The 71,410-nt window shown below is 41.0% G+C and overlaps 4 protein-coding genes and 1 long non-coding RNA gene across 5 annotated transcripts; 3 read left to right on the top strand and 2 right to left on the bottom strand.

Annotated features, from left to right (window-relative positions):
* Nucleotides 1–27,041: 27,041 nt before the first annotated feature.
* Nucleotides 27,042–29,776, top strand: LOC137131083 (uncharacterized). Its single transcript, XR_010914940.1, has 3 exons — nucleotides 27,042–27,223; nucleotides 28,385–28,523; nucleotides 29,653–29,776. It is a non-coding gene; the product is annotated as an uncharacterized lncRNA (long non-coding RNA).
* Nucleotides 29,777–37,639: 7,863 nt separating this feature from the next.
* tnfaip8l2b (tumor necrosis factor, alpha-induced protein 8-like 2b) lies at nucleotides 37,640–46,184 on the top strand. The gene is made up of 3 exons (XM_067509268.1): nucleotides 37,640–37,993; nucleotides 43,036–43,359; nucleotides 43,519–46,184. Exons 2-3 carry the CDS (start codon nucleotides 43,042–43,044, stop codon nucleotides 43,759–43,761), a joined length of 561 nt encoding a protein of 186 aa, XP_067365369.1. The 5' UTR covers nucleotides 37,640–37,993; nucleotides 43,036–43,041; the 3' UTR covers nucleotides 43,762–46,184.
* On the bottom strand, nucleotides 44,430–49,029 carry lysmd1 (LysM, putative peptidoglycan-binding, domain containing 1). The gene is made up of 3 exons (XM_067509267.1): nucleotides 48,462–49,029; nucleotides 47,535–47,839; nucleotides 44,430–45,430 (listed from the first exon to the last, which is right to left on the bottom strand). The coding sequence occupies exons 1-3, from the start codon at nucleotides 48,639–48,641 to the stop codon at nucleotides 45,250–45,252; spliced, it is 666 nt and encodes a 221-aa protein (XP_067365368.1). The 5' UTR covers nucleotides 48,642–49,029; the 3' UTR covers nucleotides 44,430–45,249.
* A 368-nt stretch (nucleotides 49,030–49,397) lies between these two features.
* scnm1 (sodium channel modifier 1) lies at nucleotides 49,398–53,705 on the top strand. Its single transcript, XM_067509266.1, has 8 exons — nucleotides 49,398–49,602; nucleotides 49,771–49,841; nucleotides 49,946–50,034; nucleotides 50,805–50,899; nucleotides 51,146–51,246; nucleotides 51,348–51,481; nucleotides 51,576–51,696; nucleotides 51,816–53,705. Exons 1-8 carry the CDS (start codon nucleotides 49,552–49,554, stop codon nucleotides 51,910–51,912), a joined length of 759 nt encoding a protein of 252 aa, XP_067365367.1. The 5' UTR covers nucleotides 49,398–49,551; the 3' UTR covers nucleotides 51,913–53,705.
* A 211-nt stretch (nucleotides 53,706–53,916) lies between these two features.
* On the bottom strand, nucleotides 53,917–68,037 carry tmod4 (tropomodulin 4 (muscle)). Its single transcript, XM_067509265.1, has 10 exons — nucleotides 67,937–68,037; nucleotides 61,292–61,459; nucleotides 60,841–60,997; nucleotides 59,754–59,873; nucleotides 57,538–57,630; nucleotides 57,168–57,298; nucleotides 56,907–57,014; nucleotides 56,307–56,450; nucleotides 56,030–56,174; nucleotides 53,917–54,354 (listed from the first exon to the last, which is right to left on the bottom strand). Exons 2-10 carry the CDS (start codon nucleotides 61,391–61,393, stop codon nucleotides 54,332–54,334), a joined length of 1,023 nt encoding a protein of 340 aa, XP_067365366.1. The 5' UTR covers nucleotides 61,394–61,459; nucleotides 67,937–68,037; the 3' UTR covers nucleotides 53,917–54,331.
* Between the last annotated feature and the right edge of the window lie 3,373 nt (nucleotides 68,038–71,410).

Below are 71,410 nucleotides of genomic sequence, written 5' to 3'. Positions count from 1 at the left end.
CCGTCTCATCAGCTAGAAACCTCCAGCTTTTTTCCAGCAGTCGTTCATCTTGAGGTGTTTGACCTTTGTTCAAACTGAATTTGTCTCCTTGTAATATTCTACACAGTTCCGTTATGTGTTTCACTGCAGATGACGTGGCGGTTTCACACAGCATCGTGGGTGGGTGTGGATCATTAAGGTAAAGCACTCGTCTACAAACTGCAGGGTCTGTGATTCAATCCCCAGACACACGTCAAAGTGTCCGTGTTGCCCTTGATGTGTTCTCATTACTTATTTGTCACTGTTCCTTAATGAAAATTGTTTAATTGTATCGCTATGGTGACCAGCTACAGTACACTGAGGGGGTGTCATATCTGTAGTTGAAAAAGGTACCTGGTACCAAAAGCGAGTAGAGTTGAGTTCAGCACTGTTGTGCTGGTACCATGCAGGTTTGTCTCAAATTACTATTCAGTGACCCCTTGTGACATTTACACTGAGTATCTGTAAAGTCTCGCTAGTCTTTAAGTTCACAGCCATTTGTACATTCAGTCTTGAAATCATTTTAGTTCTGCATTTTTGGCATCACAGAGTGATGACATATAACTTTTTTATTTTGCAGGTCTGACACAGTGCACTCAACATCTCCTGTCGTTAACTGCACAAGTGCAGTTGTGACAGATTAGTGCCACCCATCCTGAGCCACGTAAGATACAGCCCACTGTGGCCGACAGCTACAGAAACCACAGCCACAAGCTCCAACATTTTGAGAGCAACTGTGGTTTAAAATCCAATTAACCTGTGTCCATTTGCCGATCTCTCTTGGGAGTTCTTAGCTACTGGTCTCTGAGCACAGGCTAGTTGCCATGCATGGATAGTGAGTAACACAGCACGAAAATGTTAACTATCCTATTATTGTTTCACTCAAGCTGTGCGGTGGTGGACAGTGCCAGCAGTACAGGGCAGCTCTCAAGCGTGAATGACTGGGTTTAACAGTGTGTGCAAAGTAAAGAACTGCTAACAAAGTGTAACGAGATTATTTCAGCTCCTCCCACTGCACATGTCACCCATAACATTTTTCTGGTAAACACCGCTGGGCCAGCTACAGGTGCTCCCCTGTCACTTCCAATTAGATGCCAGCTATCTGAACGTAGAGCTCCACTAAGCAAGTGTCAGGACATCATTAGCAATGGGTCAAACTGCATTATGCTCAGACGACGCGATCATTATGGCTAAGCAGGCTGGCTTGTCCACAGCAGATAAAAACGGTGTCAGTGGATCGTAAATGAGACGTCACTCAAACCTGCATACTGTTCCAGAAACATTCCCCAGTCAAAGGAATTTACAGTACGCTTTAGTTTCCCCTCAGACAACGGCTTGAAAATTCCATCTCCAAGTACGGCAGTGAATGTTTGAGCAAACACGGAGTCTGGTTAAAATGAAGAACATGTTTGTTGTCCTGCCAGGCCTCAAGGACATAAGCAGTGCCTCACCAGCCGCTCTGCTCACAAGCCTCCAAATGATAAAACAGGTGAACCTGTTTACTGAGGCTGGGTCACTGAAACCCAGAGAAGCCAGTTGAACAGACAGGACAAGGCAGGGTGTACATGTGTAGCGTAAGATAATTACAGCACGGCTGTCAGAACTGCAACAAGCAAACAACAAAGGAAAAGAGCCACAAACCGCTTTTATACAATCTGCATTGCTCTCACAGAAGCCAGATCTGAAGCCCTCGTTAGACCTCACCGCTTTCCCAAATTCCTTTATGCTACTTTGTTTAAATAGACTAAACATTCAAGACATCATCAATAAATTCACACGTGTGTTTATGCATGGAGACTTCAGAGCTGTTTTATGCTTTAAGTTGGCTGCACTATATCTTCTTAGTATCGGTTCCCTTTTGGATGGATTCATGGACACTGCAGTAACAGGGCGTTTTGGTGATCAGGTATCATCAGTGGTAAATAGAAACCAAATAAAGAATCCATGCTGTGAGTCTCATACTTGTATACTGACCCTCTGCCAACCAGTCGGTTTGCAGTTTGCTTGCATTTCTGTCCAGACTCATATTATAATCAGTTAATTGAGTCCAAGATGACATTTGCCCTAAATGTGAAGAAATTACTGAGACATTAAATAGACATTGTAACCACATTTACAAACCCAAAATTGGGAAGATGTTTAAAAGGTAAATAAAAACCAAATGCAATGATTTGCAAATCTCATCAACCCATATTTCATTCACAACACAACATAAACAAAATATCAGATGTTAAAACTGAGACGTTTTAACATCTTTTAACAAAATATTAGCTCATTTTGAACTTGATGGTTGCAACACATCTCAGAAAAGTTGGAAGGCTGGAAAAGTAATTGCCACAAAGTCAGTGTACAGTCAACAGTCATTGAGATTTTATATATATATATATATATATATATATATATATGTATATATAATTTAGATCAGTTAGTAGCAGTTAAATCAGATTCTATGTATTTGGAATGTGCCAGACCCAAAATGACATAAAATAATCTCAAAGCAGCTATCAGCCACAGCATTTGTTAGTAACCATCCCTGGATATTAAGCAAACCGGTGTTATGCCTTCAGGCACTTTCCATTAACCTTCAGCTCTTTTTAAAAACACACCCATTAATGATAAAATTCCCTCAATGCAACTTCTTTTAACAAATCTATTAGACCCCATTCCTGTATATTTCTTCAGGCACGCCCCAAGCTAAATGGTTTTTGGAGCTACTGTGTCTTATTACAGCAGTAAACATTTAAAACAGGATGACCCTTTAACTCAAAAGCCTGCAAACTGCTGTAGGGCTGAATAATATTCTCTGTTAAAGCTGTAGTGAGATGGGCCTCTAACAAATCAACTTTGGTAAAAACTCCTGTCTAAGAGTTTTGATTGTGTTTAATAAAACCACTAAAACCATCACATTCAGGGAAAAATACAAAGGAGGTATGAGGCAGACCGAAGTAGCTAGTGTCCCATCTGGATGTCTGCCCATGAGAAATCAAGCAGAGCAGAGCGAAAAGCAGCAGGATGTTTTGAAATGGATTAATGCTCCCACTGTTTGAGGTTAACAGCCTGTCGCTGAGCTTCCTTATCAGACAGCCAAGATCAATGGCACAAACACATCCGCTCACCGAACGATCTGCCAGAGTATTGGAGGACAGTGCACAGAGAATGAAATAAAATCATTATCCAGCAGCTCCTGGAGCGATTTGATACCCATTCGTCTTCTGAATCTCACACAGTGTAAAGAGAAGCATCCATTGACCTGTTTAGGACGACTGATATTTGTGTTGGAAGATAGTTTGAAACATTGCTTTGATACCTTAATAGAACTGTGCTTGGTGATTGTAACACTGCATATATGATGTCTAAGTTTCCCAAACACAGCTACATTATCAGTTTTTATCTCTGCCAGAGCTGTTCCAGTAGTCACCAGTGTGGATCGCTGCTGGGATCGAATTCTGTTAAACTAAGCCTTTTTACTATAATTCAATTCTACAACTTTCTGCACAATGTATAATTTATTATCAAGCCCATACTTATGGTGCAGTAGGCCACCTATTGCATACAAGCTGCCAGGTATACCTGTGGTAATGTGGCGACACCTAGTGGCTGTGCAAAATATGACAGAAGCAAAAGTGGCAGCTGGAAACACGTTTTAAAAGCACCAAACACAGGGAGAAGGTCATGGTAGATGGGGGAGTGACAAACACAACCACTTTGTTGTTTGCAGGATGGCACATGACCATGACCTACTGTGCCAATAGACAGGCAGAGGAGGGACCTAAATTATGAATGGGCTGATAATGGACTGATAAAATTCAAGCCTGGTGGCTTAACAGGCTTGAAAGCCCTAACTGTCTGTCTCTGTACCTAAACTCATCTGGTGAGCACCTCTCCTCAGTGATTTCAGTGGACTTTACAGCAAGTGTCAAGCTGGTAGCAGCCAAGTCGAATTTGTACAGATTTGTAGAACTGAACAATCTCGGCATAGAGCACATAAAGCTACGCTGTCCTAAGGGAAAACTTGATTCGTTTAGTGATGCTGCCTGTAACACTATGCTTTTAATTATTTCATTCATGTGTAAGCCATATCAATGAAAGCACTGAAATTAGTTTGGTAACATCAAACCATAGTAGGCAGAAGGAAGTGAAAAGCTTTTGTTAGTGACAGATTATGGAGTGCAGCATACTTCCATTTCTAAGAAGTAGTAGTGCCAGTGTGAAACTCATTGTTGCTTTTGCATTTTGCTAGCACCATTCTTCAGCATGCTGGCTGCAATCGGTCATGTATGAAAGTGCAGGGCAGCAGGGATCATACATTTATACATGTATGTACAATATGTATATGTGCTCAATGATAATAAATGTTGCTCTTAAAAAAAAAAAAAAAAAAAAAAAGCACTGTACAATCTCTCATCTGCAACTGCAAATCCAGCAAGATATGGCCGTCCACCTAAACTGAGAGGCCAGGCAAGGACAGCATTGTTATTTAGAGAAGCGGCCAAGAGGCCCATGGTAACTCTGGAGGAACTGCAGAGATCCACGGCTCATGTGGGAGAATCTGTCCACAAAAAAAACTATAAGTCATACACTATACAAATATGGCCTTTATGGAAGATTGGCAAGAAGAAAGACATTGTCAAAAGAGACATAATAAGTTCTATTTTCAGGATTTTTATTATTATTTGTGACAAGCTATGTGGGGGACACAGCCAACATGTGAACATCTGGTCACATGAGATCAAATGAGACCAAAATTGAACTTTTTCGCTCAAATGCAAAATGCTATATGTGGTGGAAACCTGACACTACACATCACCCTGAACACACCATCCCCACCGTGAACCATGGTGGTGGCAGCATCATTTTGCTGGGATCCTTTTCCTCAGCAAGGACAGGGAAGCAGGTCAGAGTTGATGAGAAGATGGATGGAGCCAAATACAGGGCAAATAGAGGAAAACCTGTTAGAGTCTGTAAAAGACGAGACTGGGGAGGAGGTTCACCTTCCAGCAGGACAACAACCCTAGACATGGAAACATACGCCAAAAGACTTGCAGCTGTAATTGCAGCAAAAGGTGGTTTTACAGAGTATTGACTCAGGGGGGCTGAATAAAAATGCACACCACACCTTTTAGATATTTATAAATAATTTTGAAACGCTGAAATGAAAAACTTAATATGGGCCAATCTTAACACCATTTGATTAAACTCTAAAAACACAGACTGATGCATCTTTAAATAAAAAATACTTTTGACTGGTGCATTGAGTTAAATTTGGTTGCTGCACATTAGTTAAAGTCAGACCCTTGTCTTACTCAAGATGAACATTTTAATGGGGGAACTATTTGAGCAGTGCAGGTACAACTCTGGTTACATCTCAGCTGAGTGCTGTGATCACGTCTTTGTTTTCTTGACATTAATCTTGAAGTAATTGTGTTCACAAGTTGGTAAGGCGCTGAGCGTCCCTCGGGAAATCAAACAGGGACTCTGCTGAAGCAGAGAGTGCTGTGTTGTTGAAGTGGGACTTGCAGATGAAAAAAGAAAACTTTGGGGAACATTGGTAACTCAGCACTACCCCAAAAAACATCAGAAATATTAGTAGTATTTCAAAGCACACCAGTCATAGTCTGAAAATATTTGCATAAAAACACCTTTAGCTGTCAACGGAGTAAAAAAGTACCAGTCTAATAAATATCGAGCTGAACACAAAACTGCAGCTGCCAAAGTGAGGAGCCCAGACTTTTACATGTTATGTATCATCACTTTTCTTATGTTGTGGCATAAAGTTCATTTTTAAAAACAGCCACTGGAATGAGCGACAGGGAAAAACAGAAAAGTTCAGTTCAGAGTCAAACGGTTTAGCCAACACCTAAATTATTGCTCATCTTTTCCTAAAGCTTCCCTCCTGGTTTTTAGATAGATTATTCTTATTTTGGATTTTTATTCATTCAATTACGCTTTAATTGCAGAAACATCCAACGTGAGATGTGTAACTGAGTCCAGTGAAACATTTCTAGCCTTTGATGATGCATTCAAGAATATTCCTGCATGGAAAAACAAACTGACGTTCATTTTCATATCTCCTGAAGCTGGAATACTCATCCACTGTAACCTTGGAGCAGTTCAACTTCTTTAAACCTAAAGTTCATTTGCTCCACTGATATGGACCAGTCCATAAATTTAGTCTGTTTTTCTTTCAATGAGGGAATTCTTTCATTCCCTCGTTGGTTAAGTAGATCTGAGGCATCTTCAAAGTAAACCACATCCTATTATGTACACGTCAGTAAATATTCCTGTGAATTTTTTCTTGCAGGATGGAAAAACTGGGCAGTTGGCTTTTTCTCATAACCATGGTGATAATCTGGTCAAACTTTCAATGAATATATTGAAAAGACAACAATCCCTCACATTTTATGTGGAAAGAGGTTTGATCAATTAGATTGAGTTTTCTCAACATACCAATGGCTCCAGAATTTGTTCCAGGCCTGACTGCTACAGTTCATTGTACTCTAGTTTTAATCACGTGTTCTGTCTCCCGTCTTCAGCTGATTAAAAATGCTGCCGCTCGTCTTGCAAATACTAGAAAATATGACTATATAACCTCTTAACTGGCTTTTAGTTTGCTTTAGAATTGATTTTAAGGGCTTTAAACAGACTGGCACCATCAATGAATTACTGCATTGCCACAAACCAGCAAGATCCTTTGATGCATAATTCGGGAATGTTACATTGCCCTGAAGAGGGAGACCAGGGGACCCTTCTGGAGCCAGACCTTGGAGACCTCATTAGTGAGCCTCTGATGGCCGGACCTTCATCTATTGGGCCTGGTCAGACACAGCCCAAAGAAATAACCTGGAGCCACCACCCTGTACGTCTATCATGTCGGGAACTATCTGGTATGCAAAAGTCATGGTCAACCCAGGGGTGTCCTAAAGATGCATGGACAGGCCGAGCTGCAGCCTGTTGCAGTTGTTCTCCTTTTCTTTTCTTTTCATTTATTCTTCCCTTTCATATTTTTAGTGTAGTATTTTAGCATAATATCCAGAAGTATCCAGGTTGCCATGTTAAGCTTACCCTCTCTGGTCATGGTTGGAGGGATTTTTTTCTGCTTCGAGCTGTGACCAGCACTCAACAGTTGTATGTAGCTGGAGCCGCTCAGTTGTTTACAGTCGGGAACAGCTGATCGGGCTGCAGCAGACCGTCACCGTGGATTTAAGGTTCGTTGGGACTTTAAACAGCCCGGACGGAATGAGGAAGGAAACGGCGAGAGGTCAAATGTGAAAAGATGGTCTGAGTGGCCACAAGTGCCCTTCAGGGATGTTCTGAGGCCACAGACTGGAAAACTCGCTGTGAAACACACACTGATGGACTGACAGGCTGCATTACAGATTACATCAACTTCTGTGTTGACATCTGTATAACAACAAAAAGCAGTGGACAGTTTTTGGCCATGGCCTGCTGTTTGTCTTGTCTTTTACCACAGGTGACCACGTCTCGCCCCTGCATGACTCAAACACCATTCCGGTCACTGCAGCAATGACCATCTCAGCACAGCAGGGGAGGAGAGAGCTATGCAGGCTTTGTCCCACAAATGTTCTTTGACTTCTCCAGTGGTTTTAACACAATCCAGTCTGTCCTGCTGGGGGACAAATTAAAGAACATACTCACTGACACCCCCCTGGCTGCTGCAGAACCGTTTGACACTGTGACCTGCAGCACAGGTGCTCCCCAGGGGACAGTTCTATCTCCCTTTTTCTTCACTGTATACCTCTGACTCATCCCCCTTCTGTAAAAAGGTCAAAATGGACAAATAGTATTGTTTTTATTTCATTTGTTATTTTTATTTCATTTATGTTTTCTGCTCTTGCTGGGTTTTTCCTTAGTTATTGATCGGTAGTTTGTACTTGTACTTGTTTATTGTCTCGGTTTGGTGGATTTTTTTCATTTGGAGAGCAGCTGTAACAAAGCAACAATATTTCTCTATGGGATCAATAAAGTTGTTTCAATATTGAATCTTGAAGCAGCAGATGAGCACCGGCAAACCAGAACGGCACTGGCTCCGGTGATTGTAAATGCAAAAAATCAGGTTTGGCAGGAGTACGGAGCGGTTATGGAGAAGGATTTTCAGTTGGCCTCAGGGAAGTTGTGGTAAACCATCCCACCACTTGGAAATGGAAAGCAGGTTCTTAGCCCAGGCTGTAGGGGGAGAAGAACTGCTGACCTGGACAGAGGATATCATCGGAAGGTAAACGGGACAGTTTGAGGAACTCCTGAACCAGAGAAGGCAGAGCCTAAAGACTCATTAGAAGCTTCATCCATATCACTGTTGGAGGTCTCTGAGGTAGTTAAAGAGCGGCCCTGGACATTGTCGGGCTGTCTTGACTGACCGGCCTGTTCAGTGTCACATGGAGAATGGTTCCAATGCTTGTGGACAGACAAACTGGGGTGATGTTTCACATACATACACATACAAAAGAGCAGCGTAACGTGTGGTATCACATTGCCCATCTTCGCTGGAAAAGCTTATAGCAGGGAAATGGAAAGGACACTTTGACGTATTGTCAAACCCTAGATCCAGGAGGAACATTGCAGATTCCGCCTTGGCCGTAGAACAGTGGACCGACTCTTTACGCTCTCGTAAGACTCCAAGTGAAGGGATTTAAGTATCTTTACCAGTTAGTCTTTTTTCCAAGACTCACCTATGGTCATGAGCTCTGGGTAAAGACAGAAATAATAAGATTGTAAATATAAGTGGCCGAAATGAGTTTCCTCGTGTGGACGGGATCAGCCTTAGAAGAATGGCTGCTTGGAAGGTTATAAATAACCCTATGGTGCAGTATTATATAGAAAAGAGATGGCAGTAATGTAAAATATGGTACAGAAAACCACCATCTGTATGGTCATTGTAAGATTACAAACATTAAATGTAAGCAACAGATGTTGCTTTTTCTGGAGCATAATTATATTGCTGCGAATAACAGAAATGTTGGATATATTTATGCATAAAGTGCCTATGTATTTGCCAGCGCTGTAATAGAAGACAAAGCAAATAAAAAAGGTTCCCTTTTGTTCTGCTTGTTCTAGCAAGTAAACTAAATGAACTGAGACTAGTGGGAACACTTGACAATCTGTGCAAATACGGAGTGGAAACACAGAAAATCTGTTTCTTCATGTGACTCTTACTGCACTCACCTTGTCCAGCCGGAATCAAGACAAGTTAGTTAGTAAAGGAAGAAGTCCAGCAAAATAGAAAAGGTCACCTGGGCGTGTACAGCGGTGGGATGCCTTAAAGGTTACCTCCATCGAGCGCCATCAAATATTAATTACATCAGAGCCCCTGACAGGACCCCCACGCAGAGACACGAGTCCATTTTGCAAAGGGAGTCTTTTGAACCATGAACACTGTGACGCAACACTTGGTTCAGCCTGAGCCTGAGCTGAGTCTGTGACACTGTAGTATTGTGAGGCAGCACATTGCCAGATGCAGCATTCTTGGATTTCTTTCGGAAAAGGTCACAGTCACGTGGACGTCTTGCCTTTATATTACCGATATTTCATAATAACATATCGATCCAGTTACGCCAGGTCCAGTAAAGGTCACAGCCAGGCCACTCTCTGCGCGTCTGCCTTAATAACTATGTAACTAGTCTCATGACATTACGCACGGAAATTAAAGGAGTCAAAACAAAAATTATTAACTACGGCAGTAAACCCACGGATGCTCTACATTGTCCTTTTCAATGATGGAATATTGCCAGCACTCTTAACAAAAATGTTTTAAATCTGCTCAACTTTTTTTTCCTTGCAAAGATTGATATTTTAGGTCTGACGGGATGAATGTTAAACACCACAGTAAAAGATCCAAATGACTCAGGCTGTTCAACTCTTTGCAAAGTTGCTTTTGACTTATTATTGCAGTAACGAGATGCACAGAGGCAGCAACAGGTGTTGGCCAGATGAGCACTGGGAGCTACGTGCACCGTTTCTGCTGTCTGCTTGTCATTGATCCCATTGTTGTTGGCACTCATTTCATTTTCAGCAGATTTAGAGGCACAAAGGCCAAAATAATCAATTACTCAGTTGATCTCCATCCAACTAACTGCGACTGTTGAAAGCCCTTTGAAAGGGGCGAATCTAAATGTAATGACTTATTTTCACTTTTATAGTTTTGATTCATTTCGATTACTTTATAGGAATCTGTTTTCACTTTGACCAATCAAAAAGGAACTAGTCCAAAAAGCTAAATTAAAATCTACCAGTGATTCTGTTCTACACCCACTGTACATATTTCATATTCTACTTTAACACTTAATGTCTAACTCATGGTACGAACTCATATTTGAATAATATCCTTGTAATTTCTTTGCCATAAGTGCACGGAAAAAAATCGGGTCTTCAAACTGAATGCAAATCAGGGGCAGGTCAATTTCTAGCTGAAGGCTGTGAGTGTGTGTGTGTGTGTGTGTGTGTGTGTGTGTTTTTACATCCCCAGCCACAGTTGGAGCGGTGCCACTGAACATCTTGTTTGGTCGTTGAATTTATGGATCCTTTTAATATTGCACAGGTTGTAGAAGTATTGGTTTTAGTTGTGTGGTTTTATATATGCAATAAGCAGAAGCCAAACAATTCGAAATAACACATATATTTGTACAACAAACTACCTGCTACTCTGTAATTTAACAGGGCGTCAACACACACACACACCTTCAGCTGTCATCAGGTTTATGTGTGAAGTAAAATAACAGAAAAACATTCCTTGTTCTGACTCAGTTTCATTTCTCTGCCGTGCTCTTTCGACATAGTCGAAAGGTCAGAAAAGTGTCCTCACCACAAACCCCCACACTCCCCCTTAACCAAACATCACATTTGTTCAGATTGTAAAAAGATGGAATTCCCTGTCGACCCAACGAGTCCTGCAGATGCCCTCCTCAGCTTTGATGTGTTGCTTAATAATAGATTGTGGTCAACTAGTCAAGTCTTCCTCTTGCTTTTGGGGGGGGGGGGGGGGGGGGGGGGGGGGGGGGGGGGCTCAAGGCCTGCAGTTACAAGGCTCCTGCACTTCACTTTTCTTTACACAGAGCATGGACAGGGAAATCCAGCTTCCCTGCCCACGGCTTCTTGCTCTGATTTGCTGTTTATAACAGTTTTCCGCTCAGCAGGCATGTCGGAGGTTCATACAGTCGCTCTGGGAGACTCGGAGAGACTTAAAGAGCAGAAATTCTGCAGTTCAATTCCATGTGAGCAAAATGAACCGAGAAAAATAACCACAAGGATTTTCCTTCATGTAATCTCTTATGTCTTAGTCTGCATCCTCAATTTATGAGGCTGTAAACAGTATTCGCATATTTCATCACTGTGACATGAAAGAGTGTGTGTGTGTGTGTGTGTGTGTGGGGGGGGGGTGGTAGAGAAATGAGGGAGGGTTTGTAATAGCACTGCAATATGAAAATGTGAATAATGCATATAATCTACCTTTTCAGTGCAAAATAAGACTAAGCATCAGAATTGCAGAGTAATCCACCACAGCTCAACAACAGAGAGTGCGAGTGCTTTTCGAGTTGTGACAAGAAGCTGTTCGGTTTCAGTTGAACATGGTTCAATCTTAGCCTAAGTGTCGTATGGAGAAAGACCAAAGCACTGTGGAACTTATGTAATATCTTAAATATAAAAACATGAATCCTGCAAGAAAGGTGAGATGTTTCATCATCTGAGGAGACAAGAAAAAGAAGCAGTTAGACAGTGAAATAATGTGATAAATGTGTTTACATCAGTGTTAGCGTTTAAGAAAGGTTTGGGCAAATTCTGTGTTCTCCAAAGTGCTAAATGACTCAACATTCATAACCAGGCTGATTTTAAGGAAACTATGGGATCTGACTGTTGCACATGGGATGATTGTACACACATTCCAGTTAAATGTGAGCATGTGTGTCACTTTAGGACTGCAACATCTTCTCACCGGAGCCAGATACACATCACTTACAAACATGACTGAACAACCAGCAGAAACAGAATCTGGTTTAAAAAATAAACGTTTATTTAGCAAAAAGAGTGAACGTTGAGCACAGTTACGTACCATTCAGCTCATAAGCAGATACTCCTGAGTTTATATTTTGCTTCATCCGTTTTGGAATCACCTAGAGTCACATTTCTTCGTTTGTAGTGTTGTTGTGGATCCCACTCTGCTCACTCGACACAGAAAGCAAACTGACATCGCTGCGAAAATCCCAATAACACAATGAACAAGCCCACAACCGAATGACTAAGCTAAGCATCACACTCGCTGGTGGATAAATCTGTCTGCTATGCAATTCTGAAAGAAATAAAGTTTCCACTGCTACTACTGCAGTTAATGCTGCGTAGCATCTTTCAAACCAATGTCATGCAATTTTGGTTTGTAGTAAAATAGGGAAATGCAAGTTAAAGTAAAATGAAATAAACCCTTCAGGTAGCACCGGGCTTTTATAGCAACAACAGGTTTATTCGGTCATCTTTGCATTAGACATAACTCCCCAATGCATCGAATTATTTTCCCCAGGTTACACTCGGCAACAACAGCTAATTAATTCATAGGATGTGTCTTCCTCGTTTTAACAGTCAAGGTAGATGGATCAAATATACACCGGAGGAGCAAAAGTGCACATGTGCCACCAGTTCAAGTGAATGTGTTTACATTTGTATTCATTTAGCTCATTCTGGATTTCAATTTGTGCGGGCGTACTGGAGGAGTCGGGGAGGACAGCATTGACGTATTGATACACGAGTTAAGCAGAAACTGCACCATGGGAAAAAGGGAGCCACATCCTGTTTACATGGGAATCAATACCATTATAAGTCTAAATGGTGAGAAACCTCCAGGTCACATTGGGGAGGAGGAATGGTGGATGAGGATAAAATAGGAAAGAGGGGGCGAGAATGTGTGCAAGTACGTGGTGTTATATATTCATAAATGAATAGAACGAGGGAACATCTTGCTCTTTGCCATCCTGAACATGATGCGATGTGATATAAGCTAAGTTTAAAAGAGATAAAACATGGGAATAAGAGGGAAAATTGTGCTCTTTACCATCCTGAACACAACGTGAGAGGATATAAAATAACTTTAAGACAAAACAGTGTTGTGCTGGCTGAACCGGAGGACAGTCCGCAGGAGGTAAATTATTCCAATATTTATAGATGAGTCGAAGCTTTATGTGAATAAAAGCCATCCACTTTAAATAAATGCCAAAAACCTCAACAACAACAACAACCTCTGTGGGCTCTCAGAAAATGCTTTTCAGTGTGCTGTCATCCAGGTGCTCTTTGCCTTTCCCATGCCTGTTTCACATTCACTGTGTCATGCACACATGAGGGAGCCACGACAACTACACATTCCTGCTTTTGGCCAATGTCTCAGTGTTTCAGAGGAGCTGAGTCGTCTGGAGAGCTTCATCGGGACGCTTTGTTTGCATTCAAGCTTTCTGATTCATTAAGACCCGCGTCTCCCAAAGACGCCTTCACTGACACTGAACTCTTTTGGTTCTAGTTTGAGTAGTACATGTAAACGAATGCCAAAAAAAACATCTCTATTATTTCCCTATATACAAATATCTTTACTTCTAGCTCCAGATATCACTTGGAGGAACCTTCAGTTAAATGTGTAGCACTTTTCTTCCTATTGGCACTTAAAGTGCTTTACACTGCTTGTTAGTCGCCCCTTCACACTCACAATCACACACACACGCAGCTGGCCAACACTCATCGCAACTGACAAAGTTGGGGCTCAGTGTTTTGCTCCAGGACACTTTGACATGTGGCCGGAGGAGCCGGGGAACGAACCAATAACTGAGAGATTGGTGGATGACCGCTCTACCTTCTTGCACCGCAGTCGCCCATTCAGATGATGTCATCGTGTTGTTTGTACTATGAAATTTGGAATCATCGTCATCCTGCTTTTTCCGGAAACCCCTAATGAGGAAAAACTCCTCCGGTTGAGGTCATCTGGAAGTTGTTTGGCGGCATTAATGTACATTTACATCCTAAATTCGAGCCATAGAAAGCAAGTGGGAAACCGGTGATGTCGCCCTGTAAGGTGACCTTCACTCACACTAAACAGCCACTGCAGCTCTTCCATGTGTTGCAGATGGAGACAATCAGTCAAAACACACTCAACTCTTTTTTTCCCCCCATAAGAGTAAACGAGTAAAACCTTGATGCTACTTGCTAAAGGCTCAGACAGAAGCTTTTTGTTTAATCGGTTGCTGGGGAGATGTTAATGCAAAGTCTTCAGAGTTACACGGTTTGGATCACTGGCATTTTCCAGCCTTTGGTTGTCAGTAACTTTAACGAAAAAACAAAACAAAAAAAAACTAACCAGCTAACTGATATTTCATTATTCAACCCTCTTATCCAAAGCAACAAGAGAAGAACACACACATGCTGAGACCAAAACACTTTAGGTTTCAGGATCTCGCCCAAAGATACTTCATCGTGTGAAGCTGGGGATTTAACCGCAATCCTGCACAATGATTGGACAACTACTCTAACCTCCTGAGCCACAAACACTACCACCACTTTATAAAGCTCCATCACTTGCAGCTATAGAGGAGGGATTCCCAACTGTTTTTGCACCCTGCATCTACATTTCTAATGTGGTTAAAGTAGTCAAAGTACTACTACAGTATCGGATAAGGGCACTTTGGAACACAAATAATGTACAAATTAAACGAGTTTGTGCTGAGTTACAACTTACTCCAAGCAGCCTTTGCTCCTGAAAATGATGTTTCTATGCAACTAAACTGCAAACGTGCACATTTTCAAAGAAAATATTTTTCAAACGCAACCGAATTACATGTTGTTGTTAACATAATGAGGACATTTGGACAATTACACCCACAAGTCCAACTCTGGTCTCTTCGAGCCCGACCACCTCCTTTTGATATGCTTTCAGTCGATAAATGCAGCACTTATCATCCCAAAAATATATTGCATCAGAACATAATAACATACACTCACTACAAATACATATTGTGTTTGCAGTTTAGGTGGTGTAATTTTTAGGATTCAGGGCGGCTGTGACTGTTTTTTTCATTACCTGACTAAAACTGATTTAAAACAGTGGACTGAAAAGAAAGAAACAAATGTCAATGCAAATGTCAAAAGGGAGCAATGCAGCGTTTCCCTTTGGGTTTTGAGTGACAGTGAACCCTAAAAAGAGCTGCATAAAAGCTCCAAACCTGTAAAATGCTGATATCAACTATGACGTAAGCCTGCACACCCCATCTTCTTTACTGAGATACAGCAACTGAAACAACTGACAACATCTCTCCCCCGAATAATTAATTACTGTACGTACGTATCTCCCCCTTCGGCTAAAGCACCGTTCTAAATTTGTAGGATTGTGATCCCTACATCGGCAAGGATTAGCGCACTCCAGCAGTTGTGTGTTTTCATCAATTAGTCATGTAAATGCCATCATTGTTATTTAGACTGGGTTTTGATACCTCGACTCGGAGCAGCGGGGTTTAACTGAAAGCTTAAAACCCAACGAGAGGAGTGGGGAATCACTGATGATATCCGCACAGCTGCAGATAAAATATTAAACAGACCTCCAGGGCACGACGGCTATCTGATTGGCAATAAACCCACTTAAACAATTTGAAAGAGCGCTAATTGGGATGAGGAAGACAATGAGGCGTGGCAGGAGGGCGAGATAAAATCCAAGGGTTCAGAGCATGTGATCAGGGAGCAGTTTGCATCATCTTTCCTTTATAACCTCAGAAACAATACGGCACGTCTTTCTTTTGTTCCATATGGCTCAGCATCTGTTTTTCTCACTGACTTGCTCTCTTTTTTTTCTGAACTTTGCTCCCACACTGGCCGAGATTGTCTAACTGTAACTGTCTTCTTTCTACAGATCTCAAAAAAAACGAAATGAACAAAATGCCTATTTCTACACACATACATTTTTTTTTTTCTCAGCCCAGAATGGAACGAGTCCATCTCTCGTCCCCCACAGAAAATGTAATCACACTTTAAGAAGAAAGAAAGTGGCAAACTTCGGCTCCAGGAGACGCTGAACTCAGGATGAAAGAAGATAAAGCCGCATACCTTCAAAAATCTGAGGCTTGTCAGTGCACGGCATCAACAAAGAATTCTTTTTCCAGCGCTTCCTTGCGGGCCTTTGATACGCTTTAAAAATGTTAATAGAATACACAGTGCTCAGGGTAGAGTTTAGGAATTACAAATTGCTGGGCTCATTCTTAGGCATCCTCAGGGGACTTCCTGGACACCTTGACACAATCCCCGCTGAGCTGAAATGGGAAGGAAGGAGAATAGTGCAAGCATGTAAATTGGCTGGAGGGGGAAGCTGCCAAGAGGAACCGCAGATGGTTGTGTCAAGCTGGCAAACGACGGCGAGGAGAAGGAGGGTGGCACATGGCTGTCTTTGGCACACTGCAAGCATCTGGCACCGGTGGCACAGGAAGAACCTGACGACAACCCCATCTCCCGCCGTAAATTTGGCTTATCTCACCACCCAGCATCCACAAAGACAATAGGACTGTGCTTCCCCGCACTGCGGGAGCCGCTGTGCTTGTGCTGCGAATGTGGACGGCTCTAGGTTTATGGCAATATCACCCCAGGACTGTGGGTCACAGGCAAGTTAAGTGCAGCAAAGCACTGATGAAGCTGTATCCAGTGGCAGCTTCTTACACATTTTGTGGCTCGTCTGTCTGTTGGAGTCTGTAAGTAAGAGTAAAGGTTGTAATTACAAAACAGTTTGTGCTGTCATCAACTGAAGCCCTTTACAAAGATGGTTTTTCCCTTTTTTTTTTTTCCTTTGTACAAATGAAACTTTTTGGACACGGTTCAGTACAATTTAAAGGTGCACATACTTTTACTCCACAAATATTGAAACAGTCATTAGTTAATTAGCATTTCAGATATTCCTTCACATTTCGTGTCAATTGTAAGCATATTTGTAACATAAATGTTACGAAGTAATACAAATGTACAGATGCAAAATCCAAATGATTAAAAAAAACTAATGTGTAATGTTTTTTAAATATGTCAGTATGTAACTGAGACAAGTTGGATGCTGCTAGTTCCTGACAAGTGCCACAATGATTGACGGGAGGCTAAACACTTTTTGGTATTAATTTAAATAATTTATGAATAAACATTTTATTAGGAAACATTACACAGTGGCACGAACCAGTTGTGGGGGGAAACCTTGCGCCAACAAATCTGCAGGAATCCATGAACACAACTTCTTCAGCAGCACAGTGATAACAAGGGAAATCCCGCACTATGCAAACGCTACAGAGAGCGAGAGAAAAATATGGTTTGTGGTTTGAAACGGCGAACCCAAAGTGAATGCAATAAAGTTAATTCTACAACACAAGTAATCACAAAGGTTGAAGTTGTGTTTGTAATAATTTAAACTGAATATATTTAAATATGCTCACAATAAATTTTGAGATAGTCCCAAGTAGAAGTAGTTACACTCTGCTCCCATATGAGTACGTTCAAATGTAATACTTTATCTGTTAATAGCTACTTTTTCTAAAAATGAAAGCACAACTTCCACTTTTACAAAGATCTGAATAAGACACAAAGCCAGACAGAGACCAGAGATACTAAATAACACTTGAGCTGATAAACAGGTATAAACAGAAAAAACACCAGCTCCATTCTTTTCCCATTGCAACAAATCTCATTTCAAAAATTTGTTGCAATGGGAAAAGAATGGAACTGATGTGTAAGCTCCCTGCAGGAGAGTATCCACCAACAAAATGTGTTGTACCTGCAAACTGCCTAAAACACTATGTTACTGTTGGAGCATTATTAAAGGAAGGCATCAGCATTTTTGGAAACTACTCATCACTGGCTTAGTGGCAGTTGTGTGAGAATATCAATACTAATTCCATCTGTGTGAGCTCAGTTTGGAGTTGTCTGGGGTAGCTCATCATCAGCTGTCATCCAACAACTGCTAGCTATCATTCTCACACCATGTGCGCTTTTTAAGAAGAAAGCAGCAAAGTCAACATTGGAGCTTCACCAGTAGTTGGGCTCAGGAACCATTTACCATCAAACTGTTGAGCTCACTGTGCTACAGTCCTTCCTGCCTTCATGTCGGTTTTCAGGTTGATGTATTGATTAGCATCTCACAAGTCCCATCCATCATCTGAACCACTTATCCTGATTAGGGTCGGGGCGATCTGGAACCCATCCCAGCTGTCATTGGGCGAGAGACATACACTGACAGACAACCATTCACAGTCAGATTCACACTTGGAGGTAATGTAGAGTCACTTAAACATGCATGTCTTTGGACTGAGGGGGGAGAACATGCAAACTCCGAACAGGAAGCCTGCAGCCGGCTGGTGGATTCAAACCGGGAACCTTATAGCTAAGAGGCGGCAGCACTTATGTGCTGCCTCACATTACAATGAGAATTTGAAAATCTGATTAATTCATATTTTGGCACTGTTGTCTGTTTCCTCTTGGCTTCCAGTGTTTGTTCTGAGCTGCTAACGGCTAAATCAAACGACAGAAACAGAATATTCTTCAGACACATGCCCAATTACAGCACATGCACTGTGTGATTTAAATAAAATCACAGGGCTCAGTTCCATGTCCTACTGTAAGCAGGAAAGGAATAAAGGTGAACACAGTTATTTCATGTCACATACAATAGTATCTTCTGTTCTGTACGGGCAAAAAAAAACTCACGATCCTCATGATTAGCAGCCCACAAGGTTAATAGACTCTGTCAAAGAAATTGGCTGTACATTCAAGTACATTTATCATTTATTACATTTTATACGCAGAACCTCTTCACAGACAAGCATATTGGCACTTTGGCTGGTTTCCTATTAATGTGTTTAACGTACTGAATGAGACCGACAATCTGGTATCCATTTACCCCCTATGTGGAGATTCCTGCTAGGAACCAATCACTTGGCAGAGACTGGGCTCCGCAGAATCCAAAAGCAGCTGCACAGCAACACATCGAACACACTGGCAGCAGCGTCTTATCTACACTGGGCCACATTACAAGGGCAAACATGCTGGCTGACATTTGTTCTTTTTCTTTGAGAGAGTATCACATCTTTTTGATTACGTTTAAACAGCGTGAACTCTGTTTTTATATGTCGGCCGACTCAAAGGACCTGTGCACGGATGACATGTAGAAACACACCAGACGTGGTTTCCTTTCTCTTACTCGCTTTAGCTGCTTTCCGCTGGCACATCCAACTCAAGCATTAAGGTTTCTTCATACTTATGGTCCACTATGGTATTCGCGATGTCCATTTAGGCACCTGTCAAGTCCACAAGGGACAGAATGGTATCTGTACAGACGTCCACGGGCAATCAATCAACGTGTGTCTCCATTGACTTTGCACAGAACCAGTGCACCAACACCAGAGGACTAATCCAGATGCTTGTTTCATACATTCAATATGTATAAACAAATGTAAGGTTTAATTCAACATCTGTTATGCTATTACTACTTCAAGTACTACAATACTTTTTTTGCTGCATATAATGCATTTTGTGTGAATCGTCTCCATGTATTAATATTCAATTCTACTATTTAACTTCAGATGAAGTGTGTGTCCATAGTGCAGGTACTGGGCCGTTTGAGAGCAAATATAAAGTACATATTGGCCCTAAATAAGAGTGACATTACTGCAGAGACATGAGGCCAACTGTCAGTTGCCAGCAGATGCTGAGACACACTGTCATGCTTGATAAAAAGAACTCCTACTGCGGAGGGACAGTGCAAGTCAAGTTCAAATTTTTGTATCATCTGCTCTCCAGAAGTGTCTTCTGAGAGGCTGAGGATTATGGATCCAGTCCCAGCTCCCGCTGCTAGGCTTCACAACCAGCCGCTGTGCTGGGGAGGGGATCCGCTGAGGGCTCAGGGAGACTCAGACCATTTCAAGAGCTTTTAAACAGAGGCACTGTGCTGGTTTATCCAGCAGGGGGTGTTTTAGCAGCTCATCAGACCTAAGAGTGCTACTGGGACTCATTGGCTCCTAGATGACCTGTCCTGTGCTGCAGGCTGGCAGGATGAAGAGGACAATTTCCACTTCAGGCTCTCTTAACACTCTCATATTCACTGTATTCTGAACGTTCTGTAGTACAAGTAATGTGATTTACTTCTTTGCAGACTCCGTTCTGTCAACCTCTCCTCCTACATGTGTCTCTTATTGTTCCCAGCATTGTTTTTGACCATCTATAGAGGGGAGCATTGGCTCAACGGGGCAGCAGGGGTGGCTCAGTTGGTAGAGTGGCCACCTACCGACCATGGGGTCAGAGGTTTGCGCCCCACTCTTCCCAATCCCATGTCAAAGTGTCCCTGAGAAAGATACCGAACCCCCAACAGTCCATCCCCATCCCCAGCTGTGCAGTGCTGGCCCCGAGTAATTGGGGAGGGTTGCATCTGGAAGGGCACCCGGCGTAGAAACCGTGCCAAACCAACATGCGGACAAATGATCCTCTGTGGCGACCCTGAACTCAGGGGACAAAAAGAGAGTGAGCGAGAACACAGGGAGAGAAAATGCCTGGACTTTATTGCATCAGTTGTGGGTACAGGAAGATAATGGTACCATTAACTGCAGTAATCGCACACATTCCCAGGAAAAATAGGATTTGCTTGTTGTTTAAAACACACTCATTGGAGTCTGGTCCACTGAGACCTCAATGAGTGTAGAAATAGCTTTTGCCCTCAATATTACATTTCTCTCCACGTTATTGTCGAGCATCAGATCAAAATTGTGAAAGAACGCTGTTGGTCTTTTATTGTGAGGGAATAATATCAAAATCTGATACTTGGTCATGTTATGACCACAGAAATGCCTTTGTACAAGACACAGTGTGGCTATTTTCTTTTGAGCTCAGTGAAACACAAAGGCCTAGTTAAGAAACCGTTGGCACAATAACCCCTAAAATATAGCCATGTACAGTAGGCCAGATGTAGTTCAGATGTATTTGAACTAGAATGTGTCATGGATGCAGTTCTTTCTCAGGTTAAGCTGCTATCAACCAATCGTGTACCCGTCATACATTTACACCTGCTGCAGGGACATAAATACTGTAAATACAAAATGTATGCACAGATAATGGAGGGCGTTACTTTGTGGCCAAGTGCACAACATGTTTTTAATTGCATTTGAAGGTAAAAAAGATTTGATGAAGATCTGCAGCTTGCAGTTTTCTATAGCCAAGACAAACCTTTTGAGCTGTGTATGTGTAAGTGCACTTAATTTAGATGTTCTTATGCTTTGCTGATGGTATCTTTGACATAATAACACAGTGGCTGAGGGCAGAGCAGAGCCCATTATTATCCATGAAGCATGTCATTACCACCATCATCGACGGGCTAGTAAGAATTCTTAGGTTTCAAGCTTTGCTGGATGACAGTTTGTGACGAATGTGGTCGAAAGTGAGAGTGAAGTTCATCCATTATTTCAGTGTAAACAATATTTCAGCCATCATCTCCGAGACTCTGCTGTGTTGCTGTGTGAATGATTTATGGCACATAATGCTGACTGAACTGCCTCACCATTGGAGGCTTGTGTTTTTGAAACAATATACCACACACACACACACACACACACACACGGGCCTACCGCAGCCTGGCCGCGACCCTGTTTTAAATTACCACTTTCTGATGCAATTACCTCCCTCGCTGCGAAGGGTGATGTTGGCTTTTTGTTCACCACCATTTGTTTTCTCTGCGCATTCTCTCCAGAGCATCCTGACAAAGACTCAATGACCTTGTCTCCCATTTAGACATCGCTACCCAACCACACGAAAACCAGGGGTGTTACTCTGAGGGGTAGAGGGGGAAAAAAAAATGTAAATCACACTTGAAGAGCAATTCCCAGCGGAAACCTGGGAAATGGGATGTTCGCTGATGTGCTGAAAAGTGCACGCATGTGGGTTGGGGGTCTGTGTGCATAGGCAAGGTGTGTGCCTCGGTAAGTGTGTGCATGTGTTTGGAAACACTAACAGACAAGATGTTTGTTCTGCATCCTGTGTTGCACAGTTACTGTAAAAAAAAATCACTTGTGGGGAGAAAAAATGCTTCCTTCAGCTCTTGCTCAAGTTACTTAAATAAAATGTAAAACTTTGCTTCACTTCACAGGGAAGCTCTCAGTACTTACTCTTTGCCTGCCGCTTCGGAGTCAGAAATACTTCCATGACTGAAACTAGGTCTGTTCCCATTTTTGGAAACAAACAAGGAAAAAAAAAATAAAAATCAAGGCCCTGAATTGATTTGTCTGACTTCACCTCATGTTGCCAAGTGCCAGATAGTCGTCGTTTATGAAATTGCATGTGGTGTTATATCCTAATGTTAGCGTAAAAATCAAACCTGAATTGTTAGCAGGATCCCAAACAACCGGCACAATTACCTGCTTGCTGGTTTCGTTCAGTCGTGTGTGGGCTGTGGTAAACAGTGTGGCCAGATGGTCGATCAGTAAATTACGTATGAAAAGCCAGTTAATGCCAAAAACCTACAGACCAAAAAACAGATAAAAGGAGCAAATGAATAAAGTGCTGATAACCGTTATCACAATTCATTTATCACTTATATGACTGCGCTCTGTGTCCTCACTTCACCTGCCACAGTAATGCAATGGCTCCTGCCTGCTAATACTGTGATCAAGGTGCGAAGTCAACACAGAGCCGCAGTATCTGTGAGCAGCCTCGAGTCAGTCTGCTAACAAACACACTTAACTAATGGCCAGGCTGCATTTACAAATGTCCTTCATTTGTCCACTCGCAGTCAACACGTTGTCTCATTATTTTAAGGATGTATCATGTGAAGTGTCTCATAAAGTAACTTATATGTTCTAAAACAACAATTATCTGATCTAAGGACAACAGGTCGATATTTTTAAGTTAGTTCAGGTTAGACCCTCATAATAGTGGTGGAAAACTCCCACTGCTGATAGAAACCGGGAAACCAGTCGCACAGGGTTTGGTTTGCTGACACATCTTCCCAACGAGGCTTAGTGGCTGGATGACGTGCTCACTCTTTTGTCACTGGCAGATGAGTCACGATTCACGGGGTCACTGGAGATCACTGGAAACTTGAACTTAAGTTGCTTTAGGCATCTGAACAAAATGTCTCACTGAAAGACAGACACAAAGGCCTGCGAAGAGCATTTTTTGAATACCTTCCATTTCTGGCCAGTTTTATTTAGTGGTGTATTTTTCACATTTTCAGCTGCTAAATTCGACTTTTCTGAAACATCAACGGCAACTGTAATTCCTTGGTGTCTGTCACCCCCTCATTTCTGGTTTCACATATTCAAACAGGAATAAATCAACCATGAGATGGCCCAGACACTAATTTCCCCACCAACCATAGTCCCAAGAGACTAATGCAATACAATCAGATTTTGTGTTGGTAATAAAAGAACAGACTCACACCTCCTCTTGTAAACAATGCTTGCTCCACAATTCTGCACAGTTTAAAACATATGCAGATTTACTCCAGGATTCCAATCTAACTATTGCAGATGGTTACATTTAGCAGTTTTTAGATGCACAAACATTTGTAGCAAGGAGATCAGAGTGGATTATTAACTCAACAAAGCAGAGGACGTCCTCGGTGGAGTCTGGAGCTTGAGATCAGATAGATTTTTCAGCAGCGCAGAGATATTGCCTCCCAAAGGTTTTGGGCGAGGTTCACCCCTCTGATCAGAGAGAATATAACGTTGTGCGTTGTATGCAGATACTATGTATGAAATGTCAGAGGCTTTGACACAGTGTCAGCATTTGATGCCCTGGGTGGATTCATTTCAAGTCCTGATTCCCAAAAAGATGCATATTGCAGCTTTAAGCCCACCCACAACATTTTAACTAAACCTAACATGTTTATGTTGGACCTAAACCTAACCAGACCACTATGTTTGCACAATTGCAATCAAATCCATTTTGGTAAATTGCACCAAAGGGGTGTAATTGCTGAGACACCGTGCTTCTGTGGCTCGGAAAAGGAAGGATCCCCTGCTTGGATTTATTTTACAACATTAAATCATGGTTAATGTACTTTGGCTTTTTGAACAAACAAATTACAAACAAATCCCAACTAAGTAATTTCAAGAAAAACCAAACTACTTAAAATAGGTGATCGCTTTAAGATTCACCTTCTTTAAAACCATTGACCTAAATAATCAATGGTGCAGTCAATTGGTTTCCAGAGTCACACAATTAGTCAAATTGAGACCAGTTTGCAGTGAATCTGTTTAGAGAATTGTAGTTTACAAATACGTCTCTATCCAATCAATTCTGTAAAAAGATTAGCAAAAATCCAAAGTTAGTTGATGGATAGATGAACATTTCGCAGACATTAAATATCACCAGGAGAACAGTAATAACATCATTAAGAAGTGGAAGGAATATGCATAAATCTGCGACTATGCAAGAAGGAGACTAGTGAGGAAGGCGACCAAGACTTCTATGACTCCTCTGAAGGTTACAAGTTTTTCTTTTGTAAATTTTAGTCACAGAATGCCCAAAATCAATGTTGTGAAAATGTAAAGATAAAAACATAAAGGGGCATCTATTCCCACTGGTCATTTGTTTTGGACGACTTGCGGAATTATTTGCCTTTTCAGAAGGTAAAAAGCCTCTGAACACATACTTGGGTGAAACTTCTATATTTAGAGTTTATGTCTTGAGCTTTTAGTTGTAACTGATCCTTGAGTTTAGAGGTATCACTGTGTAGTAATGGGTGAAACCATTCGCCAAACGTAGAAGCACAAGTTTTTAGAGCGAGGACGTCACTGTTTTAACAAAGACAAATAGAGTTTGTAAAATGTTTCTGATGCTGCAGGTGCTGAAACCTGAGGGTCAGAGACCAAAACGCAGCAAACGGGTTTTGTTCCTTGTTTTTACTGCACTGCACTCTGAATTATTCTCTGTAGCCCCCCCTACACGATCCTGAGCGGTCATGTCAAATCTGTCCGACTCCAGATGTAAAATCATGGCTCACAGCCCGCGTATTATTTGCACATCAGTCCATTTATTGTGTGCGGTCAGAAATGGATATCTGATGTTTGGCATGCGTCTGCGTCAGTGTGTTCGTCCAGATACAGATAAGTGAACTGTTGGAGTGTGTGTGTGTGTGTGTGAGAGAGAGTGTGAGTGCACACAGGGGGTGTGGAATCAGTACACAAAACCACGTTAGAGCTGTCACAAGCAGAGCTGAAATTGGATTAGTGTCACCCATGATAAGGCGATGGGGCGAAAGAGGGAAGAGAAGAAAATTGGAAGAAAGGAAACGGCTATTTCACCACCACTACCTCCCTCTCTCCACCACCTCTACCTCCACAATAATTTCATTTCAAATTCCAGGCACTGAATGCATAACCGCACTGCCATGCCGTTATGGAGCTGGCTGAAGTTAATGGAATATTTATATGCCGACTGTGGAACCTTGAATTTCCTTTCTTTTGCGAACAGCTTGCACCACCTTCCACCGTCCTCCTATCTGTCGTTCTAGAAGTGCCTTTGTTAGGATTTGACACTTTTTAACACCTCTAAGAGCACTGTATTTTCATCAGCTGCAGCTGAAAGGGCCTGTAGGCAAATAGTGAATGTGAGCAGCTTTTGGTCAGGTGCTTTTAGCTTCACAGTAATACGCCGCTTGGAAATCAATGCAGAAGTAGTAACAACAGATGCCCCCTCCATACACACTTTGTTAAACAGTGGGGCAAGATTCAATCAAAGGTAATGCGGAGAGAGACAATGGAAGAGGACACGGTTGTCCGGGCATGTGACGAGCCATAACAATAGTTTGGACTTAAATGGCCAAAATGCTGCATTAAATAATGACGGACGGCTGGAGACAGCAGCGTTACTGGTGATTAGGAGCAAGTCTTTGTGGAGAAGCAGGTGGAGTAAAGGAAGAGGAACAGGACCAAAAAGAAAAAGTGGCAGCAGTGAGGGAAGGGGAGCAGGTTTGAACTCACAGGGGGGGACTGTGAAGCAGAGGAGAGGCCATGGTCGCTGCATAAAGCCAAAGAAAGATGCCCCAACATCGTTGGCATTCAACCAGCAAGTGTTATAGCCTGGATCCTGCTGTGTCTACAGTAAAATCAATAAGAGGGAGGTTTCATGGGATTGTGCTGGAAAAATATGGCAAACTCTTTTGCAGTTGGAGGTTGGGTGCGGAGAGAGAGACGGGACATCTTGGATACAGACAGACTCCCATTAAGTATTCAACTGCACAGTCTCAGCGGTCTCAATTCCTCCATAGAGGCAAAGATTTCCATTTTTGCCACATTCCAGGACTCATCCCGGTAGCTTTTGTGTAGTCACAGTCCTGCTTTACTGACGGGGATTTGCAATTTTATCTGGAGGGGCCGCTGGTTGTAAACAATAAAAAGTTCATGGTGTGAGTTTGCCACCCAATAACTTTGCAATGAAACTCAATCACAATGCTCCAATAGTCTGTTTGTGCTTCGTGCCAATGCTTTAATAAATGCCCCAGGTGTGAATGGTGAGCTCAGTTCCTGCTTTGACTATAGAAAAATATTCTATCGCTCACTTTTTGCTGAAGCTCAATAGGCTCAACTATGCATGGTTTCCTCCAGTGACTCTAGATACTCCCCTGAGATTGGATCATCCCTCTGTTAGGCTGGCTGAGTCTGATATCTCCTTTAGCAGATAACAAGCGGGGACAGAAAGGAAATATATATGAGAAAGAGTGAAAGCGATGCCACCTGTACGTGTGTCGGAGGGACAGGAAAACAGGGCTGTGCATTCAATTTGTTTCGACTATATCTGTGTGTGTGTCTGTGTTGTTCACATCAAACAATGGGAGGAAGATGTTCCCTGGCTCCCTGCAGCATTTAAGAAAATGACACGGACACCTTCCCAAACAGCAGCACCCCTCTCTTTGTGGGAAGGCAGGTAATAATGTAATATTGGTGCACTGAAAGAAGATGAGTCATGTCGTGTTTAATGAAAGCGCCTGCAGTATCTCTGTGGAGCTGTGGTTAGCACCATCAGCACATTGTTATCTCCCTCTGTTCCGCAGCCAAGAGGCAGCGACAGACCTCCCAGGTCGCCGTATGGCACAGTTGCACTAGAGGCCATTAAGGACAGACAGCAGCACCTGGCAAATAGGACAGCACTCCATGAGACGGAGGAAATGGAGGGGAAAAAGAAGTAAAAAGCCACACAAGAAATGGAACAGAGGGCGGCGTTTCAGGTTAGCTGTCCGAATACTTTTGGCTCCCTGGTTGAATGTAGGTGTGAAGACTAAAAGTAGGTCTGTGTATAAACTAGTGTTTTCTTAATTAGACCTTTACATGATAGCAGTGAGCTTTACAACCTATTAGGTCAGAATTCTTATATGAAACAGTCACTAAAGTGCAAATCAGGTTTTTATTATTGCGGAAAATTATGTTCTGAGTCAGGTCTGTATATTTTGCAGCAGTACAGATATAAAAGGCCACAAATGCCATCGAATAACATTGAATGCCTGATCTTCTCTGTCTGGCCTTAACAAAAGGCCAGAGTCACGTTTTTGTTTTGTTTTTTTACTTTCAAAGCTCATTTCCCCTCAGTGCAAGCATTGGAAATCAAACACCAAATTAAGGGTGGGGCAGCAGTGCCCCCCAGTGGACATGGGGAGAAAAGTGATGTGGCTTCAATTTCTACATGGTCCATATGTATTTCAGCCCACTTAAAGAGCTGATTTGCTGACCGCTGATGCATACAATTTGTGTAAAGATACTCGTGCGTGATTCTAAAATACTTCAAATTAAAGAAAAAACAAACAAAACATTTCAAATGCATAAAGAATTTTTTGCAGGTCAAATCAGAGATCACAGCAAGACTCACAACACACTTCAATCTTTAGCGATCGGCAGTGGACACGTCCGCCTTCACAGGAGGCCTTAACGTTTTGAAAGAATTTTATTGATTTACTTCAATTCATAAAGCAACAAACAATATAAACCCTTTTCAAATGCCAATCTCGACACAAAGCCCGTCAGTTTAACATGCACCTGACCATAATTATGCAAATTTGGAGTAATTAGGCGAGAAACCTGGTAGCCCTAATGAGTTGTTGCAAAAGAGTACAGGCTAATTTCGGATAATGAGCCTCACATTGTGTGCTCGGTTTTACATAACACAGAAACTAAACGTCTTTTTTTAGGGTTTCCCATACACAGCAGCAGCCGCCCACAGGCTTCATCTCCATACAAATACCTAACAAATTAGACCCAGTATGTCTGCCAGCCCTTGCAGCTGAGAGTATAAAATATATATATATATATAATAAAGATAATAAAAAAAAACATCTTTCTAGCCTTTTCTTTGCTACCTGCCACAAACATACTTTTATTCTGCTATTTTGGCCCAGATCACCTGTTGACCTGACAGCCAAGAGCCAAGGGGTGTGCACATGTCAGCTGCAGGTGAAAGCCCTCAGGAGGAAGTGATGCCGCGGTGCTGGTTGGCACAGTTGGAGGCCAGGACAACACCCCACCGAGCGAGTGCAGGTGAGGACACTTTTCACCATTTCAGTTAACGTATGTGATGGGAGGATTGTGAGACACTTAATTTCTCGGAGGTGTTTGTGTCACAGTGCAGTTATTTGACATTAAGTGTAGAACAAAACAGCAGCAGACATGCACGGTGTTCTACACTGTTTCCAGCAGTTGGCTTCTCATGAAACGCTTTCAGTACCACCGTTAAGAAACTTGCTCTTTTCTCTCAGTTGTTTGACGTTGAGTGTGATACGGTTAAAACAGGTCTTTTTCTGGCTTGCGAGCCTGGTGGTGGGTAGAATAGTCCAGTCTATGTCAGGGAGTCACCAATTTACCTAACATGCAATACTTTGGTCTGTGGGGGACAAACCCGTGCAAACACGGGGGAGACGGTCCACACAGGGAGTCCACACAGCAAGGCCGCAGCCTTCTAGCAGTGAGGCAGACACTCAACCACCGGGCTGCCCTGCACTAAAATTTACTGGACTGTGTTGGTCCATTTTAGTTTTGTCTTTTTAAATATTCCATGATGTTGTCCCCTGTATTTGGACTTGTCATTATTCGTTATTGGCCATGACTCTACTTACATTTAAACGCTACAGTAAATCTAAATCTGAATTAAAAATATTTCTGGGACAAACAGCAACTAAGCAAAGATGAGTTCAAGACAAAGGGAAGGACCCACTTTCCTCAGTTTTTACAGTGATGAATGGATCTTAGCGGGTCAGTTTCTGGTAAAGACCCATGATCAGGGTCTGGATGTTGCTGACAATTATAAATTAAGCAAATGAGCAGATACACTGATCCCCTAAAGTTTTATTTTTTTTAAGAGCAGATTTACCGCTAAACAGAAACGGCAATAAACATCACCTTCAAAATATTTGTGTTTCGTAATATTTTCTGCAAGAAAATATGAGATAACTCAAAGTGAAACCTGAACAGAAAAAAGGCTAAATACTTCCTCGTACAGAAAGTATCAGTTTGGAGTAAAGGGGGGGCAGTGTGGAAGTACTATATACACTAATATAGATGCTTAACGACACAAAAATACATTTTACAACCTCCTGAAAGAGTTGGATGCACTATCAGACATTATGTACTGTACTATAAACACTTCTTGCTCGTTCCTCACCTTTTCCAGATGTTGGGTTGAAGCATGGACGGCTTTATCAATGAGCTGGACATCTTGGATGAGTATTTTCTCTTCTCATACCCTGAGGTGCAGCCACCAAGTTTCTTCAAGGGGAAGCAGCGGTAGATGAGCATCGGGCAGCACTCACAGGAGCCTCGCCCAATTTGTCCGAGGTAACGAGAGGCACAGCGGGGAGGAAACACTGGGCTGTTAAACTATTTACCACAGCAGCAGGAAACTGGGATTGATCCGAAATCCCCCTCACCGGCCTTGTGTTACAGCCCATTGCATGCTGGGATTGGCTAGTGTCTCACATGAAACCAAGTATGAATATGTATATAAGAATAATTCCGTGTGCTATTTTGGTTTCTTCAAACAGCAGACTATTCAATGAACAGTCTGGGTATTATTTGTATTCAGCACAGGGTACAGAAATAGTACAAAAGACAGACTGTTTTTACATGTTTAGGCTCATTTGCTCCAAATTACCCACAGTTATTACTCCTAAAAGTAGAAAGTTTTTTTTATTAATCTTCCAGTCAACTACAGATTGATTACAGTATAGAAATATGAGCGTGAATGGTTTGTCCGTGTGTGTCTCTCTGTGTTGGCCCTGAGACAGACTGGAGACCTGTCCAGGGTGGGTCCCACCTCGGGCCCAATCACAGCCGGGATAGGCTCTGGCCACATCCAGCTACGGCAGATCACTGACTCAAAAGAATAAATTGGCTCTATTCATAGAAGCTCTGCAGTTTGCTCATAAATTCATCCAATATAAGCAAAGTTGACATCTACACACCTAGGACCAGTGGGTGTTATTGACTTTGCCCGGGCGTCTCTCTCAAGCCGTACAGCAATTCTACAAAACATATATGGAAGTGAAAATCCTCCTTAAAGAGGAAACTGAGCAGACAGCATATGTAGTATATACTGTACTCAGGTCAAGTATCAGTCGAGCATGTGGGTGTCTGACCTTGATCCTGTATCACTATGGAAATAAATCCATCACCTTCCAAAAAATAATAAAAGCACCAGGAGGAGTTTGTGTTTACCCTCAGAAGCAAGTGTTTATTGGACAAAGATAAGTGTTTATTGGGATGAGACACTGGGAGCCGAACAAAACTGAAATGTGCAAAGTGGTTCACCTGTTGTCACACTGTCAAATACCAGTGAACATGAACATCAGGCAAATTATATATTAGACTTTGTCCCTCAGGCTGAAAGTTATGGTTTGGATTCCTCAGACAACTGTATCCTTCAATATTTAAATAAAAACCTGAAACCACTATTAACTTTGTTTTGAAAAAGCAAAATCTGAGTTTCACTTACACCGTAACAAAAGTTCAGGATCCTTTCATTTCTTGTTTTTAAATGTCACACATTCTAATAGTAAAGAAGTAACTGTTGCAACCTGATGTTGCTAAGACATTTATATAAGGTTTAAAATCTAATAAGCAAATTCTTCTGACAACGTTTACGCTTATGCCAAGATCCAAGATTAAATCATTTGTTGACATTTGAGTCAACTAATTGCAATGAACTGTTGTGCTTCTGTTAATGACTTACTGACATTTATGAATACAACATATTATGAAACTTTAATGAAACCATTAATTATGAGCCTTTTCTTTACAGCTCGTGTTTGTGGTTCCACACGTAGCTTTAAGTTCCCATTTCCCAAGTTGTTCTGCAGTCGGTTCTATGCTTTCTTTAAATGGAATATCACAAGTTTATGGAGAACGTAAATGACACCAACAGTAAAGTTTAAGACAAATTGGTAAATATTTTCACGGAAGCTTTAAATGACAAACATCCCTACATCAGTGATTTTGGTTTACAGCATAAATGAAAGAAAGAAATGAATAAATAAAACACGGGGTTTTGTTTCTGACAGTCTCCACTTTTTCTCTGTTTATAATTTGAGTTTTGAGAAACACTATATAACCCAGCAAAAGACGAGAAGCTGCCGATAAAGCGAGATACCTTTTTCAAAATGTTCCCCTCAGCATTATCTTTTACTGCGACATAACCATTTACAGTACCAACAGCAGCCTGAAAGAGGACTTTTCCAACTTTCCGGGCAAGAAGATTAAGAAAGAATTTACTCTGGTCGTCCTGGAGTTCAGCTGCTATACAAAGTTGATATCATAAACTGCACACGTATATTGCATACTTGCCTTGCTGACTCACTGAATGACTCCTGCGTCCATTGGTCTTAGTTTTATCATCACCGTCTATCGGCTTACTCTGATCAGATCTGCACCCAGGTGAACAATGTGTCTGAGGTGGTCTCCAAAGCAACACTGCAGGGCCAGCAGATAGTAAACATCCCTAAATTAAGAAAGGAGGAGATGAAAAAGGAGGAGGAAGGAGGAAGATGCATAATGTATTAAAAAGGACCATTTCTAATGAATGGGTTCACAAAATATCCATCAAGTCTCTCCATTTTTGTCCAAGGTTATTGAATCTTGATAGTCTAAAATAAAATATTTAACATCAACATCTACATCAAGGTGAAAAAAAACAACTGAGGCTCAAACTACTATTGTTCACTGAACTATTTAAATAATTACTAATTTTCTACTCACTGGAGATTGTAAAAGTAAAACAAGACCGTGACCGTAAAATGACATCCACTTTATCTTTAGTTGTAAATAATTTGCAGTTTTGCATGCATGATGGCTTGCATGCAGGAGTTGGCTACAAATATGCATCTGAAACTTTTCAAGTTGCAGGTTACATGCATGTCCGTCCACACTCATATTCTCATCAGTTCATGTACGAGATTAAGTGCGACATTTGACTTTGACCTTGAACCACTGTTACTCTGCAGCAGTGTGAAAAAAAGTAAAAAAAGTAAAATAAAAACACAAGTGGAGGAAAATTTTGATTACTCATCTGTTGCATTTCCAGTAAGAAGGTGGTTTAATGCAGTGGCTATTTGAAGGACTTAACTACGAGAGTTGCTGTGATGCTGTAAAAGACGGATCTGAGCTGTGGCTGGAGGCTCCAGTGCACTCCAGCCCATTTTAAACCCTGCCAAAGACCCTTCCAATGGGTAACGTCTTCATGTCATGTGCGGCATGGAGTGCAAACTATCCAGCCAACTAGGATCTTTCAGTACTGGACAGATCTGGCCTTTGCTTTGCAGGAAGGTTTTCACATGTTTTCAGTCCTTTGTCCTCCGAAAACCCAAATGTAAGACTCCAAGTGGATGTTTATGATTGTTCCTAAGAGTCACATTAACTGCATCGGATGGATGTGATGTTAGAGTGCAATGCAATATTTTACATGAAATGCTAAAATATCTCAGTTTCAAAACTGTTCTATTGTGAATAAAATATGGGTTGAAGAGAATTGCAAATCATTATATTCTATTTTTATTTACGTTTTACAAATTGTAGCCAGCGTTTTTGGAATCGGGGTTGTAGATTGATACTTTATTCATCCCAACAGGAAATTCACAATTTTGCCCAGGACACAATAATCAACAAAGAAGTGGTGTGTTAAACACAAGAGACTACACAACATATTCCAGGAGCACAGTCTGAGTTGGTGATATAAGGTTTTACCTCATAAAATGTGCTGTCTTTTTATAATACAATTCAAAGCAAAAGTTGTATAATATGATCACTGGGTGCACACATTGTGAGAATTGCCGGTTCTCTGTGAATTGGCCTGACCAGGTGAGCCTACAGTAGTTGAAAGCGCTGCTCTCCTATTGATTTCACCCATTAAATCCACTCTAGTCAAGCAAGAGAGCTGTGGATTAAGAGGATTAGAGAAGGCAAAGAGGGACTTTAAGCTTTAAGAGAGGTGAGACTGTAACGGTAGACTTTTGTGTCCCATTTCTGATTCTCTAGAAGCAACCAAAATATGCTCATCTGCGGGAAATGATCAAGACGTGGGATGAAAAGAAGAGAAGGTTCAACAAGAAGGTTTTTTTTGCTGTACGCCATGATCGCTAAAGCTGTGACCCGTGCACTGAAGATGATTTTCTTATTTTTAAACAAGGATAGTGATAAACTAAAAATATCGAAATCTCTTCAGAAATGATATGAGTTTATCATTTTCTTTCTTATGTTTGATTTCAGGAAGTAAATATTTACCAGAGCACGAGACTCAGAAAAGTGCTTGAAAATGGCTTTTGTGCTTTGAAGCTCTATTACCAACGGAGGGTCAGGGGTCAGCCATGCATGCAACAGTGCCCTTGGCTTGGCAGCAAACTCCAAATGATATTCACATTCCTCATGCCAAACAAGTTAATGAGCAACAGAAGAGCAGGATAGAAACCTATTAAAAAAGACCACTCACAGGAAACAAAGTGCAACAACGAAACGTCACCTTCTGGTGAAGAATTAATTTAAAAAAAACAAACACACACAGTCAGAGGGAGTCTGCCAATGTCTGCTCAGAATCTAAAATGTAAAGTTAAAATGCAAAGATGTGACAAAACAAATATGAAGTGTGTACACAGAGAAATAAAATACAATAAAAATAAAGAAAGAAGCTATGTACAGAAAGTCACTGTCCATGAGTCGGGGGGGGGGTGAAGGCGATTAGAGCTATTAGTCGGGGAGTACACTAAAGGAAAGTCTGCCCTCGAAACATCTCTTTTCTTCTGCCAACAGTGTGGACATAGGATGCCCCCTGTTGACTCAGCCAGAGCTGTGCTCATTGCATCCTGCAGCAAACAGTGAGGCTGTTTTAGGTGTTTGTGTAGGTTTTAAAACTACCAACAACTAAGTTTTCAATCTGAAGGAACAATGCAGCCCCCACTTAGGTTACAGAGGCACAACAACAAAGCAACACAGCAACAAAGTTATTTTATTTTTTGTTATGTTTTATGTTAAGACCCCAGGTTTTATTTTTCATTTTAAAAAAAAGGGGGTAAAAACTGTTCTGCAAGTTAATTCTACTCTTCAGCAGATTTTCCTTGTTTTAGGACATTTCTGTAAAGAAACTGTTTTGAAGAAAAGATAAGCATCTAGTTTCAAATTCTTTAGACTTTTTGTTTATAACTTTCATTTTGAGCAAAGCATTTGCCAGATGCTAACCAGTGAAGCGATGTGATGTGTTTTCAATCATTTTTGATTAGCAGTGGCACAGGTGAACAAGCTAATACAGGTTGCAGACTGACTGAGTCTAGAAAGAGTTTAATCCTTGTTGGTTTTAGAATCTCTATGGTGATTGTGGACAATGTGATTCATTTAGAATCTGCCCAAAAATGATCCTCTATTTCCTGGCTGCAGACTTTTTATGTTTTCCAGTTTCTTCTCACAGCCCAAAGACTTCCCTGTCAGGTTAATTGGACCGTAGGTGTAAATGTGAGTGGCAATGGTCGTCCTGAATAGAATAAGCAATTAAGATAATAGATAGATGGGATGGATGGATGGATTATACTGTTCCAGGACACAGTATAGTTCCACAAGCACCAATATGAAGCACAAGACCTCCAAGCTGCCCAACTCTAAAATGTTGTGGGTTTGATGTTATAAAGTATTTAATCTGGTGCAAGACATTTGAATGTCTTCCACTACTAGTCCACTTGTACAAAGCTAAGGTTTGTGCAGTTTTGGAATGGTTCCAAGTGGGTGCGTATCTTGAACACTTATACGTAAAACATCTATATTAAAAAGCAATTGCATTTATGTTGAAAAGTGTAATGAAACTGAGAAAGTACTTCAGTTGTATAGAAATCCTGAATACTAAGAATTTACAGGTTTTGCAACTTCTTCCTTACTGTTAGTTGACTGTGAGGAACAAAGAGGAAGTAGAACCTCCTCGACATATGGAAAGAGAAACAAGGAACTTCAATATTGCACTACAGAGATAGCAGCCATACCAAGTTATTTCTGATTTGCTCATTACATTAATACTCAGCTGGGGGTTAAAGTGGTGGAGGTAACGCTTAATTTTATGAAGACTACTTTCCTGATGCTTCCCTGAATGTTTTCTGCAAAGAAATGTGTTGAAATTTGATCTTTTTAAAAAGGAAAATGGAAACTGCCTTATAAAACTAAATATGGATTTGGCTTTTTGTTTGTTTGTTTGTTTCAAGGATTTAACAAATCAATAATCAAAACTGACTTCCTTTGCATGGTCTAATTAACTGAGTAGCCATTTCAGGACTACACCGGGTTAGAAATATGAAGGAAAAGCACCACATAAAAAGCACTGGCGCACACACATCCAAAGAACTGCAGAAAAGATGCAATTTAAACAGCCACTAGGTGGTGATACGATAGCCACAAGTTAAATTAAGTGACTAGTAAAAATATCAGCGACTGAGACCCCTACATGAGCTACTTTATGGATCCCTGAGCTTCTTCACATCTAAAAATAAAAATCTGATGGTTTTATATATGATGTGGAAGGCTTTTTTTTTTTATCTGATCATACCAGGGGGAGAAAGCAAATCCCTGTTAGCTGCAGATGGATCAAATTATACTGTATCTTTGGCTTCTCCTACGCCAGCATCTGCTGTGCTCACCAGCTATCTTATAATGCTGCGAGCGGAAGCACAGCACAAGTGCAGAAAGCACCTAAGCTGACTAAATCCTCCATCCAATTCAGGCTCCAAATCTTCAGGCACAATTCTCTGACCTTAGTGATTATGAGGACAGTTATTTCTGCCTTAGTCATCTGGTGACAACATGCTGCTATTTTGCTGGTGACAGTTCGGAGTGTGTGTGTGAGATTGGAGGTTGAAGGGTGCATGTGATCTTTTAATGAAAGGTAGTTGACATAATTGAAGTTCCGCTTATTATCTCATAACCAAAAGAGACAAGTGCGTAAGCTGTGTACAGTATGAAGGTGAGACAGGCAAGAGCTCAATCCGGGACCGGTGTGCTTTGTCATACACACACACGCAAATGTGCAAAAAAACAAGTGTGCACACTCACATTCAGCGGAGTGTTCCCTGCTGATGTTTCCTTGTGAGATGTCATTACATGATAAAGAGGAAACCATCAGGAAACCGCTTAAGCACTACTTCCTGTCTGTTGCCACGGTGATGGACCTCATTCTGCAGTTGCAAAATTTACATTGACTTTACTTTGGCTAATTTTCACACAGAAGGGCTGAGTGGAAGGCAAAACAAAGAGGCAGGTGTGTTCCAGTCTCCAGTGCACTCTGGTGGGCTTGTATCCGGTCCAGGCACTCCTAGGTCCAGCTGGGTCGCTCCAAGAGTCGCCTTTGACCCGGACACCTGAAAGCAATTACAGTTTGACGCGTCTTTTTGAATGAGCTGAGCCTCAGCCAGGATCCCTTCAGCACAGCTGGTTACCATTCAGATAAACACGTAACTTTAATATCAGGGGACACTTCCTGATTCTAAATGAATCGCTGCACTCATAACTCATGCTGGCAGACATGTTTGCCGTGGCCGACATGACTTATAGCTCTGCTGTTAACAGTGCCAGGCTGATTATTGGTTACTGGGGGTTATGACCCAAATATTATCGTCATCTGCATTTATATTTCACTCACTCAGATAAGACTTTAAAAGGTTTATGGCAACCAGCTCAAACATTGCTTCATTCATGAGCTTGATAATGGCCTTCAGATTTTTATTAGCTTGCGCTGTGAAAATCCAAAAGGGAATTATTGTTTTTTTTTAACTATGATTAATTATTTAGGAAAAACAAAGTGCACTAAATGACATACTGTGACGTAAATGAACCCTCTAAATGTGATTCAGCCATGAATAAGACACAGGCCGCAGTGACAGGAGCCACATTCCAGTGCAGGTGGACACAAAACAGGAGTTAAGCTGCTCCCCTTTCAATTGGCTGCATCGCTGGATTTTTGCTAAATTCTTTTCACTTGTCAGAACAAGCAGATCCACAGCGTCAGCAAAACAGAGACGAGCACGGCTAGAGGCCGACACTTTCAGAGAGTGTCAAAGTGCGATGAGTAGAGAGGGCAGCAGAGAAATATGGTGGTTTTAAAGAGTTTGAATTTGAATTTCAGAGGGAAAGACAAGATAGGCTGGTTAGAGACAGGGGAAGTTAGAGAGAGAGAGAGAGAGACAAACACACACACACACACACACACAGACACACATAGGCTGAGGGGTGTGTCATAGCAATTTAGTTCCTCAAGGAAGTGCAGCGCAACATTATCTTAAGACAGCTTGGCAAGACAGAAGCGCTGCAGGAGGGCTGTTTTCGCGGGGGGGTTTGATACTGCTTATGATGAACATGAAGGGATCTCGTTAAAATCAACCGGCCGGCACTGTCATCCTGAGACACACACACAGAGAGAGAAAGAGAGAGAGAGACAGAGAGAGAGACAGAGAGCGCGAAAGAGATTTCCAACAGACAAGGAGGGAGGGGGACTCACACAGGTAAGACACTTTAGCTTTGTTCATATGCCAGTAAAATAAGAATTCTTACGGGCCTCACTTCTTTGTTTTTGTTAAAAAACTTGATTCTCTTTTCGTATTTCTTGTTGGTGTGGAGGTATGACTGGAAATTGGGTGACTCTCCATTTCCCCATCTTGAGTGTGAGTTGGGAGACATGCATGTACATTAACAGTCATGCTGGAACAAGCACAGGGACATGCACAGATGTAGAGCTTACATTTGTTTGCGCAGGCTGGGGAGTTGCTCAACTCAAATCTCGAGGCACTGGACTTTCCCTTCTTCACTGGCCCACTTTGATTTGAAGCACGCTAGGCCAGAGCCAAAGACCGTGAAAGGTTGCGATGTCACTTGAACCGTGGTGCAGATACAGGGGACAGGAGCTGTGGCCTTCTGCTAGTGACACCCTGCCGTTTAGCCAGCTGTTGCCTGTTTCGCTTCCTTTTTGAGACATTGCAGAAGGTGGCACGCTTGTGCAATTATGATTATGTAGAGTTGTGCAATATTGCAGGACTGCAATGTGTGCTTTTTGGACATTTCAAAATGCTTCCTGGTCTTATTTGTTAAATATAGAACATTTAATCTAATATGGAGCCAAATTAATCTTTACACATAAAAACATCAAAACACAATGTGCCCTAGTAGAGGAAAATAACATTTTAAAAGCCACACAAGAAGTTACAAATGTCAACATCGAGCCTTTTTGTCACCAGTTAAAAACACAACGGAAGCGACATTTCATTCTGGTACACAACCAGTCATATACAGGAAGTTGCTGTGTAAGAACATTTAAATGCTGCAGTTAATGTTTATCATCTTTGGTTAATCACCAGAAAAGAAAAAAAAAAAAAGCCTCTACAGTTCAATAAAACCAAAGCTCAGTGATGATGTTGTTGATTATCACAACCGACCAAGTTTTCAACTGACTGATGTGTATAGTGATTATAAATGCTCCCTCCCCTGTAATTTCTTGTTGTTTAATCTGATCAAAGGTTGAAGTGACCTAACCCTTTCCCCTCACCGACTATGAGTCAACCCAAGCCCACACCTAGCAATGACAGTCAGATACGATGCCTATTTGTCAAGCTCACAGTAACAAGGCCCTAATAACAGTGAAATGCATGTTTGCATTGATTGTGTCAAAAGAAAACTGAGCCATGTGACTTACACACACACACACACAAGCAGAAAATTGAGTACAAATACACACACAAGTAACATTCCATTTTAACCAAATAGCTGAATGCAAAACAAGGAGAAACTAATTTTACAAACATAAATGCACCTCTATCTACACGTGCACAAGTAGATACATGAAAACAGAAACTGGGGCCAAACACTGGAGTCATCTGAGGAATCCTAAATATTTAGCTCCGCCGCCTGCCTGGACGGCTCCACCCATGATCACTCTCTCTTTGACTGTCCATTAACCTAATGTTTAAAGGTTCCTCGCTGCCTGGCTGTTACTGCAACTCTGAGTAAAAACACAGGAAAGAAATAATTCTCCAATACTACCACCTCTGCTCTAGTATTTTTCATTTTGTTCTCCCGAGTGTAGTAGTTGTCGTCACAGAATAGAGGTGCTGGTCAACTCCAGCAGGTATTTGGAAGAGAAAAACAGTTCAACATATAAAGAAGTCACTACCTGGTGGTGTCAACAACAAACCAACTCTTAAAGGCCCCCTTCAACCCACGTGTACCTGGATGTGACCGACTGAGCAACGTGGGCTTTCGTGGCAGATCTGCTGCTGTAATACAGACAGTTGTCAATGCCGTCCAAACAGCCTCAACCCCAAATACATCTGCATAACGTAAACAAAGCAGACGGACAGAAAGCCAAGCAGTGAACAGTTTGCAGCTGCAGGAGATACATGTGGAATTCTAGCTAATGACTATACTGTGCACGTCCCTCAAATCCCTGTAGTCTTTTTAGCTAATAAATGAGATTGAAGCATGAATCTGAAATAGCTATCATGCTGCTCCACTTCCATTATCACCGTTAAGGGAAATTAATCTAATGAATGTTCTTTAATTCCCCACAGGGAACCTGAAGCTTTTGTAACAAAGCGAGCTATTACAAATGTGACACTTGTTCAAAATGAATGGCTGTGCAATTTAAATTGTTCCTATTGAGATACCATGAAGTTTGCTGGTTATGAATGTTGCAGCTGGGACTGTAGTCTACATGCCAGGGATGGGGAGGTGTCACAGCGACTACTGCCTATTGGCCTCATGTTATCATGTCAATGCAACTGGAATATTTTTTTCATTTATGATTGAGGCACGGAGTCTTTTATTTAGTGTAACGAACGCCAGTAAAGCTGGGTGAAAACATCATTTGAGTCACAAAGTCTAATTAGCACAAGCAGGGAAGAAATGCATTAAAGCCTCCTTCAGGCAGTAATTTACAGTAACTGACAGCTTACAGACAATATGCTGTTGCTAACGCACAGAGTGTTTCAATAAATGAGCTGCTGCTGTTTTAACCAAGGGTAGACCCCAGTTAATTAACACAGGGAGCACCGGGGACTCAATAGCTTTCTGCTCTTGCCCCACCACTGATGTAATCTGGCAACAGCAGGCATGGACCTGCCTCAGCTATGCAGCCAACTTGCTCCTTCTAACACTTGCCCACACAGGCCAGAAGTGGGATTCGTGTGGAAACTTTCAGGAACTGTTGAAGTTTAGGCCTGGACTTGTGTGTGAACATATTGTATGGCAAAATGACACAGGACGCAGAAAATGATACACAGCTAATCCATGCTAAAGATACTTTGTCTTGTACATTAGTCATCATAGATACTTTGGATTAAGTTGATGGCAGTTAAGTCTTTCAAAGACCTAAAGTTAACCCTTATGTGTCTGTAGGATTGAAGATCGGGATGGGGCTTATCAACTTTATCAGGTTCTGCAGGGACACTTATGCTCCATCTAATTAAGTTTCCTCAGTCTAATCCTTTCAATCTTTGTTATTCTGATGTACGGATTTAACCTTCCTTTGTTTGTCCAGCTTTTATGCATTTCTCTAAGCAGAATATCAGTGCAATAAATGACAATTTTGTTTTTCTTTGGTTCCAACTCTGCGTTTTTCATAGAGGAACTGTGGGAAACTAAACAGCATTAAAAGTGAATAAATTCAAAGTGTGTCAACAATTAAAGATAAACCATGGACTTCTGTTACAGCGAGCTGTATTCATGCTGATGACCTCCCAGGGGGTCTCTCTCTCTGATGGATGTTATGTGTGGTAAAAATCTCAGTGGAGAAATTAAAAGACTTTGTGGAGTCCCTTCCATGGTGCTTTTCCCTTTTGGTATCATGTGTGCACGTCAGATACAAAAACAAACACGGTGCATAGCACATAAAGTGTTTGTTTGGAACAGTACTGGTAATTTCCTTTAACCACTGTCAACTAATTAGGCTTTTCCTTTAGGAAATGAATGTTAAAATGGACATGACTAATATGTAAGTAGAAGTATCCGAATACTTGGCAATTTGAAGGTTAGAGTCACAATAATTACTGACGGTTTGCCTGTTTAAATCCCCAGAAGATCTGAAGTAGAAATCTGGATATACTCCAAAATAACCTCTAGCTTCACTGGAGCTAGTTATGGTTTGTCAGTAAAAGACAAACTGTGTTGACAGCCAATCGGGTCTGAAAATAATCTTCCTCTTCTTTCAGTCGTGGCTATTAATATCTAAATGTTTTGAGCTAAATGCAATTCTTGCACTTTTTTATTACATAGAAGAGGGAAGCAGTGAATGTATTTCTGATTTCTGCCCTGAGGTTTTAGATTAGCCCTCACCAGGGTGATATTTCGAGAAGAAGGTTTGATAAACCCTGAGCTTAAACCTGACTGGACAAGGCCACCATTTTAATTCAGTGCTGTTAGATTAATGCAGATTTATCTGCAGAGGCAAAGCTTAAAGATTAGTCAATAAATGTAAAAATAAAAGATATAATCAGATTGAGCTAATTTAATCTTTGTGAAATGATGCGTTATCTTGCTGGAAATAGCCATCGGATGATGAATAAACTGTGCATTCAGAGATGCTCTTCTCCATATCTCACGTTTAACAAGTTGCTTACTCACTTAATCCAGTCTGGTCATTCTCCTCAGACATTAATCAGCACTTTTACCCCGAGAACTGCTATTCACTGAATACTTTCTCCTCCTCAGACCGTTCTCTGTAAACCCTAGAGGTGGTCCTGTGTACAAACCCCAGCAGTTTCTAAACTCGCTGACAGACTCGCTGAAAGTCTGAGGTCTGATGCTGGGTTTGAACTTCAGCAGATCATCTTGACTGTGTCTACATGCTTAAAAACACTGAGTTGCTGCCATGTGATTGGCGGATTAGACATTCACACAGAACTACAACAGAATGTTGTACAGTAAATGTTTCAAAGCAGGATAACTGACTGACAAACAGTTGTCTTACCCACAGAGTTGCAGAATTTCAAAGACAGACAGTAAACAGATTTTATTCCAAGAAATCTGATTGCAGTAAAGACAGGTCTCAACTATCTAATAGGGTACTTACAAGGATTTTAATCCTTGTCTCCCAAACTAAACGTCTGAAAATAAATGCAGCTTTAAATGAGGAAATGATACGTGTCAGGCCCCATCTTTGGACTCCAACAAGCCAACGAGCAGGTTGGGTTACTAATGTAACTGACTAAACATTTAAGTCATCCCTGATTCTGAAACTCAATACCCAGTTTCCCTCAACTCAGGGTGAACAAATCTCAGGTGTTCACTAAACCCACTTCGTCAAAAGCCACACAGGTGTTCGAGAGGATTTGAGTGAAATACCGTGATGTATATGTGAGAACTCAATCAAGTCCTAACGTTTTACTTCTCAATACTGCTGCACACTAATTGATGCTTTTAATCATTCAACTGTTCTATAAATGAGAAGCAAAATGTTTATTAGCATAAACTGTTAAATGGCACTAATTTTACTTTGAAGTTCTCCCTTTCAAGTTGTCAATATAGTGCTGAATACTTTTTTTATAATACACTTCAGGCAACCATGGATGCCTTCAGCGCCAAGGAAATGGCCATGAAGGCACAGAAGAAGATTCTCAGCACAATGGCCACCAAAAGCTCTGTGCAAATGTTCATTGACGACACCACCAGCGAGATCCTGGATGAGCTATACCGTGTCTCCAGGGAGTACTCTGGAAATAAAGCAGAAGCTCAGAAAGTCATCAAAAACCTGATAAAGATCGCGGTAAAGATTGGCGTGCTTTTCCGAAACAACCGCTTCAACACAGAAGAGATGGTAGTTGCCCAGGAATTTAAGAAAAAGCTGCATCAGGGGGCCATGACTGCCATCAGCTTCTATGAGGTTAGTTTTCACACATTTACTTTTCAGAATTGGCTTAAAAATACAGGTTTAACAAATACAATTTAGTCTCTGAATAATATTTCTTTCCAGCGTAAAGGAGATATAAACAAAGAGCAATAAGCCAATTTTCTAACTCAAATGCACCCCTGCATGATACAGGTGGACTTCACCTTTGACAAAGCAGTGATGGAAGAACTCCTGACCAGCTGCAGGGATCTGCTGCTGAAGCTGGTCAACACCCACCTCACCCCTAAATCCCATGGACGGATCAACCATGTATTCAACCATTACTCTGACCCAGAGCTCCTGACTAAACTGTATGAACCCGGTGGCCCCTTCCGACCCCACCTCACCAAGATCTGCAAAGGACTCAACAAACTTGTGGAGGATGGGACAATATGACATAAAAAGAAAAATATATTTCAGGGAGAAATTGGGAGATCTACAAGCAGAATTACATAAGACTGATGGACAAAATTCATCTTACTGCTGCAAAGGACTGGCAATGTAAGACAAGCAATTTGACAATACTGCTTCTCCATTGTTCTCAAAGAACACTGAAAATTACAAATAAAGGTGGTCCTTACAATTTTTAAAAATTAGAAGTGATATACTGTGTAACTGTGGTATAAACCCATATTTGCAAACAATGTTCTGGACAAAGTTCTGAAAAAACTCGAGTATGAAATGAATTAGACAATTATACTATATGCACTGTTTAATTATACTATGAAATGTCACCCAGTGTTTAATATTTGAGAACTTGTGGACAGGAAAAGTTCAACAGCCAGACACCTTGCATAGGGAACAGTCATAGGGAAAACCAATGGCACTGCAATACAGCACTGCCATCTGGTGGGTCAACATGAACCTACAGCAGCTCAGTGTATCATATTTACTGAAGCCTCCAGAAGACAATGCTGTGGATAATACAGCAAAGAACTGAAATGAATACAAGTCATACTGTGGATTTACAGTATTAAACTGCATAGCAACAGACAGGGAAACTCGTTGATGGACATGTAATTATTGTAAGTTAGCTTTTAGCTGCAAACGTTTTTTTTTTCCCCTTTTTGACTAAGCAGCAATGTGAAGAAAGTCCCCTAAACTATTTTTAAAGTTAAAGTGTCAATGATGCTCAGTTTTCACAATTACCCCTCTGAGGGCCAAAGAACTAATTCTCTCACAAATAAAGGATTTACACCCGAACCTAGAGATGATACCAAAACATTCTTAGGGTTAAAATGAAGCTATACAAAACTTAAAACCATTTCTACAAGCAACAGAACAAATACTGCTGTCAAAATATTCCAAAAAGCATCGTTTTGGACCCATTTTGGCTACAGACTTAAATTCTTTAGCAGTAAAGCAATTTATATAAAAAAAATGTTACATAACCTTGTTAATCCAATTGTGGCCAGAACATTTGACCAGCTTTGCGATATGGGACTGTCAGGTAGCACTGCACACAAACTACATATTAGTTGGACTAAATGAAGTTCTACAAGTAAAACATCATGTGACTGCAATTCTTATTTTTTAAAATTTTAACCTCTTATTTCTGCACCTGAAACCAAAACACACACATATGGGCCATATAAAAATATTACAATACAAAACCTACACTATGTCTCTATAAATAAATACAAAGGCTACAAAAGTGCAGTATTCATTTCAAAAAAAGCTCTTGGTAAAAGATATTTCAACTTGCCACCGCAAGTTCTACATTAGATGGCATTGATGAAATACTTTTAAAGGTTCAAGTCCACACAACTGCAAAGAGATGAGCAGGATCCTTTATCAGTCCTGCTCCATTATACAAGTCAGACCCTGCAACATGAATTGATGTGAAAGCTGCTTTAATAATCAGAGTGAGACAGCAGAAACGTGTCACAGCTCAAAGATCTCATCTTCTCGGTCTCTCAAGTCATTTGTGAATTTGATGATAGTGAGTGGTACTCCACCACGTGCCTCCTGCTGCTGCTGCAGTTTGGAAGATGAAATGACACTCTGTGACCTTGTAAGAGGCCTTTCTGACATCCTGCTGCAAGCTGCTTCAAGGGCACCGACCCTGTTAAGAAAACAGTAGAGGATTTAAGTCTCACACAACCAGCTACAAACAGGTCATGAAGCATCTTATACTGCCAAGGCCGGCATCAAAATTTTACTACCTCACCGAATGAGCAAACAGTTAATTCTCAGGGGTTTTTTTTTTGTCATTCCAGCTTATGTAGTGAGTGCAGGGTCACCACTGTAGATCATTTGTCCACATGTTGATTTGGCACAGTTTTTACGCAGGATCCCCTTCCTGACGCAACCCTCCTCAATTTCTACTGGGCTTGGGACCGGCACTGCGCGGCTAGGGATTGGGATGGGCTGTTGGGGGTTCATTGTCTTGCTCAGGGACACTTTGGCATGTCAAACCAATTACACTGAAAGTGTCTTTGGTTATGTTGTAAAGCAGATTGTATATGAACAAAATTTAAAGCATATATAAATTGTAAACAAAAGCTGAAAGGCTCGGGGGCTTTATGCTTGCTAAGCATATTTATTTTCAGTATACTATTAGAAACTGGTGAAACAGCCATAACCAGCACCAGCTTGTTGATTATTGGGAGTGAAGCTTAAACGTTCTACATAAAAACACACTTGTACGAGTGTCAAACTGCAAGACAAACATAACAGCATTGAAGAGTCTGTCTCCCCTATAACACAGATTCATTTGATCGATCGTTCATGCTGACCACATATATATATCTATATATAGGTGATATTTTTAGTTTATATATATATATATATATATATATATATATATATATATATATATATATATATATATATATATATATATATATATATATATATATATATATATATTAAAAAAAAGCCATTTTACTCGCCTACGTGACTGAAAATTAGAACATGCTTATGTGTAAAACATATTTAGGGAGCATCAGTTTCAGTCTTCAACCACATGTTTTTTATGGGCACTTGAAAAGAGCCTTGAGGGAGCTTAGCTAACTTGAAAGTATAGTTGTGGTGTTCATGCTGCAGTCCGCCCTCTCAGTCTGCTTCCTGTGAGCGAGGACAAAGCTCAGCTGCACACAGCAAACAGCAGGATAGCCAGAGGGGGCTCAGGTGGGTTGGGACTTCACAAACATTAGTTTAGAACTATATGTCGGAACACTTTACTGTCCTCGCAACAGTGCAAAGAAGCAAGTAAAAAGCCAAGAAAAACAGTTTACCTTCATGTACAAACGTTAGTACAGCCTTATTTTGAAGTGGCAAAAAGAATACCGCTATTTATTTCATCAACATAATATTTGATGGCCAACTAGCTATTAAAAAAGTTTTCTTTATCCAAAACTTAAGTTAAATTTGATTATTTTATTAAGGAGGATGCAAACTTTTGATCGCTTATGCCCTCATGGCATTGCATTAACACACAGCTTAATGCTCTAGACAAGCAAACTGCCAAACCTTCTGCTTTTATAGAGGTCTGCAAGCCTTCTGATGATCAATTAATGAAAGATTTTTGATATGTTTTTACCCAAAACATAGAATAAAAGGTGGTAGTAACTTTTGTAAATGACTGTGTGCCAGTCTAACCTAACACTCCTACATAATGGCTATTTCATGAACGTGATATTTTTAGTTTTTTTTACTGTTTCAGATGAGTTGATTCAACTGTATGATCATTATGGAAGATGCTGCTGTTGAACTGTACAACAAAGAGGTGTTTCTGTACAAGCCAAGCTTCATTAATACAGATGTGGTAAAATAAATAAATCCTGTCACTATATTGTAACACATTTCAACACCAAATACTGCAGCCTCCAAAATGATAATACAACGGAATAAGTACATATGAAAAAGTAAAAAAAAAAACAACTGTATATTGGAACGTTTATGAAGCGCAATATCGGGTGCTTGTCATTTTGCTGCTGGAACACTGGAAAATCACTCTCTCAGCCATTGAAAAACCCATATTAATTGACAACTATTATTCATCTCACTGGAGACCTGAACACTCTTTATGAGTAGGTTGATGTTCACCTTCATGTAGAACATGTTTTGCGATAGCAACAAACATCCTTAACTGATGAGAATCCTTGTTGGAACAACAAATGTAAACAATGGTGCCGTGACGGCCATGTGTGGTCATGTGGTCATACCTCTTCTCTGCTTCCTGGCATCCTTTCATTGCAGCCTGCTTCGACTGACTTATCAACTCATCCAACCTTTTCAAAAAATCCACGGGTGTAAGGTCTGACACCCTTGTTTTGTAATCATCTTGGTTCTCTTGGTTTTCATTTTGAAAAGAAGCACACACTGCATTGTCTTTTCCCCCGTCTTCTTCAGCCAAATCTACCCCGTTACTGCAGTCATCCAAGTCTGACCGTACAGGGATGAACAAGGTGGACTTCAAGAATATGGAGTCATTGGTGTACAGCCGGTTTGCTCTTTTGATTTGCTCCATCTGTAAGACACAATTACCTTGTCAGACTTCTGTGAACCTTTTTTAAAGTGTGTCAGACTTAATTCTAAAAAGTGATGCTTAGTTTTACAACTCCACTACCAAAAAAGTTCTGACAATGTGTAAACTATAAATAAAAACCGAATGCGATGATTAGCAAATCTCATCAACCCCCATTTTATTCACAAGGGAACATAAACATTTTTTACATTTACATTTAGTCATTTAGCAGACACTTTTATCCAAAGCGACTTACAAGTGAGGTACAAGGTACAATAAACAAGATATCAGATGTTGAAACATTTTACCATTTCATGGAAGATATTAGCTCCTTTTGAATTTGATGGCAGCAAAAGGCTGCAATAGTAATTTGATGCAAATAAAAACAAAAACAAATGGAGGAGCATTTGACAACGGGCAGTAAAAAGGAGCATTTCAGAGAGGCAGAGCCTCTAAAATGTATAAACACGCAGAGGTTCACCATTTACATATATATGGAGATAAAAAACGGGATAAAAAAACGGGGATATATAAAAATGGGGACACTAGATGTGACTGTAGGACATAGCAAAACAAAAACAAAAAAGCTAATTACTTGGCGGTAAAGTTTGTTGTTCATACTTACAGACACTCCATATTTCAGGGCCAGGCCTTGTAGGGTCTCTCCTGGCTGGAGCTTGTGTTCAATTCGTCTCTGGTGAACCGGAGACAGCGGAGACCGGACCAAACTGCCGTAAGACCTGTTGCGGCTACAGCGCAGTAGGCCGTTGCCAGCGTCCGGTAACGCTGTTCGCTCACCTGACATAGCCGTGATTCACTTAGATGGTGTTAAATTGGTAACCGACCAACACGGTCAGCCACAAACCTGCGTGTTGTCGATAATTTGGAAACGCATCTTAATCCGCTCACGAATGTGTACAAGTGACAAACTAAGCTAGCAGCTTCGTTAGCCTGTAAGCTAACATTAGCCAAGTTATCAACGTCACTTCAACGCTCGTCGTCTTCTTCAGAGCGTAATAATATGACAGTACGTTGCAGTCAATAAACGTCGAGCTCTGCCACAGGTAAAGACAACAAGTTTCTTACCAATAAGTTTGAACCTACCTCCTGTCTCAAACAAACGCCTGAAAGTTAGTATATTTAATGTTTTGACGTCTCTTTGACGTCTGCCCGCAGCCATATGTTGCCATGGCTGCCGTGTAAATCCCATGATTCGTCTCTGGTGCTGCGTTCGAAACTATGGGAATTACCTAATTCGAAGCCTTAAATCGACTAGACATTGAATTAGCAAATAAAAGAGATTGAAAATCTGTGTTTCATTCTAATTACAGGGTATATAGCGCATTTAGACATTTGTAAAAAAAAAAAATACACTGGAACGAATGTGCTGTACCTCTAATATCCAGAACAAGCAACTGTAAAATAAAATAGCAAGAAGCTCATGACCAGGTCTTGTAAAATTTGGAAATTAAGAAAAAACAGTTGAAAACTCGTGCCGAAATGTGATGTAATAAAACTCTGCCATAAACTAAAGCCTAAAGGCTGAGTTGACGGTCAGCTAAAAAACACAAAGGTCATATTTCCAAGTTCTCCGTTTGACTGTAAACATTGCTAAACATCGCTAGCATGCACAGCTAGCTAGTCGTGGTGAAGAGTGTAGCCAGTTAGCGAGCGTTTTACCCTCATCTCTGTTAAGACTGTCAACGCCGCTGATTATGTCTTTTAAAAGAGAAGGTGACGACAAGAGCCAGCTAAACATCCTGAAGGTAACCGTATGTTTTAGCTTTTTTTGACTGTATGCATTGCTGTCGTTAGCATTATGCTAGCTCACAGCGAGCTACAGTGTTGCCTCTTTGAAGTAGAAACTTCAGCTAAAAAAGAATAATGTGCATCACTGTTCATTTTCATTTACTTCATATCTTCATTTGTTTTAGAAACGGCGTGTGGCAGATCTTTTGTCCAATTTCATCCCAGAAGACGAAGCCGCTCTTATGAAAAATGGAAGGTGAACGCAGCTTGTCTCGTAACTCGGTGCTGTTGGGTTTTGTTGACACATTATAACCGTGGACATTACGTTGAGCTCAATCCCATTTCCCGTTTGGTTTCTAGATACAGCTGCCTTGTCTGCTCCTTTCGTCCTGTGTTTGATACCGTGGATATGCTGACGGTCCACAGAAAGGGGAAAAGGCATCTAGAAGGTGAACCTTGGAATGCAAGGAGCCAGTGGTGTTTGCGATGTTTAATTTAATTTAGGAGTTATTTTGTGAAGGCAGCTATTTGTTTCTTAATATTTTGCCTGAGGGAACCTGGCCTGTATTCTGAAAAGGGAAATGGATAAAGTTTGTAACACAATATACTTGATGAGTTCAACAGCTGCTCCTAGAAAGGTCCGAAAGTCAGAGCCTAAAATAAGATTTTTGATTTGGCCCCGTTATTTTTGCTCTCTAGTGCAAATTAATATTTTTTTTTAAGTAGCTGCTACATGGAGCTGCAAATAGTTATTATTATTATTATTATTATTATTATTATTATTATTATTATTGTGTGTCCTGATTTCCTTGATTAATGAAAGCGATATTTGGTGTTTAAGAAGGAAAATGTCCACCTCAGTTTTACAGAGCCTTTGAATGTTGTTTCTAACCAACAGTCTAAAAACATTGTTTTTGATTTAATAGAAGACCAAGGAAACCACATAATAATCTTTCCTAATACACCGGGATGTAAAAGACTATAGAGACAAACATCAGCTTGAATGTATTCCACTATAAATCTGTTAATTCATATAATTTTCAGCAGTGTTGTTACTCATTGATATTTTCTATCTCTACGAGTGGGCAGTATGGCTAAAATGCTCACAATAGAATGTATGTGTTTTGTTTTTTTTTATCATTACCATTGTATGCATAGCTTTGATTATGATGAATTTAATTATTGTTTGGCAGATAAACATTCTTTTCTTTTTCTTCAGGACTGAAAGCATTCTATGGCAAGAAAGCACGGCTGAAGAATGAGATAACAAAAAGACAACATGAAAACTACGTCCAGGCTGAAGACACAAGACAGGTTGGATACTGAAACGCTTAATGAGTACTGGGTGTGTCTGCTCCCAAGTTGTGGTTTAGTTGAAAAAACCTGAGCTGAACAAATCGAACCTCTTTAAATAATTGAAACACTGATCCCGTACACATTACGCCCTGGTTGTTGTTTTGTGTGGTAAAAGTTGGTAGGGGTCATCTTTGACTCAATTTCCTGTTGCTATAATTTCCAAAATTCCAAGTACACACACGAAATTTGTTGTTGTATTTTTAGGAACCGTCAAGCTCGGCACCTTTGATCACACAAACACGAAAGCTTACGCACCACGCGCTTTTGAAGACGGTACCGTACAACAGTTGCCATAGAAAAACCAGGTAATTGTGTTGGTTATGTAATATTTATGGCTCATATTTTTTTGTCATAAACCTAATAAAGGGAAAACTAAAAGTTGAAATAAATGTGTTCTGTTTTTTAGCACAAAATCGGAGAAAGCATCAGTCGGCATTGGCTCAAATCCAAAGAGCAATGCGGACGAGCAAGAAAAGATCTGTTGGAAAACTGATGTTTCCAATAATGTACTGCCATGCAGTCGGAGCGTTGACACAGCAGGTGAAACCAGCCATAGGAATTATTTTATTTTTGGATCTAGAGTTGAAGAAAACCCAGGCCCGACCATAACTCCTGGCTGTTTTGTCTTCTGTAGCCAATAAAGAGTCCGATTCAGCAACAAACATTCCACGATTACAACCTGCCGTGACGCAGGACGCAGAGCCTATAACACCCCAGAGAAGGAGAGAGCTTGAGCACTACCTCAGACTGAAAAGGCATGGAACTGTAATGTTTAGGACAGCAATGTAACATTATTGAGCAATGTTTTGTTTGATCAAAAGTGAGTTTTCTGTCATTGCTTCCTGTCCTCAGTACTTTTACATCTTGTTTTCAGTAATGGGTGGATACAAGACCGAAGTGGCCAGTGGATTAAAGATGACAATGTGGAGTTTGATTCAGATGAGGAGGAGCCTCCTTTGCTCTCCCCCTAAACTACAAGCCATCGAGAGAACTAAGATTTGTGGAGAAGCACAGATCAACTTGTGCACAGTGTTACATTCAGAAGCCACCATGCTTTTGAAACAGCTGGAGCTGCCTGTGCACTGTTAAACGGATTTATACCATGCACCATATTTCAAGTGAAAGTCACGTCTTTTTTTTTTGTGTGCTGATTCTCCAACATCGGTCTAAATTTTGGAATCACTGACTGCCGTCACATGCACTGTCCTTCTATACTTTTTCTGGTTGGCTTTTTACATGTAAATGGCAAAGACTGAAGACCGGGAAGACAGCAGTGTGGAGTGTTTGATGAAAGAGTTCATACTTAAAACAAATGCGACTTCAAGTGAAATAAACACAGTGGCCTGCAGAGGTCCAAAAAAATCCACTCTCCACCAAGTATTTGTTGCATTATGAAAAGAAGCAATTGGATTTGTGATCCGTTAACTCGGTTACCTTGTTGAGTGCCTCCAGATGATTTTTCTGTCATGATGTGGTGCTATAGAAATTAATGTCTGACTTTTTTTTTTCTCATCAACCTTGTTCTTCGATGCTTCCACAGAGCAGCAGTGAGAGCAAAGCTAACACCATGACTGTTGCCACCTACTGCACAGAAGGAGTGATACTATTTTCATTACTCTTTGTCATCTCTTCAACTCCTCTCTATTGAGTTTAGTCACCTATCTCAGGTAGGACTAATCCTCAGTCATCAGAACTGTAAATCAGCTTGAGGAAGGCAGCATTGGTGCTAATGTGGTTGGTGAAGCCACCAGCTGGTGTTCTTCACAGTGTGTGGTCATTGAGTGCTTCACTCAGCACAGTTGGTATAAATTGGATAACACCACCAGGGTCAGCAGGAGGGGACATAGGGACTTATCATGGGTTAGTTTCTGATGACATTGCTAATATGTGCATGCTCACTTCATTATTTTGAAACTTAGTCCGTCACCACTGCATGGGGAGGCACTTAATATGTTGAAGATCTTTCTCATTCATGTTGGAGACTTGCAGTATAAAACACCTGTTAAATATATTTTATTTCTTTAAATTTATGACCTTCAGTGTTTTACTATGAAACAATGATCAAACTAAGATTGCAACAAGCCACTGTGACTTTACGTCGTTTTAAGATGCCAAATGTCAGCAAATCCAGCATGGCTTTAAAATGTGACCTCTGAGACGACTAAAAATGAGTTTGGATCTTATTATTGTCACGCTTGACATTAAATCAGCACCTTAAGAAATGAAGAAACAGATTAAAGGAATGGATGGTGAGGCAGAACCGCAAGCAATGCTGTCAGAATCCTTAGAGGTTAACAGCTGTTTGTGTTCGTAAATCTCCACGGGTGCACATGGGTGCAGCCCTCTTAAAATTGGTCCTTATATTTGGAACCACGTAACTGAAGCCTGATGGACTAAGTTATGTTTCCAGCCAGGGTTGGTTTGAAAGGGGCTGCAAAAATAACTTGAGTGTTTAGGGGAAGTTAGGAGATCAGTGGAGACTTTAAGAGATTAAACTGCTGTGATTCTTTACAAGACGATTCGTCTTTAAAATGTCAACCTTAAGAGAACACTATCACCGTTTATTATAAAAGGGATGCAGTTTTTAATAATGTTGAGAAGAGTTTTTAATTTTGCTACAAATGTGATGTCATATTGTAAACATTTCATTTTTGGAGGGATGCCCTGCCTATCAAGTAACCATGACATAATTCAGACCAATATTTCTGCAGTGACATTATGATTCTGAAGCATTAGTTTCACAGAATAAAAGTTTATACCTCTCTTGGAGCGTTTTGTAAAATAAATCCTCCAGCTTTTCCTGGAAATTAGTTTAAGCCGTAGCTAATGATATTTAGCAAATTACATGCTGCTTTGACACATTTCCACCAATATTTATTGATCGTATTCATCTGCCCAATAAAAAATATGTATGTTTAAGTACAATATAGAGACCATTTAAAACTGACAAATTGAACTTGCCAAATGTTTACAGAAACATTTGAATATATATTTTTATTTAAATTATTTACAGCTTATTTTCTCTTCACAGGTGGCACCACATTTAAACAGTTGAATGAATGAATGAATGAAAATGAGTTAACCTTTTGTTTGGGATGATATTGGCATGGCACAAGCTAAAGGTGAAAAAAAAAGAGGTCACATTCAGCTTGTGAACTGTACATGCCTTTATGATAAATTGAGCAGTCTACAAAAAGCTGCCTGCGTTAAATGACATGTTAGGACATGTATGTTGCGTTGGATAAATACATGCTGACTCAGCCTGACGTGAGAATATTCACTCAGCTCTGGTGCAACACACGTAAAAAGCTGGCACGAGGTTGTCAGCGCCAATGTTTGCAGGCCGTGCAGCGTTGAAATGGTTGTTCTTCTGTTTGCTTCTTGTTGTTTTCATCTTAATCTCTGCTGGCGAACTGTAATAGGCAGAAACCAAAGGAAACTATATGAGTTGTCAGAGATCACACAAAGTATTGGTATGTACAACCCCAATTCCAAAAAAGTTGGGACGATGTCTAAAACGCAAATAAAACACAATGCAATGATTTGCAAATCTCATCAACCCATATATTATTGACAATAGAACATTAACATGTCAGATGCGTTTACTGACAGACGTCGTCTTGATGGGAGCATACGTTGCTCTATGTACTTCTCAGCATTGATGGAGCCTTTCCAGATGTGTAAGCTGCACACACCATCAGAGGTGTTAGAACTGTCCGCTGATAACAAGCTGGATGGTCCCTCTCCTCTTTAGTCCACAGGACACGATGTCCATAGTTTCCAAAAACAATATCAAATGTTGATTCATCTGAACACAGTTCAGAACAGTTTTCCATTTTACCTCAGACCATTTTAAATGAGCTTTGGTCCAGAGAACATGGTGGTGTTTCTGGATCGTGTTCACATCTGGCTTCTTCTTTGCATGATACAGCTTTAACTTACATTTGTGGATTGAACAGTGGTTTCTGGAAGTTTTCCTGAGCCCATGCATTGATGTCCAGTAGAGAATCAGGCCTGTTTGTAATGCAGTGCTGCCTGATCACATGCATCCAGTTTGGACCTTCAACCTTGTCCCTTGCTCACAGAGATTCCTCCTGATTCTCTTAATGTTTTAATGATATTATATACTGCAGATGGTGGGATCTTCAAAATTTACATTGTGGAACATTTTTGTTTGAAATTGTTCCACAATTAGTGAACCTCTGTCCATCTTCACATTCGAGAGGTTCTGTCTCTCTGAAATGCTCCTTTTATACCCAGTCATGTTACTGACCTGTTGCCAATTAACCTAGTTAGTTGTCAAATGCTCCTACTATTGTTTTTGACTTGTGGCAATTACTTTTCCTCCTGTTACAACTTTTTTGAGATGTGTTGCTGCCATAAAATTCAAAATGAACTTGTATTTTCCATGAAATGTTAAAATTTCTCTGTTTGTACATCCGATATGTTGTTTATGTTCTATTGTGAATAAAATATGGCTTGATGAGATTTGCAAATCATTGCATTCTGTTCTTATTTACATTTTACACATCATCCCAACGTTTTGGGAATTGGGTTGTAGATAATGCTGTACATGTAGACATTTATATGTGAGAATAGATGCATATTGAGTGAAAGGAAGAGGTAACTGGCTTTTTTTGGAGAAGGAGAAGGGAGGGGGTTGATGAATCATCTGATTGTTCAGAGAACTTAAAGCCCTTATTGTGAAGTACAATCCTTTTACAGAGGTAGTTATTCTATTAAAAAAGTTAAAAAAGTTAATTCTGTGTTATTTTATGTTTTATATGTTTCTATACTTTACATGTTTATTTTGTTTTATTCTTGGTTTTAATCTGCTTGTGTAGCACTTTAAGATTTGTTAACAAATGTAAAGTGCTTTATAAATAAAATGAATTATTATTATTATGATGCCAATTATTAGTCAAAAAGATAGTTAGAGTTGGTCAAGATTTCTACAGCCACTCTTCCTTTCACTGTAATCTCGTCTCAATTTTCACTCTAAGCATGTCAGGTCTACTTTTCATATTTACTCCTAGTGTTGCATTAAGTCAAATTCACATCTGAGCATTCAGTCATAACGTTTCTCACTCATGTCGTTGTTTCTTGTAATGGCCATGGCGGCTCTAGCGCGGGGACCCTGCTGGGTGAAGTGGTAGCCGAACCTGAGGATGCTGGAGTTGTTCTCCAACATGGAGGCTATCTCCATCTCAACTGAGTCGCCCAACTTCTGCCTCTGTGCCAGTGAAGAAAGAAGCATTTTATTCACCTTACCAGTTGTTGGTATTACATGCAAGGGTTTCATATATTAAATATACAACACATTATATCTGCAGGTTACTGACACTGTAAATTTTAGGTTTCAGACCTGATTGTCGATCTTGAGCTCAACCAGTGTGGCATTGTTGGCCATGGCTTTGATGATCGCCATCATGCCGTCTGAAGTGATGAAGTTAGACTCAATATTAAGACTCTGCAAGCTGGTGTTCTCCTGAAGCATCTCAGCACATGCCTGAAACACACATTTTTACACAGTAAAGTCATTTTACCTTCAGGGATAAAGCTTTTTCTTAGCTGGTCTTAATCCAGTGAAACAAAAATCTGTTTAGGTGTCCCTCAGGGATCAATCCTAGAGCCATTACACCTCAGTCTATATCTGCTGCCACATGGCAGAATTATCATATCTTCCATACGCTGTTGACACACTGTTATATGTTTCCCTTTCCTCTGAAGATCGAAACCCCACAATCTTGTAAATTGTATTAACAATATGAAGAGTTAGATGCCTACAAACATTGTACAGCTCAATATGAAAAAAATAATACTGTGAGCCGCTCAAGAAACACAGAGTCATTCACAGAAGTGCAGATTATAGCTGTGCTTGCAGGAACAAAATGTACGACATAAATTTAGGAAACAATAATTATACACAGTATTTATTGGCTCCCCAAAGGGGCCATGTACTCACGTAGGCCACTGGGTCATTGCTACGGGTTGCTGCGATGCTCAGAAACTCCACACTGGAGTTTCCCTTCATTGCCTCAAAGATCTCTTTCAGCGTTGGGATGGGAATGTCCTGCAGATAAAGGGAAGTCACGTTTATGAGCTCTGGACCTCAAAAACAAGGGCTGTTACAACTCACAAGGATTTGAGGTAATTATGTCGAAATCTTTTTAAATATAATTTTTCTTAAAAAAAATATTGTCCTGACATGTTGGACTGTGCTGACCATTATGTTGTTGAGGTTGACTTCTGTCAGACTGCTGTCGTTGTTGTGGATTCTTTCCAGAGTTTCCTCCACATTGGTGGGGTTGGGTGGCTCATCAGGAAAGATCTTAAAAGGATCTTCTTTCACCACACCTGAAGTCACAATTAAACATGTTCGGTCACAACATTTATCTAAAGTCGAGGAGTTTTTTCCATTAATGGCCGTCAGAAACTAACAGAAGTGGAATTGAAAAAAGGCAAATATCTGAATAAAAAAAGGAGCAAGCAAAAATGATCATTCAAGCAACACTTTTACTATTTTCCTATTATTATCAATGATAGCTCATACAATTATTATAATTAACCTAGATATGTGTTCGTGTCTCACGTACTGTTGATGCCTTCTGTGTTGGCGATAACTCCCGTGGTTCCCAGAGCATCGTAGTACTGCTTGTTGCTCATCAGCGTGTACATTCCAAGGACAGCTATAAATTCAGGATGACAGTCATTATGACATTGGGGAAGCAATGCAGATATTTCATATTTCACTGATATTTGAACAATATCACATGTCATGGTTTTGGGATCTTGTCAAGTTTGTTTTTACAGTTCCAATAAATATCCCCTAGACCAACTAATGTCCAGTCGTTTGCTGCACTGGCAAACAAGATGAGTCCGATTTGGATCTAGTTCCAAAACAACAAGGGGCCCAGTTAGAGCCCTTCCCTCACATGTGTCTCTGCTTCACAAGATAAGGACATTGCAGAAAACTGTTGTCACTGGTTGCAATCTCACACCTTCCACATTTGACAAGTTTCAGGGTGTCTCTCACTTTCTCAGGGTTATTCTAGTTTATATTGAGTCAGTGTTTAAGGGCCACACACACAATGTCCAAATGCTGTTTAGACTGAAAAGACGTTATGATGCTGTGCAGAGCTGTGAGCTCGTCACTACAAGCAAACATTTTAATATTATACACAGTAACTTTATTCCTTGTCAATGTAAAATATAATTTTACATTGACAAGGAAAAATATTCAATGTAAAAGTTATTCTCAATGAATAACTTTTACAACTTTTTTTCTTATAGCATTATAATTTTTAGGCTGATCATATCTTTTATATGTAGAAACTCCCTATTCTGATGATCTCCTGTCATATAAGAGAACAACAACTCACTTTACACTTTCTACAATGTAGTAAGGAGGAAGTGGAAAAATTGTAAAAAGTACCAAACATTATTATTATTTTACTTTCTGCCAGTAAGAGTCAGAATGTATCCGTAAAACGTACAAGTTATACATTTATGAGTCAACTGTTGCTGAACTCATCTGATGTTGTTACGGTTCGTGACCAGGAGGGGGCAGACCTGCTGGTTGTAACCTGCCAGCAACTGTGTCACAAGCAAACTGCTGTGACAGCAGGCCCCCCTGCACCTCCATCCTTACTCCACCTTTCCACCCACAAGCCTCCGCTCCGGGTGTGGGGAACGAAGGGCCTTGTGGGGAGAGGCCGGCCAGAGAGACAGCTGCCTGCTCAGTGGGGGGGGAGAGAAGGGTGTAACTGGTCATAAACACCCTCACGTCATCTGAATTGAGCCTGAGAATATCCAACGGCAGCTTTACAGCACAAACTAGATGGCAGTTAGCTACAAAGCTCAATATAGCAACAGGTTAATATCACAAATACAATGTGAAAATTAAGTCTCCTCTGTGACTTGTTGGCCCCGTTTCACTCTGAGCTCATGGAGCAGGTCTGGCCGGGCTATTCATCCCATTTTAGTCTGTTTGCCAAAAAAGCTCAAACAAAAGAGCGACAGAGGCTAACTGAGGTTTAATCCTCATCTGGACTCTGTCCAGGGTTAAAACAGCGGTTTCTATCTGACATGGAGTTGGACAAACAGCGTCCCCTGCTCTCCCTTTCCGGATGCCTGTTTGGTCTGTCACAAGAGTGTGGTCAGGTTGTAACACAAACACGAAAAACTGCCTCTGTTAAAACAGTGACTTCCTACTTGTCTGTTTTAAACAGATACCGTATAATGGCCCCCCACCATCATCATGTCCACCCCACCCTTCCTTTGGGGGCTTGGGGGCTGGCTCATATATTTTTGTGTTGCTGACTGTGGGGAATTGGACCTGTGGCATGTTTGTCCCTGTCTGTTAGCCTGGGGCTACTGCTGTGTCTCACAATATGAAGCCAGAGGCAGAAAGGCAAATATGTCTGTATAGCAGAACTATGTGGGTCAGAGCCACTGTGATGAAAACACTGGGGTCACGCGTCGCCGTGAGTGTAACAATGAGTTAATTTGCACCCGCTGCTTGGAAACAGCATGAGGGCGAGTCGAAGTTTTTCCACACTGACAGGAGGGAAATCAGAGGTGTAACTGATAAAATTAGGAACTGTAGTCCATTTAGGTGAGGGAGGAGTGTTCCCTGCTAGAAAAGCGTCTACAGTCCATCAAACCATGGTCTGCACCAGTTTGTGAACCACTGAAGTGTAGAAATGGTGGCATTTGGCTCCAGCCTTTGCAACCCAAACATGATAAGTCATATACAGAGGGTGACACCTCTGCTAGCAGTTACTGGTCATAGTGTTGGTGTTTGTCTGACCTGCAAGGTCGCACATCTCAGCGTCGGTGGCGTTTTTCAGAGCCTCCTCCAGCTCAGGCTCTAGGATCACCTGCTCATGCTTGGGAATCTCTGGTGCTTTCTGGGGCACAAAGGCCTTTCCTGGAGACAGGAACAACGCATGTAAATCTCTCAAATGTTTTTTTCTTTTTTCTATTAAATCTTAAATGGGGTTCTGCACTCTGAATGTGTCAAACAAGTGTTTCCCAAAATACAAGTAAGCCAGGGCTTGTTCACTCAGTTAGTTTATGAGACGCAGTGGACAGAAACCACAGCATTCTCAGTCAGGTGTAAGTCGGGACATGTCCACCTGTGACACAATGATGTGAGTAAGCTGGTGAAACCAGACACAGACCTGAAACTAAGATCCTCAGCTCAGTGCCATATGACTAATTCGTGATACAGTCATTTCGAGGGTGATTTCTGTGACACTTTAATTGTGAGTGTTCTGAGCTTTTTTCCAGCTCTCTTGACATATTATCAGTGTTTTATTTCTAAAATATTGCTGTTAGTGAGGCAGCTTCAACCCATCATTTATGTGTGTATGTATATAGTTAATTAGTCCACAGAAATGGATCGGGAGGAAATAATAACTTTTACTTTTTAATATGTTAAGTTAAATATAAATCATGTATTAACTTACTTTTACTTGAAGGGCAACTCTACTAATTCAAGTAGAAATGTCATTGGTACTTATACCTTTGCTAAAGTACAGTTTTGTTAGTCTATTTGTACCTGTACTTAATTACAGTTGCTGAGTACAGTAATCTGCAAAACACACTTAACTATTCTATCGGATTTGTAATGTTTTTGTCAATGTGGACAGTAATGTCTGTGTTTAAGCAAAATTCTGGATTTTTCTTTAAAGTTTCACTTCATCTTTTTTGGAACTTCTAGTGAATGTGTAGTGTCGGGCATTTTACACGTGGGAAACTGTGGGGCTTTTGTTTGTTATTCATAAAATTCCCACTCAACTCAAAATCTTTTTGGAAAATTCAGTGACTTTTATGAAAGTGTTTTGTGAGAGTGTATCTAGAAAGACTTTCACCCATAACGCCTGCCCTCCCACCTTTTTTCTCCCCAGTGAAGGGCACCAGGTCCTCCCTGTCCTGGTGCTCCATGGCCTGCTTCTCCAGGTGCTGCAGCAGGGCGTCACGGTCAAACGGGCCGGTCGGGCCCTTCTTCGTCTGATCACGCTGCCGGAAGCCAGCAGGCAGCAGGGCATTCTGGGAAAACAGGTCAAATGTCATGTTAAGCTTAAACCAGTGATCATATATATAAATATCCATATTTTTAGTTAACTGGTGCACAAAGTTATGCAATACTTTGGACATGAAACGTACAACTGACTACATTTACTGACAAACTACACCTGCTGTGAGCTACTTAAAGAAAACACTGGCTTGCCACCAGGGGGGACAAAATCCTGCGCATGTCACCGCCAAGTCCTTGTGGCATTGATAAAGTGATGAGTAGAGAACCACCTAGCAGGTTAAGACGAACCAAGCGCTCCTCAGTACCTCAGGGTCCATCTCCTGCAGCTCATAATCCAACATATCCAGCTCCTCTGCACTGAGGCCCCTGAGGATGGCATCCTCGTCGATGTCCCTTGGATCCGACATGGCTCCGGAAGCTCTGGCTCACATGCACACACACTCACTCATGCACACCCCCTGGGTGAGAGGTCCCTGAGGAGGGGGAGGAAGAAAAAGGGGTAAATAACAATGCGTTTTCATCGTGTGTCATCCCCGCCCATTAAGCGCAGTAAGGTTTAACTGAATCGGAGCATCTCTGTGTGTGTCCTTGTAATGTTCATAATTCATGGGCTTTGCTCTGTTTCCCATACTATGTTATATCTCATTGAATTATGCATTAAGTTTCTCAAAGTATCAGCCAGTAGTCAGAGCCTCAGTTGTGTCTGTTCATGTTTCCTGTTTAAATGGGCTCCGTTAAAGGGACAAAATCAATACAAAGAGATGCACAACAACCATAAAATGACTCGAAAAGGCTGAACAAATCCAGAGAGCATCATATCAGAAATATAAAAAGGAAGATAAAAAGCCAAACCCTGCAGACCCACTTTTAAATATTCTTGCTTTTGGAGGAAATGACGTGGATCAGCCACAACATTAACACTCACATTGTGATGGACACTAATCAGTTGTGACACCTGTTGATCGTGGGCAGCATTAACTTTCTCCCCGGTCGGCGTATAAAGCACCCAGTCCTTAAATTCCCTGGGGACCCCTTGGAGCCCTGGCAAAGGGCCACAGGGTATTCTCTGAACCACTGTCCTTCATGAGATTATCGGCTGCCTCATCCAGAGGACTTCAGTCATGTGATGCCGATAATAATAGATGCATTTCCAGTAATACATCTGCAGTACTTAGGACGGTGGAGTCTGTATAAATATGCTGCAGCAGGCATCAGATCACACTGTTACATAAGCTTTATTTTCACCTCAAAACACAGAGTTAAACAACCAGCCACGGATGCCCTGCAGCTTGAGAGGGGGAAGAGTGAGGCAGAGAAGTGAAGAAAGAAAGAGAGAGAGAGGGAGAACGAGGTCTTTGTAACTCTAAACCTTTAGCTCACCCACAGAAACTAAGAATAGCAGAATGGAGAAAGGGTGTAAAGTACAATCCTTCATTTATCATTGTTGGACACTCGTTCAAATAGTAGTGGACCCACCCGAACGTACCCACGCCCACCAGTGATGAAAGGCTGCAGACACGCAAACACACAACAGCCTCCGATACAACAAAAAGCACCAAGCTCACAAACTACACGACCTCAGCGTAGGAAATACCACAGTGATAACAAACTGTATGTGTACTGTACCTCTGGTATGCGTGACTGATTCGGCTATCAGATTTGTGAGGTCCACTGTTTTCATTTTCAGTCCAGATTTCATCCCAACTTGGCCAGAGAATGAAACCCATCACAGTTCAGGTCACACAATGTGGTTTGGTTCAGCCAGTCTGCTTGTATGTCAGCATGCATTAACATCTGTGATCTGTGATGGCAACAAGAGTTCAAGTGTTTCACAGAACACGGCTTTCTGTATCAGCTTTTAATCGTGGCCCTGCTCAAGAATTAAAGGGACATTTAGCATTTTAATTCTTGAGCAGGGCCACGATTAAAAGGGACATTTAGCATTTAGCATTTAGACATTTAGCCCCTAATGCACTTGTACTTGTAGGAACTGCATTGAAATGCAGTAACATTTAGAGAGATGTACTGGCAGAAATTGAATATAATTTTTTTTTTTACTTTGCTGTGATATCGATTGGAAAAACCAACTGTTGCATTTTATTTATCTCAGTGGGCCCCGTTTTGCTGAGGCAGCCATGTTGCACCGCCATGTTTTTTACAGTAGCTCAGAAGGGACAAACCAAACACTGGCTCTGGAGATGGAACTGAGGGAATGTTGAAGTAGAGGAAATTGGTAAAGCACAGATCTGCTACAATTAGATGCAAGATTTACCATGGCCTTATTTTGAAATGTCAAAAATCAATTAATTACTGTAGTAATTAATTTATTAAGAGGTATGAAAAGTTTTGCACCAACACAATTTTTATTATTTTACCACTTTTTCTTTCGACCATTTTGGTTACTTCTGATGATGTACGAGCTGAATGTGCATTTACACCCGTGTCTAGGGGGTCACATGTGCAACTTACAAGAACAAATAAGGCTGTTCACTCCTCGGTCACAAAACCAAAGTCCAGATTCCAAAGTTTGCAATTAAGTGTGTAACTATACCTAAGGGGGGAGGGGCGGGCGGCAGGGCCAAAACAACAAGCAGAAGAATCTATTTCCCGAAAGAAAGTCCTAACTAGCACCTAAGTAACAGACAAACAGAACAGGCTCACTAAGCCTAACTCCCTAATGTGAAAAACAAGAGAACACAGTAGAAAGAAAATGGCGGCCCACCCCTACAGCTTGAACACTAATTAAATAACACTAGTTAATACTACTTACTAAATATACAGTGAATACACACGACTACAGCACAAGGCCCAACAATCCAATAATGCCACGAAAAACAATATGAACATTCACAACAATGTTCAAGAGGGTTTGGAGGCCGAGGCCAGAGAAACCAGTCTAACTGATGGGAACCAGACTTTTCAAACTTCAGGAAGTGTAAGATGGACCAATCAGCTTCCGGCACTGCCCCCCAATTCAGCTAATCAGACAAGGCACCTACATCTCAGACACACAATCCCCACAAACAACGAGCACTCTCTCAAAAACATTCACACAAAACACAATTTAAAAGGAACAGTTTTATTATCATGTTAGGTTTAGGGTTAAGTTTGCATCAAGAGACTCACATAGTATGTCGCTAAACACGAATGGCTATGGGAGACTTTCCCCTCAAATTAAGACCACAACAACATCCAGTTTTTCTCTTGAACACTGTTTTGTTTGATTTTTCTCTTGAGGTTTGTAAAGTTTGTTGGATTTTGGATATTTACGAATGGGGTTTTTATCATTGTTCTTCCATCATCTAATTTGGTGAAATTAAAGGCCCAACTATGGGTGTTTGTGGTTTTACTGGTTAAAGTGCAACATCTTGAACAAATGAAATAGAGAAACCACATCTTAATAAACAGGTTTTCATTGACAACAATTCAGAAGCTCGTTCTTCATAGAAATGAAACTTGATAAACTTCTTGCAGGACTTGATGTGACTTTGCATCAACCACCGAAAAGCAAAACTTATCACGGATGTAAAAACAGCTCCCGGTTGACGCTGAGTGACTCTAATGCGTAAAGCCAGTGACACAAACACTGGATCACAAGGCTGAGTGTCAAGAAAGATGGAGGAGATTTAAAGGATGAGGTGTGAGGAGGCTGCAGCTCACAGGGCGACATGGAAGATAAACTTTTTATCAGGGGATGAAAGGTTCTATCAGCTTTTACCACCAGCAAGCTAAGAAAAACTGTTTGATTTCCCTTTAGTACATGAATCTATCCTGTGTCACATTTATTGGTATGAACATGTTCAAAATGGACATTAGCTTTAAATGTCTTTTTCGATACCGTATTTTATACAGAGCACAGCCTCTGACGTCACAAAGTGAATGTGACCCAGGGCTCAGTTTCAAACAAGGTTCGTGTGATTTGCCTGCAGTGAAGCCTTTAAGCCTCACTTATTATTGAGTTAAGTACACGGCTGTTTGCTGATATCTGAGCTAAGAGTGAGGGCTCAGAAAACTGTGCCAGCAGCCCCAATGGAGAATATGATAATTTTATATTCTGTAAGGCCACCATGTTTCATCCTTTATTGGATATAATACTTTTAATTTGGCCCATTAGATGTTGCAGGAATCTGCTGACCACAGTGGAAACAAGCATCTGTCCCTTGCGGTCCCAGCAGAGGAGGGGGGACGAACCAAAACAAGCTGGGAATGGAGGCGAGTCCAAGCTGTCACCTGCCACCGTCAGCTGGCTTCAGGCATGTCATTTTTTTCCCGGTTTCGACCTCAGCCGTCTCCCGATCGTGCAACTGCTGTCTTAATTAGGAGCCATGACATGAGCGGAGACTCCTCATAAAGACGCGTTTGTGCTTTATTGACAGCTTCCGAACATTGTCTCTGCACTGTTGCACTTTGTCCACGTTCACACTGCTGCTGAGTGGTGTGTTAGCACCACAGTGTTGAAATGACCTACTACTCTTTCAGAATTTCTCATCAATACAACAACAGTGAGGAAATGTTTTTCACATTGTACTGAGACCAATGTCATAATTACAACAAGGCACAAAAAAGGACAGACAACCAAATCAATTATGATTTAATTAGAAGCCAAACAAACTGAAAACACAAGTGGACAACTGAGACACATGTCTTCAACGTATCAAGCGGATCACTTTTGCTCACATTTGGTTACTGCTGCGTCACTTCTGCACAGTAATTGAATCCTTAAAGCAGACAAGCAGCAGATTTCTATCACACAAGCTAATGCAAAACTGTTTTTAAATGTCTTAGCTTTCTCACCCAAATGACAAGTCCTGCATTGATGACCTGTATTCCTGTAACGGGGACACGTCAGAAAGTGTTACTTTGCTAAAGCTATGCTGAACCAGACCATCACAGCAACTGGTTGGTGTGATTGGATCATAATCCATCTCAGTGGTCTATACGTGTATTTAACGCTGTGCTGTGATCACCAATATGCATTTGTAACCCAGGACGGATGGACATGGACAACTTAGCTTGCAAACGGGGCGAGAGTTTAATTCATCGCTTTTGAATTTTGGACCAAATCCACCTGATGCTGCAACGAACGCAACTTAAACAATTTACAACTTGCTCGTCATTTTAACACTTTTCCCAAAAAGTGCTGCCTGTGTCCTCTTCACTACTTTTTGCCAACGATGTCAATAACTGCAAAAATGACTGTCATGAGACCCCACAGCCGGTCAGTGTGTGGGTGACACAAAATGCAGATCTCAGCCTCCTGATGAGTGAAAGCGACCCCCTGAGTGTGTGTTACACCGAGAGGGTCTAATCAAGCAGAAGAACTGAAAGCAGCAGCAGTGGCTGTGCAGGGCCTCTGATGTCCTGCATGGTTTGCCTTCCATTCCCGATGTGAGCGTAGCACAGTGGTGGATAATTAAATATTGATTAGAGCGATTCAAATTCGAAAGAAAATGTCTAAACACGGCTCTTCACTCTTGGCTCGCTGAGTCAAAGTTGAATTTAGATTCTGACCTGCGAACACCGAAGCAGAAAACACATTTGTCCACTGTGCAGGCAACCTGAGAAGTGAACGACAGGTCGGGGGGGTGGGGGGGATATTCAGGGGACAGGAGTCATAACATACCTCAGCTGTGGAGGTAAGAACAGGGCTACATCGAAAAAAACACTGCCTAACTTCACTAATGTCTCATGGCATCCAAAGCTGCTGCTCCAGCTTCCCCAACCACTACTGGCCTTCTGTCTGCAGCCACGACTTGAGCTTCTACAAGCACAGAGACTTCTCAGCTTGTGAGTCAGTAACTCCGATGTCTTGATTGTGTTGCGGAGGTGGGTTTGTGATTGCAGCAAAAAATGGAGATAGCTGAAACTACGATTCACTGCATGGGACTTTGCAGAGTTTCTTATTACTCTTAATGGGAAGCCGCTCCCGAAACTGTATCTGCAAAGTGCTGCACTGAGGCAGACGGCAAAGGAGTTACTGTGAGTTCTGTAAGTCAGATTCCATATGAGGGTGTAGATTACACTGTGGCTAAGGTTATGTACCCATTTGTGCACCAAAACGACTCAAAGAATATTCCTGAAATAACAAAAATTTAAAGTAATTTGATTTGGTTCGGGGATTAGAGAAACCTCTTACAACAATCAGATAAATTAGTCTCCTTTCTGCCACCGACAGCTCAGGAGATTTGTCACCTCCTTCACGTCTTACCGCCCAAGTGTAACATTCCAAATCAGCCCTCAGCTTAATTTTAGCTTCACAAGTCAGCTACCGAGCCACCCCCCCCCCCCCCCCCCCCCCCCCCTCCCACATGGCTTGGGTTGCTTCGTGAGAATGTGTCAAAGCACCATTTCACCATTTTGAGCCCGAGACAAAAATCTGGTTGATCAGGTTTTGCTCCACAATGTAAGTCAGAACCTGTTTCCAAGTGCCGCAGATAATGAGACAATAGTGTAGCACTCACTTTATCTCCTGCCACAATGAGGCCCCTGGACTCGCAAATATAATGTGTCAGATCTAAAAATGTCAGACAGTAATGAATCTTAACTGGAGGAGGGTGCAGGCAGAGGACAAACTGGACCCTCCTTCCCTGAGCTTAGACTCCACAGACCCCTGAGACTGCATAAAGCTGGATTTGAATGAAAGTGTTTCTGCTTTCTGCAGAAGCTGTGAATCTCAGCCTGGAAATGAACCCAAATCAAATCAAATCAAATCAAATCAAATCAATAGAGCATCAAGACATCAAACTTCTGAAGAGAAACAATTTTTCACCCATTTCCACCATTTGTCCTGCAGTTTTGTGCTGTTCCCAGACCCCCGAGTCTCACACTCACACGAGACGCTCACTAACTCAGAAAAACACTCACCCCAACAAGCTGGCATGATGACCACCCCAAACACACACACACACACAGACAATGACAGAGACAGACGGAACCAGACCGACACTTACCTTCACAGAAGCGCAGTGCTGAAGCCCCTCAGTGAAGCAGAGCCTGCAGTTAGAAACCAGAGAAAGTTTCCTTTTTTTTCCCCTTAACCCCCTCCTCTCTCTCTCTCTTACACACCCTCCCCCCCTGCTATGCTGAGACAGGCATATTGATGCTACTTTGAGAAGTCAGCATTTTATTATTTTGGCTGAGCGAGAAAGAGGAGAGAGAGGGAGAGAAGTGGGGCATGAACTCATCAGTGAGTTAATTAAAGGGTGAAGTCCGACAGGAAGAGAAGAGCTGACATCTAGTGGTTTGACCCCAAGTCGTGCACGGAATCGAGACCCTGCTCAAACTTTCTGCTCCGTGTCTTTAATAAAATCCAACTTTATTTTGCATGTATCCTTATATTAAATAACAATAGGTTTCAGCCTCTTTAATATTTCTATAAAGCTATTCTGTAGGAAAACAATTTAGTTTTATCGACGGTTGAAAGCGAATGTTCACTGTTTAAAAGGACACATAACCTTTTTGTTCTCACTGTCTGACATTAAATCAGACTTAACCTTTCCTGTTTTAGGTCAGTTCATTTTTAAAAAAATGATTTCTATTTGCTAAATGCCAGAATAATAGGAGATCATTTTTTAGAGAATGTTTTATCATCAGCCAGGCAGCAATTGGGATAATGACCCTAAGCAAACTGCGAAATGAGTTGCTCAAGGACAACGAAGTCAAGGTTTTGCAGGGGCCGTCACGAAGCCCTGATCTTAATCCTGTAGAAAATTTGTGGGCAGAGTTGAAAAGGTTACAAACTGACTCAGTTACACCAGTTCTGTCGACAGGGAAACATTTCAGCAAACTATGGTGAGAAGCTTGTGGACGGATACACGAAACGATTGTCATACAGTTCAAAGGTGATGCTACCAAATACTGAGGAAGTGGATGGAAAGTTCTGACTTTGTTTTGTGTGTGTTTTGCTGCAGTCAAACAAAGTTCCCCTCATCCCACCCGAACACGTGAGATATCAGTGGAAAGGTCAGGATGTCCTTTATTGAGCACAATGGGATTTAGTACGGTAAGTCAAATGAGTCAGAAGATATAGATCAAAAACCAATGTCCACGACATAAATGAATAGGCTGAGTCTCAGGACGATATAATTCTTATGTTTTTAATTTTAAAATACATGCTTTCATTTAATCATTTTATCGTCTTTAATTGTATAGTTTCATCTTTATTTCCTTTTATATACGTGTTTTTCATCCAATTCTATGTTTCAACACGCTCTTATTTTGATATTTCATGATCACTCGAGCAACATCCTTTAGTCCCAGTGAATGGGACTGAAGCAGGATTAACAGGTGGTTGCATAGTGGACTTGTCTGGTGGCTCCGCCTGGACAAGGTAAGTGCTAAAGTTGCAGTGTGTTCAGCTTGCTGTGGAGCTCTACTGCCCACTACAGGCCGAAGCAATAACGTTTTGCAGGTCTGGAGGCAAGTTTAAAGTTTGGAGTTTCTGGGATTTTCTGTGTCTGTCTCTCTTCTTGAACAGTTCATCCGCACTGAAGATGGCAGGGAACCACAGAACAACCGCAGAATTGTATTTTGGAGCAGTGCAAAGGCTGCAGAGAAGTAGCACCAATGCCATAACCTAACCTAACACCTACTTCCTTTCCTCCTCCCTTCGCATGCTGAATTACCAGTTCCCCTATTGTATTTTACACGGCTAACCTCAAACAGTTTGCCACACACAGACTGGTTATTCTGCAGAAATTAGTTTTATTGAAAACTGTACTTACTTCCTGCGTAACTGAAAACCACTGTTGAAATAGGCCACGGCCTCAAAGCACATGACCTGCAGCTACTCAGCATTAGCACATTTTCCACTGTCCACACTAAAGCCTTAAACATTGACTGCTCGAGTCACGTTATTCAGAGAAAAATACAAGTGACTTAATATTTACATGACACTAAAAGGTCTTTAGTGGCTGATGGTGCAGCCATCATGGATTTATGAATAACTTGGTTTTCTTCATTTCCAACTCAAAGTCTTTCTCTCTGTCTTCACCACTCAGTTCTTCCTTCTATGTAAAGTTCCACCTCTTCCTCATTCAGTTCCAGTAAACTTTCACAATGATTTACTTTTAATTTCCAGTTCTTTGTTCATATGTCTTTCAACACTTCCTCTTTTTTGACAACTTCTTCCTTCAGTCTCTTATGTTTCACTTCATCCCTTTATATTTTTATGACTAAAGCTAATTCTCTGATTACAGCAGAGCCACTATTTACAGTACTTCCCAGGTTCTGTGATTTATTAAGGTGTGATGAAAGATTCCACCAAATGACTGATATTCCCCTGTTTTCCATAATAACCCTTCAGTAGGTGCATCTATTAGCATTTCTCATAGGAATCATCTTCTGTTCACACAGCGCAGCTTCTCTCACCAGATGGCAGCATTCAGACATCCACAATGTGAATCCAGTTGCTTTATAGCTTTTGTGAAGTCACTGGCTGACACAACCCAGTGTGTTCGGGTGCACAATGCCCTCCAGTGTTTAGCACTGTGGCTCTGAATGAGCAAAAGGGCTGCATGAGTAAAACAAGTCATGCAACCAGCAATAGTGAGCTGATTATTGGAGAAATTTATATTTCTCTAATATAATTTATAATTCTTTTTGATTAATTGTTTGGTTGTTTTTTTTTTGGCACAAATGAGTTTCAACTTGCTTTGAGCATGTTAATGACATCTCTAAAGTGCTCTCTCATCCTTTTGTTATAAACCAAATATTCCATTCATTCTGAAAATGTGAACGATCATTGTCAGGAGTCAGTGTTGCCCGACCACATTCTCTCACCACTGTCAGCGAAACAAAAGTGGTTTCAGCATTTTTTCCATTTTTGTTTTCCAATGCATATAATCTAAAGGGAGTGGATTACAGCCTACGTGTTCTGCAAGTCCACTCCTTCCTGTTCGGGCACTGAAGGAGACAAAACTATATAAGACTGTCATGTGGTTTTCTGTTTGAGTTGATTTTTTTGTTTCTATTTTTCTTTGTCTTTTCTCTCTTTACAGCGGTTCTCAGTGCTTGTGGTCCCTTTGTGTCTGTTTTTAATCATTTTTGTCTGTGATTATTTTATGTGTATTTTTGGTCCTTTGTCTCTTTCGGATAATTGTGTCTCTTTTGTGGTAAAACTGACCTTTGCAACTTTCAAACAAGAAATATGAACAGTCACTTTGCGCAGAGGCCTCGTGAAAAGTGGCCCGTGTCCAGTTCAGTTGTGCATCCATGCACCATAGAAACCAATAAAAAGTTTCAGAAAAGACAAACATGTTTTTTTTAAGCCTATTTTGAGTTTGACACACTTCAGACATGTTCATCTCAAACTGTTTCATAAAACCAATCAAATCTGCACCAGTTTATAAGTTTTAAAAAGATTTTTGTGACTGTGCTTTTTTGACTGGACTGGCCTTCAAACCAGTAAATTTAGGCTGAAGTTT

This window comes from Channa argus, chromosome 7 (genome assembly GCF_033026475.1).
Source record: "Channa argus isolate prfri chromosome 7, Channa argus male v1.0, whole genome shotgun sequence".
NCBI classification, from domain to species: Eukaryota; Metazoa; Chordata; class Actinopteri; order Anabantiformes; family Channidae; genus Channa; species Channa argus.
Note: the sequence above shows the minus strand (reverse complement) of the source record. Positions and strands in the feature narration are given on the sequence as shown.

What these genes read in the sequence shown, in the direction of transcription:
- tmod4 (XM_067509265.1), bottom strand. Translation starts at nt 61,393, where the DNA reads ATGTCGGATCCAAGGGACATCGACGAGGATGCCATCCTCAGGGGCCTC. An exon ending in GCAATGACCCAGTGGCCTAC is followed by an intron (nt 56,451 to 56,906) that starts GTGAGTACATGG and finishes TGTGTGTTTCAG; the next exon opens with GCATGTGCTGAGATGCTTCA. An exon ending in AGCTCAAGATCGACAATCAG is followed by an intron (nt 56,175 to 56,306) that starts GTCTGAAACCTA and finishes TCACTGGCACAG; the next exon opens with AGGCAGAAGTTGGGCGACTC.
- tnfaip8l2b (XM_067509268.1), top strand. Translation starts at nt 43,042, where the DNA reads ATGGATGCCTTCAGCGCCAAGGAAATGGCCATGAAGGCACAGAAGAAG. An exon ending in CTGCCATCAGCTTCTATGAG is followed by an intron (nt 43,360 to 43,518) that starts GTTAGTTTTCAC and finishes TGCATGATACAG; the next exon opens with GTGGACTTCACCTTTGACAA.
- scnm1 (XM_067509266.1), top strand. Translation starts at nt 49,552, where the DNA reads ATGTCTTTTAAAAGAGAAGGTGACGACAAGAGCCAGCTAAACATCCTG. An exon ending in GCTCTTATGAAAAATGGAAG is followed by an intron (nt 49,842 to 49,945) that starts GTGAACGCAGCT and finishes TTTGGTTTCTAG; the next exon opens with ATACAGCTGCCTTGTCTGCT. An exon ending in AGTTGCCATAGAAAAACCAG is followed by an intron (nt 51,247 to 51,347) that starts GTAATTGTGTTG and finishes TCTGTTTTTTAG; the next exon opens with CACAAAATCGGAGAAAGCAT.
- lysmd1 (XM_067509267.1), bottom strand. Translation starts at nt 48,641, where the DNA reads ATGTCAGGTGAGCGAACAGCGTTACCGGACGCTGGCAACGGCCTACTG. An exon ending in CCCTGAAATATGGAGTGTCT is followed by an intron (nt 47,840 to 48,461) that starts GTAAGTATGAAC and finishes TGTGTCTTACAG; the next exon opens with ATGGAGCAAATCAAAAGAGC. An exon ending in TGCCAGGAAGCAGAGAAGAG is followed by an intron (nt 45,431 to 47,534) that starts GTATGACCACAT and finishes TTTTCTTAACAG; the next exon opens with GGTCGGTGCCCTTGAAGCAG.